Source organism: Pinus tabuliformis, chromosome 1_2 (genome assembly GCF_031772625.1).
Source record: "Pinus tabuliformis cultivar Carrire ecotype Pingquan chromosome 1_2, CPIR1, whole genome shotgun sequence".
NCBI lineage: Eukaryota > Viridiplantae > Streptophyta > Pinopsida > Pinales > Pinaceae > Pinus > Pinus tabuliformis.
In genome coordinates, this window is record NC_142298.1 from 1,189,684,434 (window position 1) to 1,189,756,522 (window position 72,089).

Genomic DNA, 72,089 nt, shown 5'->3' on the forward strand with positions numbered 1-72,089 from the left:
ACTGAGCACCACATTTGGCTCTTTCCACTGTAGACCAAAAGGTCACAGAGTTGGTAGGAAGAAGAAGAGTCTATGTATTGTAGTGGCTTGGAGAATCCAAGAACCACCCTGTCAAGCAAACGTGCTTTAGGAGAACTCACATTAAGTCCCTACATTTCATTTTCTCTATAATAATTATAATTATTTTATTATTTTATTAAAAAATTCAATATTGTTAATTATTATATTATTTTTAGATATTTTATTTAAAAAAAATAATAATAATTATAATACTTTATTATTTAAAAAACCACCCTATTTTATCAAAAATTAAAAAAAAATATTGCTTCTAAACATCAATAACTAACTCTTATAAACTCTGAATAAACTTTATTATTAAGTCATTTTTCATATTCCACTTAGTATTAAACAAATTCCTATGGGTTAACTTACAACCATTGGTAGCACAACCATCTACCAGGTTTCCTCGAAAACAGTCATGGTAAACAAAGGTGTTAATCATTGTCATTAAAAACTATAACTAGTGTCATTAAAAACTATAACTAGAACTATTATTTGTATGTCAAAAGGGTTAAGATAAAATAGAAATGAGAAATGTAATATATATTTTTAAATTTTAGTACTTTATTTTTATATAGTATAATATAATATATAATTTTAAATTAAATATTGGGGTTTTGGAGTAGATATTATTTTAAGATTCAATTATATTAAATAAATCATTTAATAATAACTATAATATAGATGAATTCTAAAATAATATCCAATATAGTTTGAAAATTAAAAAATAAATTTTATATTTAAAAATAAAAATTAATAAAAATATCTCAATGTAATAAAAGTAGTTTATTGATTTTATTTTCTTTTGACAAACCACAATCACCACAATTTTACCAGAAACAAAAACCAATAAAGAAAAATTAAGATATTGGGACTGTAAATAGGAAAAAAGAAAGATCTAAAGGTCAAAAAGAAGAGAAAAGATCTCTGAGTTGAGCGTTGTACAGATATTACGACGTGACTACCATTGTGGCGAAAATGGAGTGGTAGGCTTTGGCGTATGGAAAAGATCTCTGAGTAGAGCGTTGTACAGATATTACGACGTGACTACTCATTGTGGCGAAAATGTTGTGGTAGGCGAAAAGATCTCTGAGTAGAGCGTTGTACAGATATTAAAGTGATTTCAGTACCACTTTCAAACCGATCAGCGTAATTTACAGTCCGACAAAAAAGGTTTGAAAGGCCTGTAAGGTAACATGCACCACGTGAACGATGGAATGAGTTAATAGTGGTACACTGCATTATTTCATTTTGAAAATTGCTCAGAGTTTTGATGACTTTCCAGCTTCCTAAATAAAAGTAAGGCGGTACGAAAATAATTCTGAGAAAGCAGCCCACCAGAAGATTTATTTCATTTTGAAATTTGCTCAGAGTTTTGATGACTTTCCAACTTTCTAAATAAAAGTAAGGCGGTACGAAAATAATTCCGACCACAAGATTTTCACAAGATTATAGATCATAGGCACGAATCTAAGATTGTTATTTTGAGATTTGTAGCGTTTGAGCGGGGCACTTAGACCACCTTTATTTTTGCATAGTTTTCAAATTCAAGTTGCTCATCACATCCTTCCGAAGGTGCATGAATTATTCCATATGGGAATTTTCTCTGCATTTTCCCACAACTAAATGACTTTCCAATATTTTAAATTGAAAGTAAAGCGGTATGAAAAGAACTCTGGAAGATTTTTATGAGTGTCTTTCCATGTGTCAAGCTTGAATTTCTCCCCATCACTTTCGATGTCGAGATAACTAGAAATCTACATCTATAATATTTTTCACTCATGGTCGTAATGGTTGAGCTTTAAGAAATTGTTGTCTTTAGTAAACTACTCATTTAGCGGAGGAGAAGATGGAGTTCTCTTCCGCACTTCTTATTATTATGGGTTACCTGAGTTTTTTTTTTTGTTTTTTAATTTATATTATAAAAGGTTTATAACAATTATTTAGTGGTTAAATTCCATTGATTATATAATTAGTGGTTGTTTTTGAAAGTGCAAAGATATATAAGAATAGTAGATTTTCCAAGAGCATTTTAAAAATTTAAATATAGAAATTGTTATTTTTAATAGAATAAATATTATATAAAGATTAATTGAAAAAAAATTGAGATAAATAAAATTTATGACTACACGTACATCTAAGTGTTCAATTTGGTGTAGCTACGAGTGTATTGTATTGAGATAAGGTGGATTTAATGAATTACATATATCTCTAGCAGATAACTCCTATTTTTAATAGAATAAATATTATATAAAGATTATTTGAAAAAAATTGAGATAAATAAAATGTATGACTACATGCACATTTAAGTGCTCAACATGGTGCATGTATTGTATTGAGATAAAGTGGATTTAATGAATTACATATATCTCTAGCAAATAATGCTAACCTTATTGCAAAGTAGAAATTAAAGAATCATTCAAGTTTCATAGATGTGTAGAGACAACAGATTTAGTGAGGATGACTATTTTTGGTTTTCACCCATACCAAGGATTTTCTTCAGGTACCTGGATTTATTGTGCTCCACTACTCCTACAGGCCACTTGATTTTGGCAAAGCTAGATGTATCGAGCCTCTCCAAAAACATTAGATGTTCCACACATAGCAACTCCAGTATTTGATTGCATTTTCAAATACATAGTCTTGGAAGATGGCATTGATTCATAGCTTCTCTATTTCTTTACACCAGCGGACATCTAGTTGTTCCAAAACTCAAGTAACAGAGCAAAATGGCGGCATGTTCGACAAAGGGCATCAAATTCAGATGATTTCCAAATTTCCAAAAGCATCACTGACACATCTTTTAAATTTGTAGAGAAATCATTTTTGTATTTAATAAAACTATTTTATAATTTATTAATTTATACAAAACTCTCCAGCCCAAGTGCCACAAACAAAACCCACTACAGAATACATGCCATAAGTTTTGTCAAACTCTCCAATGCAAGCGCCACGAGGCTAGCCCACTGCTCACAACCTATGCATGAGCACAAAGTGTTGAAAGACCTTGCCCCAGGTGTGTCACGCTTGCCTAGTTATATTTTCTCCGCCCAACGGTGCCGCTAGTCTCGAATTTCTGCCAGGGCATGAGTTTAACCTTCTTCGATGTCCTACAACCTAGTGACTTGTTCCCTAGTCCGCACAATGAGTCATCCTGTGAGATTCCACTAGTATAGTCAACACTACTTCAGGGATGAGGCTAATGTTCTTATTACAAGAAAAAGACAAAAATTGTTGGATTACAAAGAGCAAGCTTCTACTTTAGTGGTTGCTTACTTACCGATGGAAATTTTCGGTTGCAACATTTGGTTATGCTAGGATGACTGATGGAAAATTACACAGGTAAATAGCTAAATGACCACATCTTTATATAATGTCTTATTTAATTCTTTCAACATTGATGAAATTGTTAGTTTATATGTTGTTATGCTAGGCAGGGTAATCTGTGAAGACAAAATGTATCAATTTTCACATTTTTGCTTTTACCAGTTGGGTCAATACAACTCAGAGGACAACTTTAAAGAGATAGGAAAAAAATTGACTAGGAAGAGATTGCCTAGGGGAGGTTGGAGCCACTCTTGAATTTCTTAATGATGATTACATATATCATTGACTTGCTCATGTCAAAGGCTTCTCTTCTTCACGAAAAGATTGATGCAACAGAAGCCAGGTCGATTTGGGTAAGCACCCTTGATATGAAGGTCTTAAAGGTTGTTTTGAAGGATTTTGATTATAGTAATTCCAAGGATGTATGCGAGGTTATGATCCAGTGTCGTGAAACTAAGGGGGGGTCTCATATTACTTTGATTTCGTTAGGAATGCACATGCCAATGATGTTAAAGTTTTCATGGCCACATCTATTGATTTTGATGTTATAAAAGTCTTTAGGGGATTTTAGACCATATATGGCTATTGGATCTGCTCAGAGGTTGGGGTTTCAATGGCATTTGGAGGGCCTCATGTCTCTTTTTTGGATACTTCACAAATCATGCCCATGAGGATTTTAGGAGTGAGTGTGGATTCAAATGATAAACCAACTCTTCAGGTATGTTGTGTGAGACTGCTTCCTGACTGCCTCCTTCGAATGTTCTTGGAAAGATTTATGTTGACTTGGTCAGAGTTATTAGTGGTGAGGTTGACGAATTGCATTGTTCAGAGTGCTGAGAGTTGTTGGCGATGAGGTTGACGCACTACACTATTTAGAGTGCCACATAGTACAAAATGGTTCTATGGAGGGAGATGCAAATGGATGGATCCTATTTGTAAGGCCTTCGAGTTGTGCAATGATCGAACGCTAGGCGAACGGGTGCACGCGCACGACGGGCGCATGTTGGAGGTGCGACAGACAAGGCGTGCACGACCGAACGGAGGAGCGACTGACCGATGTGCGACGGTCATGCGACTACGGTTAAACGCTATGCGAGTTCTTTGATTGTGCGAAGGAGTAATGCGCATAAGAGAAAGGAGTTGGGCATGTTTATATGCGTGTTGGCATGGGCGATATGTTATGGAGGCCGACCTACGATCGAAGGCAAAGCTGACGGTGTATAGTGGAGCATTTGCAATGGAGAGAGGGGCGTTGGGCGAGTCAGCTGGGTAGTTGACTACGCCTTGCACTTGATATAAGTTGCAAATGCGTGGAGCTCATTTGAGCATCATTCGATCAATGTACATCTTCGCACAAGGGAGTGGAAGCGCAGTCTGGTGCGCAAATACAAGGAGAAGGCGCAGTTTTACACATGCGCCCATTCTTGGGCGAGTCGCACAAGGGGAATGCATTGATCTTGGTGTTGGGCGAAGGTGCGGGTGAAGCTACGCCCGGAGATTGGGTGAGGGTGTGCACGGGTGTGTAGCGCCCGCATTGTGCGACGACTTGGCGTGGGTGTCTTGGTGACTCGGGTGAGCGCCCGCCCATCGTGCAAGTGTGCACGAAGGTGAACAGAGGTTGGAACTGGAGGTCGTGGAGTTGGGCAGGCGGTACTACGTGCTAATCATACGATTTGGGTGTTTGTCAAGAGTTGGCAAGCGGGACTGCGTGTGGGCAGAGATACATGGTTTGGGTGTTTGCAACCAAACGAAGAGCGAACCGGCGAAGACGTGCGACGAGGTGAACGACGGGTTGGAGAGTCGTGCGGCGACTGTGCGGAGGTGCCGACGAGCTGGGAAACCGAGTTTGCCAAAGTTGTGAAAATTGACTAAGTGTAAATTTGGGGTTTCCCAAGATTTAGCTTAGGCATTGTAAAAGTGATGTTTATGTAATATATTGATTCGGGCAGACTCATATTGCAGGGAGTTGCCCCTCTCCTTTATACTGTGGAATTGTCTTCTTGTTTATAATTGCTGTTGATAATGAATGAGTATGGGTGTTCATTGGTATAAAGGATAAACATAATAATACTTGGTTGTGAAACACAAACTAAGTAGGAAAAGTTGAATGTAGGCGTAGTCCACGAACATAAGTATTGGTGAAAAGAAAGTGTTCGGTGGTGCCGCACCTCGCTATAAGCGATTGGAAGACTACCGCAGGTGTAGGGGCGTGACAGTTGGTATCAGAGCTCGGTTGGAGCTGGTGAGCAGGGTTGCTCGTGACAAAGTGACAGTGGAGCAGATTTAGCAGAGGTGGAGCTTAGTGCTTGGACCAAGCTGAACGACAAGGCATGGAAAGTTTGGGAGAATGCGAAGGGAAGCTCTTGCTTACCTTATACAGGTTGAAGAGGTTGAAAGAAGAGAATCCCCGAATTCGAGATAAGCTTGAAGTCTTGGAGAAGAATGTTGAAGATGAACTTCTCAACTTGGTTGGACAATGGAGCAAGGTGAAGTTGCATATTGTGTTATCAAGGAAGAGGAAGTGATGATGATTGAAGATGTTGCAGATGTGACAACGATGGGGCATGAACTTGAGATTGATCAAGTTGGACCAGGATCGTGTAGTTTGCAGACATGGATGGGTGAGGATACTCATTTGGAGGAGCCTCATGATGTTGATGAAGAGCAAGGATTGTCGATTGTTGCAGGACTTGTTGGGGTTGTTTGTGACCTTATGGTAGAAGGTACAAAGGCCCGTGACAAGGGAGGAACATGATGATAGTTGTGGAGGATTGGGTCATGCTTTAGCCACTTTGGCTAAGTGCCCGACATGACTCATGGACAGATTAAAGGGCACACACTTGAGGTATGATGATTCTTGAGTGGACTTCTCATGGCCGAGACCAAGAGATAGTCTTGGTGGAACCTTCGGTGGAGGAGCTATGATGGAAGGGACTCATGATGTTGATATGGTTGGGTGACCGAGTTCACTAAACTGAAGATTGAAGACTTGGATGAGGATGACCGATTGTTGTGATGGGTCTACTTGGTTGGGCTACATGGGCAACTTAGTCATGGACATCAAGTTGGAGACATGGAGCATGGCAGTCTTATGCAGGAACATTTTGTGGGAGCACTTGTAGAGGTGTCACTTATGGGCATCCAATGAGGAGTGCCAAGGCAGGGATGTTGTGTAGATGGATTTGCTAGTGTGACATGGGGACTTATTACTTATGAGCCGATGGAGAGGTTGTGCAATCTTGTACAACAAGGCCATGGACTTGGATGGATTTGTGAGTAGACTATAGAGAATTCCTACTACATGGAGAGCTGAGGCATCTTGCAGAGACCTTTGGGCCAAGACTTGTATGCTTGTTGAGGTGTTGGTTGGGGATGGTTATGGAGCTCATGATGACATGAGATTGTTGTGACTTTTGGGAACTTCATATATGGTGGACTTAGAGGATCTGACGCATTGAGGAGCTGAGGTCAGAGACTTTGATGCAGTATGGGATGCATACTTTCAAAGTACATGTATGGGCATGACTTGGAAGAGTGACTTGATGTGGAGAACTGATTTGGGACACTTTGGAGTGATGGAGTTACAACGATGATGATGCCTTGACTTGGACATGGGTTGAGCCGAGACTCAACTACTTTTTACACATGGGAGCTGATTGATCTATGATCATGGGTAGCACATGGATAGATGAGACAGGTGTATACTTGTTTCTATGGCAGACTTGAGGATGGCACATTGTAGATATGATGGAGGTTGCTTCATGGGCTTAGATGTGGCACACCGAGAGTCGGAGGTTGATGAGATGATCTCTTCACCTTGAGGAGGTACACATATGGATGATGATGTTGGGATAGATGTGGCTGATTTCATGTAGCACATTGACACCAAACATCATGAACATCATGTTGCAAATGAGATGAATACTTCATGGACCTGAGCATGGCTTACACTTGTATGGAGATGGATTCTTGATCGAGTTGAGGATGTGACAGGATGTACTGAGAAACGACTGATGGTGGCATGAGGATGTTCACTCTCATGGTTTGAGCGTGATGGTTGGACTGATCACCCGACTAGTTCAAACATGGGGACACTTAGTGTACAGAAATGTGTTGGCATTATGTTGGAGTATGATGGCAACAGCTCACATGATGACACATGATGAGGTCGACACGAGATGTTGCAGTGGGCATGTAGCTTGAAATGGAAGGATCAGCCTTCCATGATGGAGAGCAGCATGTGGAGATTGTGACAGGGTGATCGATGGTCATGGATTGAGATGATCTCTAATGTGTGACATACCGACGAGGTGTATACCTTGGTATGGTGATCTTGGTGACAGATGATTGCCAAGGCGAGACATGGTGGAGACAGTGGTTCTACATATGTTGCGATGATAGTTGCAGTATGTGGAGGAGTTGGCATCATGGATATTGATGATCTTGGTGGATGGCTACCAGGATGGTATGTTGCGAGGACGACAACGATTTTAGGTGGAGGAGGATGTAAGGCCTTCGAGTTGTGCAATGATCGAACGCTGGGCGAACGGGCGCGCGCGCACGACGGGCGCATGTTGGAGGTGCGACGGACAAGGCGCGCACGACCAAATGGAGGAGCGACCGACCGATGTGCAACAGTCATGCGACTACGGTTAAACGTTATGTGAGTTCCTTGATTGTGCGAAGGAGTAATGCGCATAAGAGAAAGGAGCTGGGCATGTTTATATGCGTGTTGGCATGGGCAATATGTTATGGAGGCCGACCTACGATGGAAGGCAAAGCCAACGGTGTATAGTGGAGCGTTTGCAATGGAGAGAGGGGCGTTGGGCGAGTCGGCTGGGCTGTTGACTACGCCTTGCACTTGATATAAGTTGCAAATGCGTGGAGCTCATTTGAGCATCATTCGATCAACGTACATCTTCGCACAAGGGAGTGGAAGCGCAATCTTGAGCGCAAATACAAGGAGAAGGCGCAGTTTTACACATGCGCCCATTCTTGGGCGAGTCGCACAAGGGGAATGCGTTGAGCTTAGTGTTGGGCGAAGGTGCGGGCGAAGGTGCGCCCGGAGATCGGGTGAGGGTGTGCACGGGTGTGTAGCGCCCGCTTTGTGCGATGACTTGGCGTGGGTGTCTTGGTGACTCGGGTGAGCGCCCGCCCATCATGCAAGTGTGCACGAAGGTGAACGGAGGTTGGAACCGGAGGTCGTGGAGTTGGGCAGGCGGTACTATGTGCTGATCATACCATTTGGGTGTTTGTCAAGAGTTGGCAAGCGGGACTGCATGTGGGCAGAGATACACGGTTTGGGCGTTTGCGACCAAACGAAGAGAGAACTGGCCAAGACATGCGATGAGGTGAACGACGGGTTGGAGAGTCGTGCGGCGACCGTGCGGAGGTGCCGACGAGCTGGGCAATCGAGTTTGTCGAAGTTGTGAAAATTGACTAAGTGTAAATTTGGGGTTTCCCAAGATTTAGCTTGGGCATTGTAAAAGTGATGTTTATGTAATATATTGATTTGGGCAGACTCATATTGTAGGGAGTTGCCCCTCCCCTTTATACTGTGCAATTGTCTTTTTGTTTATAATTGCTGTTGATAATGAATGAGTATGGGTGTTCATCGGTATAAAGGATAAACATAATAATACTTGGTTGCGAAACACAAACTAAGTAGGAAAAGTTGAATGTAGGCATAGTCCACGAACATAAGTATTGGTGAAAAGAAAGTGTTCGGTGGTGCCGCACCTCGCTATAAGCGGTTGGAAGACTACCGCAGGTGTAGGGGCGTAACACTATTGGTTGGGATGAACCCCATAGAAAGACCCTCTGTGTAAAAATAGTACATGCTCTATGCTAAAAAAACATGTGGGAACAAAACCATTATAACTATGTTAAAGTGTTGGAAAATTCAAGGCTATTATTTTAAGGAGTGTTGAGACAACATTGAAGTAAATTATCATCAATACATTAAAAGAGGTTGAAACATTTAATAAAAATATAATATTTTTTTAAATTATTTTTAACCCAATTTTATTTTTTAAATCATTCTTTAAGGAAAGTGAAAACATTTTACAATTTGAATGGAAAAGATATGTCAAGTCATATATATATATATATATATATATATATATTTCAATGGCATGGAAAGTGAAAAACATGTTACAATTTTAATAGAAAAGATACATCCGTCATTCATATATATAAAAGAAATCAACTGGACATATTGTGATAGTTAAGAAGTATATAATCCATCTCACTAATATTTAATTATTACAAAATAACATGATAAACATTACATATAATCATTTAATTATATATATATATATATATATATATATATATATATATATAATCATTTAATTTTATAAAAATATATAGTTAATTAAAAATATAAATTAACATAAATATATTTTTAAGTTTTTGTTTTTGTTTTGTTTTTTTTAAATAAAATTAAATATATTTTTTTGAAAATATATTGATAAATTTAATAACTTAATTATTAATATATTAATAACATAATTTTATTTTTATACCAATATACAAATATATTAATAAAAATATTGTTTAGTCATACATGTAATATTTAAGTAGGCAAACAACATTGAACACAACACACGCAAGAGAAATCACATGGAGGCACATGCGATGGCGGCGATTCTAGGGTTTTGGTTGTCTGCAGAATGCGTAGCCGCAGGTCCCATGAACTTGCTCGACCGTGGATCGAACACTCCCCCCTGGCACAGGACGGGGTCCGTTGTAGGCAAGATCTCCCATGAATCGATCCACCGAAAACTGGAGCGTTTTTTCGATTACTGGTCGCAGGTCTGTCTTGGTGCGCCCTCCTTTACAAACGCGCTGCTCAAGAACGGCAGATCTGCCTTCGATCTTCGACAACTGAGGTGTATGACGAACCCCAGACCCGTTTTTGATCTGCCGTGGATCCAATCCGCTGGACTAGGGTTGTTTCTTCAAAGCATGGTCGAAGTGCTTTCTCTGTTTTCTTCAATACAGATCGGGGTTGTTACCATATCGAAGCAGCGCTACAACGGAGGGTTTGAAGGCTATGACCGGGAAACGGGAAATAGCCTCATCAGGAACCTTGATCGGAGTTACGATCAAGTATGGATAGGGAATATGGACTTGGCCCCCCAGGGTTTTGGTTCTCATTCGTTTTCTGCAGAGCAGATCAGGGCTCCACATGGTAGGTCGGGGATGGATCTTCCAGATCTGGACAGAGATAGGCAGAAACGAAATGATATCTCGTCAGATCCAGTTTACAAATCTGAAAAACGGGATTTGAGAAAGGCAGATACAGCAGATCTGAAACAAATCTTCATCAAAACTACAGAAGGCAGACATATTTGCGTGCAGATCTGGGAATGGATGAGCATTTAGGAGCTAAAAAACGAGATCCAGGACAGATTGGGAATTCTAGTGGCACTCCAAATCCTAATACTTTCTGGGGTTTGCTTGCAGGAACAATACACACTCCAGCATTACAAGGTAGCAAAGGACTCAACAATTATCCTCACTCATCGATTGCGAGGTGGATCTAAGGGATCTACATCAAAACCTACAGGATCCTACCGCGACGCAGCAAAAGGGAAAGAACCTACAAAGGGGAAAGAATATGCAGCTGTTAATATACCTCCAGGGCAGTATATCGTGGATGAAGTACCAGAGAGCCCCTCCATTCCGCTGGATATCCCAGAGGTAAAGTGCATATTCTCAGATCTACAAAAAAAAGCCGTTATTTGTAGATTTAACGGCTTCTGGCCTAGAACAGATACTTTGTATCAATGGATCCATACGGCCTAGACAACAAACTGCCAGATCCACCTATGCTCGAAGGGTTTCTTCATAGTAATTTTTCGCGCTGAAGAAGAAAGGGAAAAAGTACTCACTGAAGGACCATGGTTCTAGGGCAGTGCGGGATTATTTGTTACCCCTTGGTTCCCAGAATTTGATCCAAATACCATGGTGGTATTAAGGATGCCGGTATGGGTAAGGTTACATAACCTTCCGATACATTTCTGGCACTTCAAGACCTTATCAGCTATAGGGAATACTCTTGGAAAAATGATAAAGATCGATACAGATAGACACTTAAAAGGAATTTTTACCTTTGCTAGAATATGTGTCGAGGTAGATCTCAGCCAAGGGTTACCGGAAAGCATCATCCTAAATTTCAACAATACACAGTGGAAACAACCTCTGGACTATGAGAATACAACATTCAGATGCAGGGGATGTCAACAAACAGGTCATCTGTTCAATGCATGCAAAAGTCTAAACAAGAACAAGCCACAACAAAGGAAGCACAAAGGATGGCAGAACATAGATTCTGTCATGAAGAAGAGAACTGCGAGAAAGAAATCCCACCTAGTATCAGAAGACGAAGAAACAGAAGCAGAGGAGGATGATACCACCATTGAGGAGGCTGAAATAGAGAACCAGAAGGAAAATATAGCAGTCAACAAGGATTCACAGTCACACTCAAATCAGGCAGAGACGCAGCAAAATCAGGCAGAGATGACAAGTGTGGATCAAGGCATGGGAGGCATCAAACGGCATCATCACTCAGATACTTCAGATTCAGACAAAGAAACAGGGCATCCGAATGTAACATCACAGTTAGTCATTGCTTCGACCGAGCCCACTGTGGGAGAGTGGCGCAAGGTTGAAAAGAAAAAGGGGAGGAAAACCTGAAGCGTGAGTTTTTTTTACTCACTGCCGGAAATGCCCTCCCCCCTCCCTGCTCTCTTTCTATTTTTCTTATTCTTTTTGCACGTTAGTCCCCTAACGATGCGTGGGGTGCGAAAGCACTCGAGCCCTTGTGGCAGCTTACGGAACGCTTTTATGCTTCTGGAAATGCTCAGCATATGCAATGTAACTTTTTATTTTTCTTAATAAAAAGTTCGCTTTTTCTTCGGAAAAAAAAATAAAATATTTAAGTATTACTATTTTCATTTCTTTTTTTCTCATTTTAAACATTTTCGCACTTAACAATATTTAAATAAAATTACACAAGCCATGTTTCTTTAATAAAATAAAATGCATTTAAAATTGTTATTTGTTTTTTATCTTTTTATATAATTTGAGTTTTTTTATCCCTTTTGTAGTGAAATTATCTATATAATTTATTTATAATAAAACAATGTGTATAATTTTATGTTTACTATTAATAAAAAATATTTATATACTTTTTTCTTAATAAAATTATCTTCACTATCTATATAACTTTGTATTGATTACATTAATTAGCATTCCCTATCTATATGTCTTTGTGTTGAATATATTATTAATGGCTATGGTATATAACTGTTTTTCATTCTCATTTATTCATTTAATAATAATGTAAAGATATTTATAATATTTTTTAAAATATATATTATATTATTCTCATTTATTCATTTAATTATTATCTATATAATAATGTCAAAATATTTATAGTATTATTTAAAACATATATTATTTTATTTTAACTTTTTAATAGGTAGAAGAATAAAATTATATTATTAAATTATTTAAATATTAAAATTAAGAAAGGTTTTTAGATTTTTTTTGTATTTCTATTAAATTTTTTAGAAAAATATATTATAAGATTTTTAAATTTTTTTTCAACTTAAAAATGATAACAATTTTTAAATCACACAAAATTTTCCTTTTACTTAAATATAAGAACATAGGATTTTTTCAATTCCCTTTCAATACTAAAAATAATAACAACAATTTCCAAATAACTAGGACTTTACATTATAAGTCCATATCCATAATATCGAATTATAAAAATATATGTGCAATTTCATGAAGGAAAGACAAATTTTTTTAATTAAATTTCTTAAAAACGCCAATTTAGTCTCCCTTATTGTTGCCAAAAATGTCAACCCATTATCTTGCTCTAAATTAAAATGCAACTGTGACTTATTAGAGGTGAAGTAGTTGTCACCATCAATATGTTCATGACCTTTGTGCAGTCAAGAGATTGGGAGGAGAGAGGGTAGTAAGGTTAAAGGCAACCGTACATATTTTTGAGGAGTGAAGGCGGTAAGGTTAAAGGCAACCCCATTATGCGAACACATGAGATATAAGATGCCCTCAATTACAGGGTTTACAGTGAATATGGCTCAGAAACATATATGTGTGTATGTGTGGGAATAAGTTTTTGATGATAATATGTTGGAGCCATAAAGTAGGTATGAGCCAAAAATCTTGATACATAAATCCTTTAATGGAAAGAGAGGAGGAGTAAGGACGAGGATCCCCAAGGTCCATTCCTTTATAGCCTAGACGATTTAAAGCTTATATATATTATAATTCTTCCACCTGGGCAACCAATCATGGTTGGAAACATGGCTGGATCGCTTACTCGGTATCTAATGTTTTCAAGGAAAGGTGGTGAAGATATTGAACAACATTGGTATTTGTGTGAAGTTGTATAGGGGGCTCGTTAGACTCTTGACACAACCAAACCTATTGAGTTCCAAACTACTTTAAGAGATCGAGCACTTTGATGGCTTATCAAGTGGATTGATGTAAATCCTAATGTTACCATGGATGTAGTCAAACGAGAATTTCTTCAAGAGTTTAAGTTACCCCGATCTAATCAACAAGGCTTGGCAGAATTGTTGGATATTCGCCACAAGGAGGGTTAATCTGGTTGATAGTGCATGCATAGATTTAAGGATGCCATTAGTAAATTATCCTATTTGATTGATCCTCATCATCAAAGAGATTTCTTTATTAAGGTCTGGTTGTCTATGACTAGGTTTCCCCTATCACAATCGAAGTTTGATACATTACAAGACGCTTTGGAGTAGGAGATGAAGATAGAAGCCATGGTGGGATACCCACAAGATTATAAAGTAGGTACTTCCTCTACTAATCTTGTTATTATGGGTCTCCAAAACCAGATTTCCAATCTGATTGAAAAATTCAAGGATCTTGCTTTGATGAGACTAATAAGATGTCATGTTTGGTGTATGCATTGTCAAATTGAAGGACGTCATATTGTAGAATGACTGCGACTAAGGGGGACTGGACCATTTCGTGCACCAATGGGACCTTCTTTGCCATCACCACATACTGTTGGAATAATTTCCTTTGCAATTCCTTTCTAAGGGAATATACAGTATCATGCCTTGCCAAATCATCAAGGTATGTATATGAACGAATTCTTTGAAATTTGCCAAAATTTTGGCCACTCGCCTCATTTATGTTCCATTGTACAAAATTATTCCAATATGACAAACAATATGTTTTCTAAATTTTGTGGGTCACCTACACATCATACCCATTAATGTCACTCTCTAAACGCGTTGGTTGATTGTCTGGATTGCTCAACCTTTCGAATTAGTTAGACTCCTTGAGGGTGAGGAGGAGGGGCTCCAAGGGGAGGAAGGATAGGAGGAAGAGGCTTGATCTAATGTTACAATTATGATCAAGAAGGCCTTGGTGTTCACATTGTCAAATTAATATGCATGCTGCAGAGGATTTTCTAGGACCTATTGCTTGGTGAGAGGATGGTAATCAAGCTAAAGGAGATAATTTAATTAATGTTGAGCCCCGAGACCCAAATTCAATTGTGCAACCAAATATCAATATTGTGACCAGAGGAGGGAAAATAAGAAAGGTTGATATAGGAACTTTAGAGCAACCATCATAAGGTTGGTTTCCCCCAAGAAGTCCTATGATCCTAATCAGCAGAAAGAATATTACCAAGATGCAGCGTAACTATTCAGGCATTTGGTTTTTTTCATAAACCTCACACAGAACCACAAGATCAAGTGAAGCCTCAAAGTCCTCAACTACTACAAGGTACATCTCAAACAATTTTGGAATGGCTTAAGTTGTCCTTACATATTGTGAATGATGAGCAATTAACTGGACATATGTGTAAGAAATTAAAAGAAATCCTGAAAGATGATCCATTCTCAGAAGAAACTATCTCTGCCAATTTTCCAGAGAGACATTCTAAAGGGTTTGTAGAAATAAGAAGAGGATATTAAGAGAGTTCAGGGTGGATGCACAGATTGTGGGATATCAAATCAAGGACTCTATGTTATATCTGGGCTTAGATGTGAATATTTTGCCAAGGAAAACTTGAGAAATCTTAGGGAAACCCAAGTTAGTTTTTCCCCAATCCAATTGTGAAGGGCGAACCAATACTGCATCCTACCTATTAGAATATTGGAAGATGTTGAGGTTGACATTGTAGGAGTTAATACTTATTCATATTTTGGAGCAATAGATATCATGGGCAATAAATATTCGTATCCAGTTGTATTAGGTATGGAATGGGCATTTGAAAACTATGCTATCATTGACTTGAAAAGAGAAATAATAACCTTTGAATTTGATGGTGTTCTAGTTATACAACCATTGGATCCATACGAGGGCCTGAGGTTTACTAAACCTATGGATGATATTAAAGAGTCTAACCTATTAGATCACTTATATCAACTTACTGCTGGAAGAATGGAAGACTATATTAATCCAAAAATAACTGGCTCTATTAGCATATTAAGTATTCAGAGCACTAAAGTAGGTTTAAAGGTTACATTGGATGAGTGGTAGTAAGGAGATCATGAACTACACTCGAGGCACTGTGCAACTGCTTGATGTGTTCGCTATACTAGCACCAAATTGAGAGACTATCCTGCTTATTATGGTATTGGGTCAATTGTCAATTTTAATAAGGATGTTGATTCCAAGATTGTACTAGACCAAAAACATCCATTGCTTGATGTTGTGCTATAAGCGACCCCTACGAGATGGTGGGGAGCCCATTGTAATCATTTATCAGATTCAAAGACTGTTAAGTCTTCCATGGTATGTATGTTCTCTATTCCAGACCATGCTTTCAGTAATATTCCGACTTATGATGGTTGTACTAGCCCACAAAAGCATGTACAAAATTGTTGGTTCTAAGAAGGCTAATTGGAACTGTCACTTCTCTGTGTCAAGTGAAGACATAAATCGATGTTGAGTAGTAGTAGTAGTCTTCCAAAATTATGAGTATGTTATAGCCTTCAATTCTTCATTCTTCTTCTTAATCCCTCTATATCTCGTTAAAATGTTTTGTTGTGTTACAATCTGGGATGTAGAAGACACGTGACTCTGTTGTCTCTTCAATGTATGGGACTAAAGTGGTGGGAAGACCTATTAAAAAAACTGTAGCTTGCTCATGTGATCCATTTTCTTCTAATGATTCCTCTTGAGTATTTATTTGAGTATCATTTTTAGTATCAGTCTTAGTATTTGCCTTAGGATTTGTCTTCTTTCTTCTCTTGAAAACACGAAAGTCTACAGCTTGAGACCTTGAATTTGTAGGAGACATATTTCCCTTGATCTCTTAATTTCTTTTTCCATTGAAATAGGAGTTTGTAGAGATGTTTGACTGAAAATATGATATTCATCCTCTTGTAGCATGTTTTCCATCCACTCCTCTTGATTGGCATAATGCTCTATTTCTGGTCTAGGTGTATGTGAATAAGGCGTGGTCTTTTTCTCAACTCTTAATTTTGAAATTATCCCTAATGGATCATAAGAACATGTGAAACTCAACTTGAATTTCATCTGCTTTAATAGCTGATCTGCTTCTTATGCCTTCTGCTTTCTTGACACAAAATGTAGGTCATCCATATTCAACATTTGCCTGATATATTCCAAGGCAAAAATTCTCAATGGTACAAAAATTGGCAAACCTTTAGGGAGGGAGTTCACATCTATAAATTCAAATTTATTTATAATTATGTTAAAGATACCAGTATCCAACCTTGGATTGTTCTGTAAGATGTAAAACTCTTTTGATTTCTGGTGAAATCCTTGGTATAACATTGTTGCTAAGAAGACATAAGGATACATGCAAAAACCGATCTACAAAATTACTAAATGAATATTCCTCTAAATTATTTCTCACCAAGGAGGTCTAGTGAATGAATGATAGTTGTCTTCCTTGTACAAACAACTTCCACAATTGAAATTTTAACATGTCTGCTTGATAGAACAACATCAAATATACAAGGACTGACTGGTGTTTGAATGCACCTTCAGAAGTAAACTTCATAAACTGATCATGAATAGCATTTAATAGATATTGACTATAGTTGAAAATGATTGATGCCTTCTGACCAATTGAGAACGCTAAAAAAAAATTCTAACACTACTTCATATACCCATTGATATGTGGGATAACCTAATAGGCAAGTAACCAGAGGAATCACTTGCCTTGACATTTCAGGTAAAATAGAAGCAAAATATGAGGGATTATTTATGGGTAACTCATAATGTTCAAGTAGAAAAGACTAAAAAATATGGGCTCATTGAGAGAAAGTAAGCTTCTGGTATATTTCCATGAGTGAATCAGTGGAAAATGGATGTAAGGGAGTTTGAGGATTAATCTAAAGAGCTTGAATGATAACTTCTGGTGTAATTGTGAATAAGGTTTCATTATTTTGGGCAATTACAACATTCTGACTAGGGAGATACCTGAAATGAAACCATGTAACAAGTCCTTGGAAGACATGATTTTTGGGGAAAATGAATTGAGGTACGAATGACTCCTACATACTCAACTCATCACTGTTATCTAAGAATTTTTTATTTGACCGGTTATGAAGTTTATACAAGTTGAATTCACACTGGGTTTTTGCTATTTTTTACTATTTGTTGACCAAGGGAAATTCATCTAAGTTATAAAAAGAAGGTAATAGAAGACTTTCAACAACAATTTTCACTTTTCATTTAGGAGATGACTTCTTTGACTGTAATGGAGGCTATGGAAATGGTGTTACCAGACTATTTGATTGATGACATAAGGAAAATGCTACTGTAGAGGGTGTTGGTGCACTTGAAAATCTTCAGGTCAAACCTGCACAGATAAAATGAAATGGAAAAAGGGACTAATGCAGGGTGATGCGAGGTTTTTTAAGCAAGAGGGAGGGTGAATAATGAGAAGGGTCTCGAAGTTTTCATAGAGCTGCCACGTGGGTTTAAACAGTTTCCACAAAACCATATTTCGAACACACCACCCCCACCCCCACACCACCGCCCGCCCCCCACCCCCCCCACCCCCACCCCCTATCTTGTTAAGTTCTGAATTCTCGGGGGGGAGGGGGGGGGGGGACATCGTCCTCCACCATTGATCCGATTGGGGAAAATCACGTCCGTTCAATTACATCATCATTTTATCAAAAGGTGAAAAAACATCACATCTCCCTTTATTTGCAACCTTAATCGAATCTTTTGATAATTAATCAAAATTAAGCATAATAAAAAACTAAAGAGGAATTTTAACTAGCTCACCCTTTTGGGGATTTATTTTTTTATTTTATTTATCCATTTTATTCATTCTTTTTCATTCTTTTATGTTTTTATGATTTTTCCATTTTTCTTTTTCTTTTATTTTCTTTTTCTATTTTTTCTTTTTCATAAGGATAAAAAACAACTAAAGTAAAAAGAAGTTACAACATTCCTGAGGATAAATAGCTAGATAATCATACCTTGATCACTATATTTATAAGACCCTAACAATGGCTCCAATGGAGATGGCATCCTCCTTGTGAGGTGCCAAGAAGATTGTAGACTAGTTGCCTTATCATTTGGGTGCTTATTTGACCCTCAATCAACTGAAACTGACCTGACTGACTAAAATTCCATTACATATGATAACAACTCATTAGAAACTTAGGGCCTTCACTTTTGGCTTCAAATTTTTATGACAACCATCCACACCAATAGTACTTGAAAAGATAAAATTATATATACAGTGTTATGTTTGAAACCAACTGAACTTAGGTGAAGTAATGTTTGAGTAACCCGCCATTAACAGACCCTCCTGCAAGTAGTTATCCTATTAGATCCTTCAACATAAATGCATTGGTCCCGCGGAAAGATTCAATATTGTAAGCCCCCTACCACAAATATCAAATTTTCCATGTTTTCCCTTCTCCTCATTTATGTCGTCCCATTTTAACACAAGGTCACCAAGCTAAAAATTATTAGCTTTCACCCTCTTATCATGAATCCTTTTGATCTTATCTTGGATTAGCTAACTGTTGTTATAGAGTTATTCTTTGGTCTTATGCAATTGCACCATTTGATTTATCCTTCTTTGCACATCATTTGTTTCTACTTCTAATTTTTGCAATAATATTAACACTAAAATCCCAAGGGAAGTAGGAAAACAAATCCACTTCATAAAACAATTGGAAAGGTGACATTCCAATAGATTTTTCAATACTTACCCTATCTGCCCATAGATAATTTATCAACTTTTTGTGTCATGACTTTTTGTTCTCCTATAACAACTTTTTAATGATATTGACTAAACTCTTGTTAGAAGACTCCACTAAGCCATTGCCTTGTGGATAATAGGCAGTATAATGTCCAAGCACTACATGATACTTATTGCAAAAATCAATCATCTTTTTAGATTTAAATGTAGCAACATTACTAGTGCTGATATGATGAGAATGACCAAACCTAGAAAGAATATTACCTTCCATGAATTGGATAATTATTGAGTCTGTGGCCTGCCTAGTTGGAACTCCTTCTATCCATTTGGTGAAGTGATCTGTAGCCGTTAAAATCCACTTATGTTGAGCTGAATAACTTGGATGAATCTCCCTGATGAAGTCCAAACCCCATTGTTGAAAAGGTACTTCTACTGAAATAGGCTTTAGAGGAAAAGGTAAAAGCTTCTTTTTCCCTTCAAATACTTGACATTAATGACAATTAGAGACCCTTTTGTGCACATCAACAAACAACGTGGGCCAGTAAAAAACAACTTTTAAGATTTTGTTTGTTGTGATATTCTAGAAAAGATGGCCTCCACAGTCACCTTTATGAAACTCTTACATTTTATTATCTGCCTCATCCTCTAATAAACAATTTAGAAATATTCCTCCTTAATCTTTGTAATACAAAGACTGATTTAGAATACAAAATTTAGCAACCTTTAATTTAAGAAACCTCTCATTTGTTTTAGTCAAAATAGGTGGAGCTTGTAAATGTTGCAGAACATAGATGATATATGTATACCAAGGGGAAGAAATAAACCTTTATGATACATGTTGGACTTCTTCTTCTTTACTGTCTTGAGAAACAATGAAATTTATATCTAATGCATGTAAATTTGATTCAACCATCAATTTGGCTAATCCCTGACATTTAATAAGTTTTGTGGGCCTAATCTCAACATCATACTCCAAAATAAAAACTACTCACTTACCTCTCTTTCCTTATGGGTCAGTCTGAGTGAGTATATCCTTAACCACATCACTAGGAACAAAAGCAATGATGTGAGAACATTAAATGTACACTCTGAAAATTTTTAAAGTTTTCACCAAGGAAAAGGACTTCCTTTCCATAGTATTATATTTCAAAGAAGAATCTCAACCCCATATTGAAAAAATATATGGGTTGCTCATGACTCTCTTGGTTTTTCTACATTAGTGTTATTGCAATAGTGTGCTTCGAGGCAAAAGAGAAAATAATGAAATCTTTGGTGTAGTAAGGACTAGCCAAAACAAGAGCATGGGTTAAAGGTGATTTCACTTCATTGAAAGATATTTTTGCTTTAGCAGTCCACTTGATCTCACTGTCTTTCCTCAACATATTGGTAAAAACTCTTAAAATTTCAGCCAAATTCAGAATAAACCTCCTCAGAAAATTAATCTTGCCAAAGAAAGACTTTACATATTTTTTGTTTGTTGGGATATGAACCTTTTGGATAGCTTCAATTATACTTGGTCCAATTATAATACCATATTTGGAAATTATATGTCCAACTAGCTTACCTTCTTCCATACCAAATAGAGACTTCTTTGGGTTCAACGAGATACCAAATTTTCTGCATTTTTCGAAGACAATTTTCAAGTGTTGCAAATGATATTCAATAAACTTAGAAAACATAATGATGCCATCGAGATATATCACAATGAATATATCCTTCTCATCTGCAAAAGAAATGTCCATAGCCCTCTAAAATGTTGCCCCTGCATTCATAAGCCCAAAAGGCATCTTCACATACATAAATGTCCCCCACAGTGTTGTGAAGGTTGTTTTTTCCTGATCATCTAGATGCACTAAAATATGGTTGTACCCTAAGAATCCATCAAGCAATGAAATTATGCTAGACCCAACTACCCACTGCAATATATGATCCATCTTCAAAAAATGGTAATTGTCTTTGAGAGAAACCTTATTGAGGTTCTGAAAGTCCACACATAACCTTATCTCTCCAGTCTTCTTTCTCACTAGTACTGATTTGATAGCCATTTAGAAAATATCAAAGGTACTATAGTCTTGGCATCAAAAATCTTCCTTACCTATTTATCAATTAAGGAAAACAAAACAAGGTTCTCTCTCCTTAGAATTTGCTTGAAATGCTTTTTACCTTCTTTAATAGGAATAATATGTTGAATGATACTCTTGTCATAGGCCTTCAAATCCTTGTATCCCCATGCAAAAAAATCAAAGTATTCTCTCATCAAATCCATGTACTTCTGCTTCTCTTTCGGAGGTAATGACTTAGAAAGCTTCACAATCTTTATTTTGTCTTTAGTCCCTATGTTAAAATCTTCCACTTCAATTCTAGTAGGTTGCATTTTGGGATTTTGAGCCACATCATCAAAATCAAATAATTCTTCAAGTGGCACCAAACCTCTTGGTATCACATTATCCTTTAACTGCAGGATTTCAAGTCATTTTTCATGTTCATCAGAGTTTTCACTGATCTGATTCAAAATAGATGACAATTACCTAGAGTGAAAGAGAGCACAGTGCCATTGATAACCAAGTGAAGGAGGATCAAAATGCATTAGATGCCTTGAGAGGATGTGGTTTGTTAAAATTCTTCAAAATGCCAAACATGGAGGAGAATACTCAATTGGTTGAGTTGCTAATTCATTACTGGAGTGCAGAAGAAGATGCATTCGTGATTGATTAGATGCCCCTAAGGATCGAGATAGAAGACATTTATTTCATTACAGGTCTTTCCCAAAGGGGAGAGAGAGTGCACTCAACTAGAAGGACAAGAGGTAGTCTCAATGTAGAAGACTACGCCCGTATATACTGTCATGACAACCCCAAAAAGGTTGGAAGTTAGATTCCAATCAATTATGTAGAGAGTTTATCATTGAGAATCCTACAATTTACCATAGCCAGGGTAAACGATCCTGCTGCTCTACATCAGGCTTCATGTGTTTCAATGAGCCTTGCAGTGGATTGTCTCACTACAGTCTTCGATTGGTGTACATCTCTGCTAACCAACATGAAGAAACAACGCACTTCCGTCCAGAAGGGTCAGGCAAAGAATTTTGGATAAGGAACTATCTTATGTTCTTTCTTTTTTGAGAGGGTACCTGGGCTTCGTCCCAAGGTACTATCCACCATCAGTAGCTCGAGAGATCCACGGATGGGTAGGTGGGCTGACTTGATGAAATTCCTAGGGGGAGGTGAGGTCCCTAGGACGACTTTTGATGATGAGTTTTTCCTTCGGTGGGAACAACAGGTCATTGCAGTCAAAGACTACCCTTATGCCAGAATGGATTTCTGAGGAGACCTGAATCTAGTATTTCCACCAGACGCAACATGGGGGGCCATAGGTACAAATGATTTTTAAAATTTTGAATTTTAAGATTTTTTGGATTTTCAATATAAATTTAAATATATTTGTGATGAGACAAGAAACTTACAAAATTATTGATCATGTTCAGATGTGGGACCAGTGAGACCTGATGGACTTCCTCGACATAGGCGTTGTGGAAGGGATGTTGAACGGGCTGCAACTGAGACTGAGAGAGTCCTCCATACAGTCCAAAGAAAATTGGTGAGATTGACTCACCAAGTATCCATGGTGGCCATAGAGGACTAACCAGAGGAGATGCAACGGAGTGTTGTGGGAGTACCACGGGACTGGGTGCGACTATTTCGGTGGGTGGCTAATGCCGTCATTTTCTTTCTAGCTGCTCATCCTAAGTAGGATCATTATATAGATGATCAAATCTTTTTGTGATTAGACGTGATGATGGGCATAAGCCCAGATTTTGTAGGGAATTTTGTCCCGATTTTGTATATTATTTTGGACACAAAAACTCTATTTATATACACATGGTTTTATGATGATCATATATACATATGATACTTCAATTATTTTTGATGTTTTAATGTGATGAATGATTTATATGCCAATCCAATGCTTGATTAGCAATAGAATATGCTAAGGAATTTTATGATTGTGGAATGTGAACAAATGTGATGTAAACAAATGATCTTTGCAATAAACACACTCTCATAAATTGGCGATACAAATAAGGATCTCGTATCTGATAGATGTTATTCAGTTGAGATGCCACTAGTGGTGAATCCAAATAAACTACTAATGAATCAATATCAAGAGATATCACCTTAGATAGTAAATTAATAAAAACAGTATATTAGATAATATTATTTGAAGCGGGACTGATACATACTCCTCTCGAAACCATCAATTGGGCAGATGGATAATAAATCACCCAAGCCATGGAAGCAAGGTTCCGGGTGTGTCTACTGCCACCGTCGATGAACCCTAGATATATCAAATCATCCATCAATACCTGCTAAAGCAGATAAAAAAATATCGACATCACTAAAACCAATAGATAGATCTGTACAATCATACAATATATACAAACAAGTAAATGCTCGACCGAAGCCTAAGCAAAGTACTTCTTAAGGTAGAGCCCATTTCTGGGCTCTGCCAACTTGTTTCCTTCAAAATCAATCAATTCATAAGCTCCCTTTTTCAAAACTCGCTTGATAATGAAGGGACCGTACCACATATATTTAAACTTTCCTGCCCCCAAGGCATATTTGTCTTGATCGTAGACCAAGACAAGGTCGCATTCAGAAAAATTTCTAGGATAGACATCTTTATCGTATTGAGTTTTTACCCCCTTTTTATGATCTTCATTTATTGTGGCAGCATCTCGATGCTACTCATCAAGATGTTCTTCAAGACTAGAAGTCTCAGGAAGAAGTTCGACATCCAGTTTAGGGGAAGGAATTTCACATTCTACAGGAAAAATAGATTCCAACTTGTAAACTAGTTGAAAGGGAGTAAAACCAGTGGCAGCCTTAACTGAAATTCGGTATGCCCAAAGTGTCAGATATAACATGATGTTCCAATTGGATATAGCTTTGTTAATTATCATTTGCAGGATGTTTTTAAGGGATTTTTTCACGGCTTCGACCTACCCATTGGCTTGAGGATAGTACGGAGACGAATTATCCTGATGGAAACCAAACTTGAGAGCCAATTCAGATATCAGTTGATTTTGGAAATGATTGTGATGGTCAGTGACAATCTCTTGAGGAATTCTAAACCGGGAAATAAATTGATTGAAGAGAAAAAAGGTCGGTGTTTCACTATCATTCTTGAAAGTAGGCATAGCCTCAGCCCACTTAGTAAATTAGTCTACGACCACGATGACATACTTGTGATTTCCTACCGAAGGCAGATTACAAGTAGTAAAATAAATGCCCCACTTTGTGAAAGGACCGATGGTGATCACAGGGAAAAGCGGAGTTGGATGCGCATGCATTTTCCGAGTATAAACCTGACAAGGATGGCATCTCTTGACTGCTTCAATACAATCTTTGAAGATCGAAGGCCAAAAGTAGCATTCTTGCAATTTTTTTTGGGCTATAACAAGCCCAGATAGATGACCACCACAAGCTCCACTGTGGCAATCATTAAGCATTGACTCAGCTTCTTCCAAGGTTAAACAACGTCTAAGGATTGAATCAATCTTGCGACGGTATAAAGTGTCACCTATAATAATATAATTTTTAGCGAGGTGATGCACTTTTCAATGAGCATCCTTGGAAAAAGCAGGTGGAAACTTCGGAGTCTGGAGATATATAATGATATCTCCATACCGAGGATCTTGTGAGGAAATAAGAAATAGATGTTCATCAGGAAAAGTTTCCTTGTGAACGATTTCTTCCTCACAAGGTAGCTCTGAGATCAAATTTGCAAATACTAAAGATTTGTTATATTTAACTGACACGAATTTGAGGTCAATTTCTAGTAAAATGAAAATCCATCTATTATAATTTCCCCCAATCACTCACCTACTGAAAACAAACTAAAATAGATTGATGACTACTAAGACGAAAGTTTTTTTGAAGCATAATATAATGTCTAAGCTGCTGGAGAGCATGAACAACTGCCAAAGCTAATTTCTCAATGGGATAATAGCATGTTTTAGGACCAACCAAGCCTTGACTTAGATAATAGATTACACACTCACACAAGGCATCATCTTCTGGAACCAGAACCATACCAATAGTTTATTCTATTGCAGCGAGATACAAGAGGAAATCTCTGCTATAATCACGTGGAATAAACAAAGGAGAAGATCTTAATGATTTTTTCAAAGAATCAAAAGGTCGTTGTGCAAAATCATCCCATAAAAATGGGACCCCTTTTTTAAGCAATCACATAAATCCTTTTGTGATCTCAGCATAATTAGCTATAAATCTCCTAATTTTTTTTCCTTTCCTTGGAGACTCTGAAGTTGGCATATAGAAGACAGAGGGAGGAAACTGAAGTATTGCCTCAACCTTGAAGGGTTCTACATGAATCCCCTCTATTGACACGATGAATCCCAACAACTGATCGGATGTGACGGTGAAAACACACTTATTTGGATTCAACCAGATTTTATAAAAAAGACATCGTTCAAAAATCAATCAAAGATGTTTAAGATGATCAATTCTCTTTCAATAACGAGCAATTAAATAATCCAAATATGCTTCGATAATGTGCTTGATGTCATGAAAAGCATATGACATGGCCCACTGAAAAGTAGCTCTAGCATTTTTTAGGCCAAAAGGCATATTTTTGTACGCAAATGTACCCCCAGGAGAAACAAAAGATGTCTTGTGCTGATATTCTGAACAGATAGTAATTTGATTATAACCAGAGAATCCGTCCATAAACAAAAAAATCTCATTACCCGCACATTCATCAATAATATGATCAATAAAGGGCGTGGGGTAATTATCCTTAGGAAAAGCCTTATTTAGGTCCCTAAAGTCAATGCACATGCAAATCATTCCTTACTTTTTGTCTACAGGTACTGGATTAGAGATCCACTTAGTTAAAGGAACAAGGTATATGAAACCTGCCTTAAGCAGCTTCTCGACTTCAGCTTTGATAGCTGCTGCTTTTCCAAGGTTTACTGGTCAAATATTTTGATGAATAGGTTTGGCATTTTTGTACATCTTGATCTCACGCTGGACTATACATGGATCTATGCCAAGAATTTCCTCATAAGACCAAGTGAACACATCATGAAACTCTTTAAAGAGATTAGCATATGTTTGAATTTCTTCAGGGGAATAGTCGACTCCAATGAAGACATTTTCAATAATGTTGAGATTCCTAGAGATGTTCACCAAAACAATTTGTGAGATAACAAACATGTTACCTTCGACAGAAACCTGTGCTAGGGCCAAAGGGTTTAAAACTGAATGAACATCACTAGTAGAAGGATTGGATAAACTTGATTCTACTTCCCGTAAATGAGGGAGGAGATATGAATGATGATGAAAATAATTCCATGGTATTTTAATAACTGTCATTGCTTTAATGATTTCTTCTTCAGATGGCAAGACAATATCTAATTAGTGAGCAGAAGTCGAATCTAGAGTCCAGGTTGGAGCCACATCCCCATCCATCTCCTCTGGTGAAAAAGGAGTAGGATTAGAGTGTGTAGAGTTAACAATAGACTAATAAGCAATTTTTGCTGCAGACATAATACATGCCATTCCACCTACCTTCCCCTCATCTAATGTGGTGGTAGATTAGGGTAAGGGCCAAGGATCCAAAAAACAATGAGTTCTAAAGAACTCTCTTCGAGAAGGTTCCTTGGAGGATGAAATAACATTAATTCTAGCTAAAGGAGCAAGAAATCAAAGGTACCCATTAAGGAAGAGTGCATTCCAACTCCTAAATTCTCTATAGGCTGCTTGGGATTATCCACTAATGGAACAGTAGACTTAGAAGATGTGTGGGAGTCACCCGAAGAATAATCCATCTAATTAACCTTTACAATTCTCCCTTCATGAGGAAAACAAAATATGCGAAATAAAGATGATACAATAGCATCCATCTCATAAATCCAATTCCTGCCTAAAAGGAGGTTGTAATCCAGATTCACATCGACTATTTCTACTTCAATATTCACCACCTTTCCCCCAACATAGATGGGAAACGCTGGAATAATCCTGTGCAGCCTATGAGAATGACCATCAAATGCTATCAATAGAGTAGGTGAAGGAACAACTTGAGGTGTGATGAGCCCCAGAAATCGGTAATTATATGGGCTCATTTTGCCTCTTAATTCAAATTAATCCACCATTCTCATTAGTTTATTGCATGTTTTTGAATATATTTATGCTAATAGAGTGAATTGGGTTAGTCATTTTGCCATATAGTCTAATGCGTGCTTTATGTTGATTTTTTGGTCAATTTTGGACAAAGTCAAGGGATTTATGAGCAAATGGAAGAAAATACTCAAGGAAAATAGGGAAGAGGATTTGTAGGGGGGTGTCTCCTTCATTTATGACCCCTTTCATTGAATCCTCCATCAGCAACTCGGAGCACAAAGGTCCACATTGATGCATCCAAGGGGCAGCCGAGCAAGTAAAGAAGGACTGTTGTTTATCTCCAGTTCTAGGAAGCCGAGCTCCTTGATTTTAGGAGGACTGTTGGAGGAATCCATTTGTATAAATAAGGGGGCTTAGGGCCTCAGTAGGTTAGCTAGTCATTAGTAGAATTTTTTCACTTTTGTGCAGCACTTGTTCAACTCATTTTCGAGTTTCTTTTTGTGGACAGTTCATGTAATGTGACTATTATTTTTGATAATGAAGATGAAATATTTCCTGAGCTAGTACTGATCTCTTTTAGAGGGCTGAAGCTCTTGGGTTAGGGCCCAACCCAAGCTGCCCAGCACCTCTTGCTTTGTACTTATATGTTTTTTCTTCAGTTCATGAGTTAATTTCTATTACATAGATTCATTTTACTTTGTTTAGATTAGGTTGCTTTTGATGGTTTGCATAGCTGTTTTTGTTTCAGTTGCTCAAGTAGGTTAATGCAGTGATAGACTAAGATTCAAAAAGGCCAACAACAAGCCCTGATCTCCTTTCTCCCTTTTTGGGACTATGATTTGAGGTCAAGGCACTACTGCTACCACCAAAAACACAGTTTTGCTCTCCCATGCAATTTCTAGTGTGATGACTTGATTTGGAAAGATTAATGTATTGCTTCAAATTCAGTTGCCTAGATCATTTCCTGTTCTTTTACAATAGATCTCTCTGCATGCTTTTCTGTTCAAAGGTTACTGTTCAACATTTTCTGTTTGTAGGTCAGAAATTAGGTAAAGCTAGAAAAAGTTATGTTTTCATGGTATAGTTAGTCCTTTCTTTGATCAGTTTTTGTAAGTAGACGTGCAAATCTCTTGCAGGATGTTGTGGGGACAAATGCCTATGCAGGACGATCCTATCCACCTAAGGTGTGACAGTGCCTTAGCAACAAACAAAGACAGCTATTCTAGTATTCTTCCTTTATGAATTAAGAATGAAGAGAGATGGATGGACTAACCGGTGTCTTCTGTTTGTCCCTCGATCCGGTTTCTCTTCTCTTTGGGAGTTCACAGCTACTTGTCTTCTCGCTCGCCCAGCTTCAACAGGTCTCTGCAAGATTACAAGAGAAGAACACTACACAAAGACATAGATTCATAAACATAACTAGTTCAGGATTAGAAGTAAACTAAACATACTAATGCAATCATACATCAAAGATACATCAGTATAGAGGAGAAACCAAGATAGCTTTATTGATGAATAACAAGGTTCAGGAAGAGATACAACCCAGAGGGCTCCAATCCAGCATCTCCTTCCCAGCAAAATGGAATTCCTATCTTCACCTCCCTTCAAAGCATTAAGCACCCAATGATTCCAATCTCAAACCAACAACAATTTTTTGCAATAACAAAATTCCAGCCTCTAGATCTCATGGAGGAGAGATCCATATATAGATGTTTGGAGAGAGGATGAGTCAGCTTGAGATCTAACTAGTGTCCTCTCCCTCTGTCAGTTCTTGATTCCACTTGGAGGTTCTTGCTTCCACTTGGAGATTTGGAACCTCTTACTCATCACCAGTCGAATTCCCTGAGACAAGTGTCATTTTGGAAGCTTCCTGGGTTTTGACACCTTGAGAAATGAGCTTGCCACATGTCCACTATCGCTCAGCGCAGGTAGCCAGTGTTGGCTTTGACATTCAGCGCAGGTAGCCAGTGTTGCCATTGACATTCAGCGCAGACAGCCAGTGGAGCCATTGACATGATCCTGCATTGACTTGTTTTTGAGCAGTTTCTGGTGGAGAACTTCTGTGAATTGCTGTGGTTTGTTAGCCTTGTTCCTCTAGGGGTAGGAACAACATGTTTAGGGACTTTGGATCCCTTAGATTATGGACATTTCATGCTCAATGCTGTAAGGCACAAAAATGTCTATAACAGTTGCCCCCTAAAGTATGAGGCCGTTTATCGGGTGAAATGCTTTATCCAGGAGGGTCCGAAGTTCATCCAATGCTGGGAGGAGACCTGTAATAAGATACAATACAATACATTATTTTTCATACTGCTTTCATGATCTAGCTGAGGCAGGCATTCCCATGCTCAGCTTTATAAATTCATTTTTCTGTACATAGAACAGACAATCATCTGATGGTAGACTGATAATTTTGATGAAATTATCATCCTTTGAGTAGGATGATTATCTGCTGCAATGATGTACATGTCAATGTCTTTATTTTTCCTGAATATATATCGCAGCCCAGATGGATGAAACTAGATCCGGGATCTTCAAACTCGTTTGATCTTCACTCTAAGTACAAGTCGATCCATGTGAGAAATGTTCTGAAGTCGAACATGGAAAGACATCGCTTGATTACCGGTCAATGAGGTAAATCGTTAACAAGCGCGAGAGGAATCACCGATAATGATAATGACCCTCAAGGTACTGCAGTACAATTCACGTGGTGTGAATAAAGGACTTGGCGTCGAACACCACGCAAAATCTTCTGGTCGAAGGTCATTGATGTATACCTGTCGCCGGAAGTGAGAAACTTGCCATTGAGGCATGCAAGCTTCAAAGTACTGAAGGGGTTGTTCCTAGATCAACTTCTTGGATAATGAGCTGATGTCGACAAGAAGCGATCCGTCAAAGGAGGGCCTTAATGAATCCCACATCAGTGACACAGAATGGAGCTAATGATTTTGATGGAGGTGAAAATGATCTATGACATATGATTCAGGGTGGCGGTCATGAAAGGATGAAGGATAATGTATGGCAGTGGATGGGACACGGTTGACTCTTTCTGAACGACTTCTCTTGAACATATGGCGACATTGATGCGATGGATCGGTAGCATTACCCCAATTATGGATGGTATGGCGAGACCATGGTGATGTGACCGGTGAATGAAACAACCCAACCTGATTGTGGTACGGAGGAAAAGTGTCATGTTCAAGAGCGACTTGCTACCATCAAAGTTTTCTTTAGTTTCTCCCAATTTTTCCCCAGTCATTGCTGACCAGTACCTCTTTATTTTGTCAAGCTTGAGGAGGATAACATATGCTTGTTCTATAACCTGCCCTTCGGGCAAGCCCATCGCTATGTTTTAACGAGCCTAGCGATAGTGAAACTCGTTCTCGTCTAAAGACAAGTTTGTCACTATTTAGTGATTTTAACGAGTCTAACGACAAGGATAACTCTGTCCTTTTCATTTTTAGAGAGTCTAAAAAGGTACATAAAGTTAACTCCAAAATTCCTTTTTCGTCATCTAATCCCTTTAGTCCGAAAAAGTATAAAACAATACAGAAGGGATGAGTTTTCGATAGTTTTAACGAGCCGAACAAAACAAGCGCTCGATCTTTTTGTGCAATAATCCCTCAGGTCCAAAAAGATTAAAATCTAGAGGAGGGATAGCACTTCCGGTCACTTTAACGAGCTGGAAGGCCAAAACTCGGCAATCTTTTCATATTTTACGAGTCAGTTGAAAAGAGCTTAAAGAAGACTCTTCTTTTGAGGAATGAGTGATAAACAGGGTTAGCAGTTGATTCCAGGTACAGGTTGGAATTTTCCAATCACGGCAGTGTCACAAGGATGGCTAGGTGAAATCACTCTTCGCAGTTGTTCCTCAAAATGGGTAAACAATCATATGGAGGTGAACGATCGGCCAAATGAAAAGTGGAGGTGACGGTGCAAACACGACCAAGGCTTTAATGGCTGATAAGGTTACATTCACAGTGGTTATTTACCGGGTGGTTCATTTTTTATTTTAAAATGAGCTTAAACGCTGGTGGAAACACTTGCTCATTGCTTATGTTTATTTTTTAACGAGCATGAAGTCCGCGTTAAAATTGCTCGGATCTTGCGTTTATTTTTTAACGAGCATGAACTTTGTGCTAAAACTGCTCGATTATATGGTCAAATTTTGATTTTTTACCATAACTAGCTTTGCCCTTTTCAAAGATAGTACTGCATTCTCAATTGCTGCATCAAACTTAGTTAGAAATGAATAACATTTGCTTGAAAATGAGATTAAAACCCTAATATTTCGCTTTGAACTACGTAAAAAGCAATTAAAAATTGTTTTTACCTCTCATTTTACCATTTCTTTTGAACTTGGCTTGTTGGAGCTTTGGAGGTGCCTCTTCCCCCTTGATTTTCACCAGCTGATTTCGGGAGATTCTGTGGACGATTCGCGGCGCCGTCTGGACTAGGTAGGAGCTAAACCCTAGCTCTTTCTTTTCATGGTTTTATTTTTCCATTCTGTGTCTGTTTTCCTGTCTCCCTGAGCACCTGGGGTTTTGTTAGGGCGCTCTGCCATCAGCGCAGGTGGTTCACTCGAAACCTGCGCTGAATGTCAAGCTGCCTTAAGGCAGTTTGACCTTCAACGCAGGTGGAACACTGGCTATCTGCGTTGGGCACAGAAAACTGGTTTTGTTGCACAGTTTTTGATGAAATTTTGCCAGTTTCTCATCAAATCCAGGATCTTACTCTTTCTCTTGTTTGTTTTGCAGGGACCTTTGAGAAAAATGGCCCTTACATGGCGAGAACAAGAACATGAAGAAGAGGACATGATTGCCCTCCATGATCCTGTCACGGTGAACGCGCTGTGGAACTGTGGCCTGCTGAAATTCTTCTGTATCGCTAGTATGAGAGCACAGATCTCCTTACTGCAGTATATGCTTGATGCTTGGGATCCTATCAACCAAGTATTCCAGATTAGGGGCAAATCCATCCCCTTGACCATAGTAGACATTTACTTCTTGGCTGGGTTGTCAAGGTGGGGTGCCCCCATTTCTTTGTCAGGTTCGGCCCGGGGGAATGACTCCGTGAGAGATTATGTCCGCCAGTATTGTAGGGAAGGATCTCAGCCGAGCAGAGACGGCAAGGTCGTTATCCGTGAGATTACTGACAAGTCTCCTAGGTCCATTCTGTATACTATTGGTAGGATGGCCGGTAGTGCATCTCTTCATGTTGCCAACAGATCTTATGTGCAGCACGCCTTGGAGTGTCTCCAACCGAAAGTATTCAACTGGTGTGATGCAGTACTTCTTCAGATGAAAAGCCAGTTGACCAAGGTAAAGGACGGGAAGCTAAAGAACTTTGGATTTGGTTCTATTTTGACTGCCTTTGCCTTGGAAAAGATACCACTGATGCAACCTCAGTATATTGCACTCGACTTGCCTTCTCCTACCGAGCCACGCATGCAGAGATGGGTTGATCACATGTCTAGGCATGCTGGTCAATCTCAGATTACTTTCACTGATATCTTCTTCAGGTGGTTCGAGCGTCAGGAGATGGTCTATTCCGAGTATCCATATGTTGGCATGGATTTCCGAGGTGATCCGGATTTGGTATTACCGGATGGCGAACAGTGGGGCGCTATTGGTAAAATCTTCGACCATATCACTGTTTACTGTTTTTATTCATAATGTCTCTGTGCTTTACTCTGTCAAGACTTTTAATCAAACTCTTGTGTGCATGCAGATGTTGGTCCTGTTCGTCCAGCAGTTCGCCCGAGAGCGCCAGTCGCTGCCCCAGCAGGGGAGCCTGCTGGGAGGGTTATTCTGCGCGACCTTGACGTGGCCGAGACCCTTACAGCTGTGCAGGAGCAGGTTGAGAGCCTTACTCTTGGCATTCCAGATGTGCGGATCGACGAGTTACCTTTACAGTTGCAGCGACATACTACTGGTGTGCCTAGACGATGGACTCATCTCTTGCGCATGATTGCACAGGTCGTGACGTGCTGTCATGAGCATCACTAGGCTAGGGTGCCCCCTAGCATTTTTGAGTTTTTGGGTCATGCAACCAATTTTTGTCTTGGTTACAGAACATTATGTGTAAACGATAAACAGCTTATATATATATATTTTGATTTTCGGGGTTTATTCTTGTTGAGTTATATGATCCACTTGTACAACAATAATGATGTATTTCTTTTTATAAATGTCGCAAATGTCTATCTAACACATAATTTGCTAATGAGTCGGTTAATGTGTTTAAGTTCTTGGAAATATGTTGGTATTGAATTAAATCAAACTGTCTTTCCAAAATCTTAACCCTTAGAAACATACGATAAATAGCTGGATTGCGGACGGAATATATACCATTGAGTTGTAGTATCACGAGTTGTGAGTCTAGCCTGACGATCAGTCGGCGTATACCATGGGTGATGGCATCAGAGAGTAGTTCTATCAACGCGCTATACTCAGCGATATTATTCGTTGATTGCCCAATACACACACCTCTGAAACTTACTAACTCGCCGCTTGGATCAAAAATGGCCCAGGCTGCGGAGGACAGGTTCCGCGAACTACGACTCGCTCCGTCAGCATATCCCACACATGTCTCAGAAAGGTTAGACATCTGCAATAAATTTAAAAAGGTGGATTACTCGACCAAAACAAACACTGTAGCGAAAACAAAATACAACAAAAGCACACAGGTTACTATTTAAGCATAGTAATGCTTGAGGTACAACCCATTACGGGGCTGCGCCAGTGGAATTCCGTCATAATCCATTAACTCGTAGGCTCCTTTCGCTAACACTCGTTTAACAATATAGGGGCCCATCCATAAAGAATTAAATTTACCTGCTCCCAATTTGTCGGATTCTTGGTCGTAAAGCAAGACCAAGTCACCTTCTGAGAAGACACGGGGTTTGACATTCTTGTCGAACTGCGCCTTGACTCGTTTCTTATGGGCTTCGTTAGCCAAAGCGGCGTCACGACGGGTTTCGTCCAATTGGATTAATTCCAAGAAACGAGCCTCTTCTTCTGAAGTTCCGGGGAGGAGGTCGATTGCGAGTTTAAGAGACGAAATTTCGCACTGGACTGGTAAGACTGCCTCCAGGCCATACACCAGTTGGAAAGGTGTGAACCTAGTCGCATTCTTTACCGATGTTCGGTAGGCCCACAAGGCTGAGTACAGGATTAGGTGCCACCTTCTTTTGTGAACTCCGATCATCCTTTGCAACATACGCTTCAGGACCTTGTTGATCGCTTCAACTTGTCCATTGGCTTGCGGATAATACAGGGTAGAGCTGTCGTGGGATAGCCCTAGCTTGGCAGCTAATTCAACCATCATGTGATTGCGAAAATGCGATCCATGATCTGTAACTATAGCCTGTGGTACGCCGAACCTGGCGACTACATGATTGAAAAAGAAAAGGGCAGCTGTTTCACCAGTGTTATCTAATGTAGGCATCGCCTCGGCCCATTTGGTAAAATAGTCAACGGCGACTATAATATACCCATGCCCCCCGGTCGAGGTGGGGTTACATTGCATGAAATCGATGCCCCATTTGGCGAAAGGCCCAACAGCAACTATTGGCTGCAAAGGTGCGGGTGGTCTTTTGGTTTTGCTATCAAAAATTTGACAAGCATGGCAGCTTCTGACTGCGGTTATGCAATCTTTGAACATGGTTGGCCAGAAGTATCCTGCTCGTAAGATTTTTTGTGCTGTTGCATATCCAGATTGATGCCCCCCACACGCGCCTGAATGACACTCATTCAGGGCTTTTTCAGCCTCCTCATGGGTGAGGCACCTCCTCAGAACTATATCGACGCCACAACGGTAAAGTGTATCACCGACGATCATGTAGTCTTTTGCTTGGTATCGTATACGTTTCTGTTCAGAGTGAGAGGTGTTAGGCCTGAACTTTTGGGTTTGGAGATAAATTATGATATCTCCATACCACTCATTGCTTGTAGATATCAGAAACAAATTTTCGTCCACGATTGATTCTTCGGATGTTTCATCGTTGGACGACGATGGGAGATCGCACAATAATTCTGCGAAAACTAGAGCTTTCTTTGATTTGGATTTTACAAATTCCAGATCAAATTCTTGAAGGATCGCTATCCATTTTGAATATTTGCCCCCCAGCAACTGTCGCGACAGTATATAAGTCATGGGGGTTGCAATCTGATAAAATGGTAGTTTTCCGAAAGAGGACATAATGTCGAAATCTTTGAATCGTTTGAACAGCTGCAAGCGCTAGTTTTTCAACATAAGAATATTTTCTTTCTGTGTCATTCAAGTTTTTACTTAAATAATATATAGTATGTTCAACTCCATCGACTTCTTGAACTAAAACCATCGCAATGGTCGTATCCGCTGCAGCCAGATACAGGTTAAAATCTCTTTGATAGTCTGGGGCATACATTAATGATGCTTTTACTAGAGAATCTTTCAGAGCATCAAAGGAAGCTTGCGCCACCTGATCCCAGACAAAAGGTACATCCTTTTTCAAAAGACGAGTATAACCTTTAGCAAGTTTTGCGTAATTTGGAATGAACCTCCTCAGAAAGTTTGCTTTCCCTTGGAGTTTCTGAATCTGAAGCAAATTTGAAGGTGGAGGCAAATTAATGATTGCATGAACCTTGCAAGGGTCGAGACGAATCCCATCCTTAGAGACTACAAAGCCAAGTAAACGACCAGAACCGACGCAAAACACACATTTGTGAGGATTGAGTCTTATCTTGTAGTGTCGGCAACGTAGAAATATCGCTCTTAAATGCTGCGAATGATCAGTCCGCTTTCGCGAATGAGCCGGAAGGTCATCGAGATATGGTTGAACGATGTTCTTGATGTCATGGAAGGCATAATTCATTTCCCTCTGAAACGTCGCCCCTGTGTTCTTTAAACCAAAGGGTAATTTTCGATAAGCGAATGGGCCCCACGGACAAATAAATGCAGTCTTTGACTGGTCCTGTGGGCGGATATTTATTTGATTATACCCGGAAAATCCATCCATAAATGAAAAGATTTCACATCCGGCGCATTCATCAATTATCTGGTCGATGAAGGGTGTAGGGTAGTTGTCTTTCGGACAAGCTTGGTTTACATCCCTATAGTCGACACACACTCTTATTGTCCCTTGTTTCTTCATAACAGGGAAAATATTCGATACCCAATCGGTTAGAGGAATCGGGTAGATGAAACCAGCATGGAGAAGCTTTTCAACTTTGCTATAATGGCAGCGGCTTTCTTGGGGTGCACCTGCCAAAGCCGTTGTCTTACTAGTTTGACATCAGGATACATCTTAATTTCATGTTCAATGATACTCGAGTCAATGCCTGGCATTTCATCATATGACCAAGCAAAGACATCTCTGAACTCGCGAAAAAGAGCGTTATATATCTCCAGTTCTGAAGGAGAACAACCTTTGCCGACATAAATATTCTCTACAACATTTGTTTTAGTCGAGATATTTATGGCTATAGTCTCTTCAATATTGGATAAGTTTCGCTCGGAATCCACCGTATTTACAGTATTTGATAGGAATTCAAAAATTGAAGGGTGATAAAGGTCATGTTGAGTATCTTCTTCATAATCTGGAAGAAGGGAACGATGGTGGCAATCATTCCATGGTGCCCCCTCAATCAACATTGATTGTAGGATTCCTTCGTCAGTCCCATGCACTTTCGACCAAGGATCTAATGGGGTACCATATTCTCTAGACCTATCTACCCAAACGCTTGACGAGCATTGATTTGGGTTCGCCTCCCATGCCCGAAACATTGATTGCTACAATATTTCTATTGGGCTTGGGGGAAAAACCATTGCATGATCCATGTCGATATCGTCTTCTGCGACCTTCGTGGAAGATATCATGTTGCAGGCTGCTACCAATGCTATTTCTCCTATATAGATGGGAGGTGGAAGCGCAAAAGTTCCCATTAATGTGGGGTCTTTCAGTAGGCCTACTCCGATATCTTGAAGCGAATGGTTGCTTCCATGGATCATGGGAATGCTTCCCGTAACTTGTGAACCATTAGGGAGGAAGTTTTGTTGGTCGACGACCGTAATCCCTCCTTGAAAAGGGAATGTGATCTTCCTAAAGTAAGTCGACACTACAGCTGCCATGGCATATATCCATGGTCTTCCCAGTAGGATGTTATAGTCAAGATTCCCATCGACGACTTCAACATCTATTTCTACTGTTTTTCCCCCTAGTTCAACCTTCAAGTTATTTAGGATACCGTACGGGGTGTACGTCCTTCAGTCGAATGCTTTTAATGTCATCGAAGATCGCGACAAGGTTGGAGATCCTAGAGTTTTCCAGCAACTCATCGACATGATACATGTAGATGCCCCCTCATCAATAATTGTTCGGTGAACAGTTTTGTTGAGGGCTTTCACTTGAATAAGGAAAGCTAGTTGAGCTGGTAACTGAGGATCGTATCCTTTGTGGTCGAAGGATACAAGATTGGAATCCTTAGGATCAACCCCACCAATAGCCGATAACAAAGCCTGCCTTTGGGATGGGCAATTTTGTAGTACTTCAAGAGTCGACATAGCGGATGGCGATTGGGCCAAATCTTCCACTATGTTATAATGTTGCGCCGCTCTGGCGCGAGGATTAAATGTCGACTTGTGTACTACTCCCTTCGGCGGTTTTATTGTTAACTCAGGAATGATGGGCGGTACAACTTCTGTCGAAGTTGTTGTCGAACTACTTGGTTGATCTTTACCTTTGTCGTTCGACAGCTGCAGATTCCCGTAATCTTTGTTCCTTGTCGAAATCAAAGCATCATTTTGTTGCTTGGAGATCGACAACATTAGCACTTGCGATGGGGAAGCATTTCCACTATCAACCAGATTTTGACCTGGATTGGGAAACGGATTAGTTAACACTGCTGAGGTTTGCGAACTTTTGAAGAACCTTTTAAGCTCAGCTTTGTATGGACAATCGTCTGTCCAATGATCCTCGTCACATATCATGCATGGACTTTTTGGTTTCCCTTTCCTAGGAGGGTTTGAAGAAGTTTTTTCAGGGGATGACTCACCTTGTTTCTTCTTCTTCCCTTTGTTTTGCTTCTTATTGCTTCCTGGTTGATTGGTTTCTTTGCCTTTATCTGCTGATACGGCATTTACTTCCGAAGCAAGAATTTCTTCTTTTGCATTTTGATCTGAAGTCTTACGGGCTTTCTTAGACGAAGCCTTTGTCGATTTCACGTTTGCCGTGCCAATCACACCATCACCGGCATGAGAGTCACTATTTGATTTAGGAGGAGGAGGAATTGAGAATTCCGGTCTAGGGGCGTCAGGTATTTTGTCGTAGAGCGTGCCAGACTGAGTGTATACTAAGTCTAGATACTGTGCACGAGCAATAACTTGCTCTTCCGTTACGACTCCCCCCTTGGCCACATCTTCCGTTATGGCAGGAAGTAACGACTTTATAAACCATTCAGCTAATAGCTGATCGGGAACGTATGTTTTTACCATCCTACGACGACGACGCCACTCATGTATATGATCGGATATATGGGTGGCCGTCGTCTGCTTGAAGTTGGTTAAGATTTCTATTCCAGTTTCATACCTTATCGGTAATTGAAAATGGGTTAAGAAAGTCATGGCTAGGGAGCTGAAATTGTCGAAAGAGGCTCTAGGTAATTCAATATACCATTTAGCCGCTGGACCCGTTAATGTCCTCTGAAAAAGGCGAAGCCTTATCGAATCATCGTTCAGGGTGTTTGATGAACACCACAGATGAAAAGTCATCATGTGATTCGATGGGTCTTCACCTGGATTTCCGTTAAATTTAGGAATGTCCGAGGGAAGTTTGTGAGGAATCGCTGGCCACCAAGGGGCGTAAGCAATTGGATCGTTTGTTAACCGGTGTAAATCGGGTAACTCTAAAGTTGCCACGAATGGTAACTGTTGATTCAGGTTAGGTGAAGCGTACCCAAGGTATGATGGAATTGCCTGAGCAGTGGGCCTTTGCATACCAGCATAATGTAATTGATGTTGGTATGACTGATACGGTTGGTGGACTTGACCACTGTAAAGTGGTTGGTTTTGACCGTTTTGAATATACGGTTGTCCACTGTTCACAAAGATCTGCTGCTCAGAACCTTGGTACACTTGCTGGAATTGTGGTTGTTGGTATTGCACCAGCCATGGTTGTGAAGCCATGTTCTGCTGTGCTATACTAACCGTCAGACCAAGATGTGGGGTAATTGTACCTGTTTGGACCTGCGTCGCCCCACCAGTTGGCGATTGTGGTTGTGTCATAGGGTCAAGGGGCTGTTGCATTACAACCTGAGAAATCTGAGGTTGACATACAACAGGCATCGTTTGAACTTGCGACACTGTTACAATAGCTGGTGTTGTCGGGATGTTCGACATAGGTACACATTGTTGCATAGAATACACAACTCTTGGCTGTTGGGGTAGCATAGGTACCCAACCACTTGTCGTAACTCCAGTATAACCAGAATACTGTTGATAACTCCCGTACGGTTATCCTCCCGGAGGGGGTAATGAAAGGGCATACTGCCCCCCATACGGTAGCGATCCGGAACTCAAGGGAATTGGTTGCCCTTGGGGACTGGATGGCCCAAATTGACCTCCATAGGGATCAATTTGTCGAGTCTCAACATAAGCGTTGCCGGATATTACTCCGGAGGAAAAAACTGGAACGGACTACATTGTCGAAATAGTCCCTGGGTGGACTCCTTCTAGCGGTTGCGAGCTAGTTGGGACAGATGGTACTCCGGAAAACATTGTCGGAGTGACGACATGGAGTTCTGCTGTCGCTGTGTCATTCGACACAGTCCTCGATGTTGACGGTTGTTCAGACATTTTGAGTCTATCCAATAGATTGCCTAGCGATTCTACAGGAACTTCCACTGGTGATAGACTAACTTCTGATGTAGCAGGAAATAGAGTGACCCCTACTCCAAAATGGGTTGGAGTACTTGCTTGCGGATCTTCTACAATTTCCTCTATCGCAATCAAACCAGGTGGAAGAGGAAGACCGTCAGGTCCGTAAAATATTTCTGGTGCCGAAGAAGGGGTTGATTCGACAGCGACAGTTGTTTGAGGAGCAAGACCCTCTGAATCGGTCACAGATGGAACTGGTTCAGTAATGCAAGTATTTGCTCTCAGACTAGGATCAGTGTCACTGTCCCTCTGTAGCTGTTGAACTTCTTCAATAGAGGCAGGGGTTCCAGAAATGTTTGGAGTAACCGAAATCTCAGATGTTGTTGGAACACTTGTTCTAACTTTGATAGGAGATTTTGAACCGGTTAAACGAGTTCGCTTTGTCCGTACTGTTTTCGATTCCTGAGACAAAGACGGTTGACTCGTAAGCCTCCGCGAACGACGGGGTTTCAATTGACTTTCTTCCACGATTGCGGATTACTCGATCAACTAAAATACAAAAGGGGAAAGTGTGTTTCTGAATTGAATGAATTTTTTAGACACTTTAGACACAACTTGCTTTTTCACTTTTAAAGAGTCGAGAAAAAGCTAAAGATGACTCTAGTCTCCTTCCATGTTTTAACGAGCCCGAAGTGACAAATGCTCGGATGGAATTTTTCCGTTATAGAGTCTGAAAAAGGCCAAAAGGAACTGCTCTGGAGTTCTAGGTAGAGGGTGTGCCAAACTTTTCGCAAAACCGCAGAATACTTTTTAAGGTACGGGCGGTCGATCTTCTTGAATGCTGTGTTCAGTGCATTGCGATCAGTAGGGCGGCCGACACGGCTTCCTAAGGATAAAGGTTAAATTCCTATAGGGGTCTCCCAATATATACGCGACGGTACATGGGAGCACAATCCGTACTGGCGCTATCGTCCCTCAGGAGGAATCACCCACCTTCCACAAGATCGACAGTCACCAGGCTTAACGACGCCGGAACACGTCTCTAGCCTAGACCTCTATGTTGTGCGTTATGTTGCAAAGCGTTGTTAAGTTCATTCAGTTTATTTTAAGTTAATCTTTTTAGAAGTTTGCCTTTCTGGATCACCACGAGATGTATGGTACAATTCCTAAATGCAGTCTAAGATGATAAGCAAGCTTTATATCTTTTCAACTTTGAAAATCCTAGCTACTAAGGGAAAAGAAAGACACCATCTTTTCTCAAAGAGCAATCAGCACACTCTAATGCACTTTTCCTAAATCAAGCATGCAAACTTATCAAAATGAAAATGCACAATGCAGGTGTTTGTTTTCCGCTTTCTTAGTATTGATGCCTACAAAGAAATATTTTTGTACAACTTTGAATTTGCTTTTAAATGACAAGTACAAACAAGTTTACTTTTTCGAAATCAGAAAGGGTAGAAGAGATTACAACACTTTGCGACTTTCGAAATGAATACTTGTTTCGACACTTAAAAGAGACAAACTCAAACCAATAAGCAAAAGAAAATGTATAATCAACTGTAAACAGCCAATGAACTCTCTCCTAAGATCACAATCAACAGATCTGAATCAAGGGCTACAGGATGATTATTTCACTCATGCAAAGGAAAACTGTAAATGACGCCACAAACACATAAAAACACTCACAGTCTTTTTGTACAAAAGGAGGCGGAATTTAAGCAGAGAAAAGGAGTTATCAGACTGGTACCTATGCTGGTTATAGGCTGCAAAAAACAGAGATCAAAACAGGGCAACAGAGCAGAGAACCCCAGCTGCACAAGGCCAAACTGGTTCAGCGCAACCTCAACACTGTGGTTTTGACATTCAGTGTAGGTAGCCTTCACGGGACCTACGTTGAAATGCAGAATGCCTTCACAGTGGTTGCGCTGAAGGAGAAACTCTCGTTTCTCACTGGGTTCTGGGTCACAGATTGCTAATTAATCAACGGTTTCAGGCCAAATCAAAACCACAAGCAAGGTACAATCAAAGGGATGCTTTGAGGGGGTACTAAGATCTATCACAAAGGATCATCAAATCATTTGTGAGTCCATTGTTTAAATCATAGACAAATCCAGTGATTGGATCAAGGCAACAACTGTCTACTTTGCATCTGAGAAGAGCAGAAGCAGTTCGATTGTTGCTGTTGAGTCTATGAAGCAAACAATGATAGAGACACAAATAAAATGACTAAAACAATTTTCCCCAGTGGAGTCGCCAATTTGTTGTGGGGAAAATGCCTATGCAGGACGATCCTATCCACCTAAGGTGTGACAGTGCCTTAGCAACAAACAGAGACAGCTATTCTAGTATTCTTCCTTTATGAATTAAGAATGAAGAGAGATGGATGGACTAACCGGTGTCTTCCGTTTGTCCCTCGATCCGGTTTCTCTTCTCTTTGGGAGTTCACAGCTACTTGTCTTCTCGCTCGCCCAGCTTCAACATGTCTCTGCAAGATTACAAGAGAAGAACACTACACAAAGACATAGATTCATAAACATAACTAGTTCAGGATTAGAAGTAAACTAAACATACTAATGCAATCATACATCAAAGATACATCAGTATATAGGAGAAACCAAGATAGCTTTATTGATGAATAACAAGGTTCAGGAAGAGATACAACCCAGAGGGCTCCAATCCAGCATCTCCTTCCCAGCAAAATGGAATTCCTATCTTCACCTCCCTTCAAAGCATTAAGCACCCAATGATTCCAATCTCAAACCAACAGCAATTCTTTGCAATAACAAAATTCCAGCCTCTAGGTCTCATGGAGGAGAGATCCATATATAGATTTTTGGAGAGAGGATGAGTCAGCTTGAGATCTGACTAGTTTCCTCTCCCTTTGTCAGTTCTTGATTCCACTTGGAGGTTCTTGCTTCCACTTGGAGACTTGGAACCTCTTACTCATCACCAGTCGAATTCCCTGAGGCAAGTGTCATTTTGGAAGCTTCCTGGGTTTTGACACCTTGAGAAATGAGCTTGCCACATGTCCACTCTCGCTCACCGCAGGTAGCCAGTGTTGGCTTTGACATTCAGCACAGGTAGCCAGTGTTGCCATTGACATTCAGCGCAGACAGCCAGTGGAGCCATTGACATGATCCTGAATTGACTTGTTTTTGAGCAGTTTTTGGTGGAGAACTTCTGTGAATTGTTGTGGTTTGTTAGCCTTGTTCCTCTAGGGGTAGGAACAACATGTTTAGGGACTTTGGATCCCTTAGATTATGGGCATTTCATGCTCAATGCTGTAAGGCACAAAAATGCCTATAACACAGGACACCTTAGCTCACCATACATCCATAAAGCAGCCAACACCAACTCACTTCTCACAGATTTCCCAAGTCATTCACAACATTTCACCAATCTGCCCTAATTTCTGCATTTTTCTCCATAAGCTTCCCTCTTGCCATTCGAACAAATCCAACCGTTATGTTCCCTCTTGATCTTACTTGAAAGGCTCCAGACATCTCAACACCTTCATCTAGCCTTTAGTTACCCTTTTACATCATTTTTCCACCTTCAAAACTTCCAAAAATAGCTCTCGACCTCCTCCTGTAGATCCCCTGCAGCCTCCTATAGAATTCCCTGTAAGTGGTTTTTTGAAATCCGATTGCAATGGAAGTCTTCAGAAGGGTACTAGAGGCTTCTTAGGACCTCTCCACACCTTCCTCCACCTCTGCAAAAACCAAGTCCATCTTCCTTCACCACCAAACCTCTTCACAATCACAACCAGATAAATTACAAGCATAATAATTTCACATAAAAACACTCAAAAGAAGAAAAATATGTTTTATTCTCATTTATTTTTAGAAGTAGCTTGAAGAAATGTAATTTACCTTTTTCAATAGTCAATGGCACTCATCACATCAGTTTCTATCTCTTTTTATGCAAAAGTAGGGTTAGTTGGATAAATTAGGGTTTGCCTTACATTCCAATCTTCTTTATATTTCTGCAAGTAGAATAGTCCTCATAGAGTTAGCTTTCTTTCATCATAGTTAAAAGCTTCTTCTGGAAATTCATAGAAGCTGGCTTGAGCTCCTAGTGATCTTGCGCCAGTTGACCAAGTGACAACCTGCAGTAAGAGCTAGTACTTGTGCATACAGCATCGTCGCTTCCAATTTTGTTACGAACTACCGGGTTGATAAAAGTAAAGTATGAAACCATATGAATTGTAGCATTATTTCTACAATACTGGTGCTCACCACTTTTCGGCGTCGTTGTCGGGGAAGCTTCAGAGTATTTTGTGATTACTGCTTTTCTGCTATTTTCTACTGCAACATTTTGCTAAGTAGTTTATTTCAACAAAAGTAGAGTAGTTGTTCTTTCGATTTCTGCATTTCCTTGCTTTCATTTCAATTCTGCAATTTCCATTTTAGCAAAAGTAGATTAGTTCTTTCAATTCTGCAATTTCCATTTCAGCAAAAGTAGATTAGCCCTTTCAATTCTGCAATTTCCATTTCAGCAAAAGTAGATTAGTCATTTCCTTGCTTTCATTTCAATTTTGCAATTTCCATTCCAACAAAAGTAGATTAGTCATTTCCTTGCTTTCATTTCAATTCTGCAATTTCATTTCAGCAAGTTCATTTTAGTTAGTTGCAATTTGTTTGTTCAATCAATTTCAGTTTTTCAGGTACAAGCAAAAAAAAAAAAAAAAATCACCCAAAAAGAGATTTCCTTTCATGCCTTGTAGGAACAGAGATAATTCAGGGAAATTCCTACCCAACACCCCCACCACATCACAAAGTCACCCTTCTCTCTTCTTCGGTGGCAGTGATCCAGAAGAACCTATAGGTGAACAACCAAAGATATACGAAGATCCTATAGCAGAAGAAGAGGAAGAAACCATCCCTCCTGAGACCATGGCTAAAAACAGAAATGTTAGAGGGAATGGGGAAAGAGTAGAGGGTACCTTTCCCATCTGAGAGACCAATGGGGACACTAAAATGAAGAACATAAGTCCTTCAGCCTTACCTCACTTCCATGGATTGATTACCAAAGATCCTAATACCTTTTTTTTTAATTTGTTGTTATCTATCGAACTTATTACTATGCAGAAGATGAAACTGTTTCCTTCTACCCTCAAAGATGCAGCATTGCATTGCTTCATGGGATTACCTGGAAACAACATCACAACTTGGGCTCAGATGCAGCAAGCCTTTAATAACAAATATCAGGACTACTGTAGGTCAAAGGATACTAAGGAAGAAATCTTCCGAATGACCATGGGAAGCGATGAATCCTTGGAAGATTATGAAGAGAGGTTTCAGCTCAGTTATAAAAGGGCCAGGTGCACACTTGACCCCGAATCTCTAAAGTTGGTCCTGCTCAGAGGAGTCTCGGAAGACCTTCTAGATACCCTCCATTTGCTGGCTGGGGGGGACATCTACCAACTACCTTATGAAGACATAAAGACTGTGTTTAGAAACCATTCTAGGGCAGCTAGAAAGAGAGGTAGGGGAAGTCAACCTCTAGCTAGTACATCCTCATCCAGTTCATCCCTTAGAGGTGAATTTGGAAATCTGCTGGAAGATTTCAAGAGCGAGATGATGCAGACTCTTGCTATGCAAATGGATACCTTGCAAATCAAAAGGAAAGAAGAAGAAGCAAAAATGGCCTTGGCCCATTTTTGTCGTAGGTGCACCAGAAGGCATCCTAGGAATGAATGTCCATTGGACTCTATAGAAGTGTGTTCAGTCTGTGAAGAAGACCATTCTACAAATCAGTGCCCTTCCTTGCCCAGACTTAAAGCTGCATACCATGGGGCCGAAGGGGCCACTGAACCACTCTATTTCATGAACTAGAGGAGGCCACATGGGCCCAGACCTTACCAGCAGGGAATGCAAGGGACATCCTAGACATATTACAACTCCAATCAAGCCACTTCCATGCCTTCTTAGGGTCCCCCTGCTCATCCTTCCTGGTCCACACCATCTCCTTGGTCATATCCATCTCAATACCATGCTCAACTAGCTGCTCATTCATTTGACTCTTATGCTTAGCCACAACCTCAGTGGAATGCACCTCATCAGGGGTGGAGGCCCCAATACAACTCTCCTCCCACTCTTTTGCCTCCACCTTCTGCTCAACCACAACCATTGCCTCCTGCACCGCCAAGGAAACCCCAAATACCTGCTTAATCAAACCCGAACCTGAATAACAGACAGGCCCAACAGGTATATAGTGGGGAACCATCATGCCCGACCTATGCTGTGGAGATTCAAGATATTAACCTATGATCTGGGAAGGTTCTCCCAAATAACCAGTCTCCCCCTAAGGAGGATGAGGAAGAAAAAGAGGAAAGTGAACCAAAATCCATTCCACCCTTTCCTGAGAGGTTATCTGGAATAACACAACCTACCCCAGAAGAAACTGAACTTCTGGGAGAATTGAAACAATTATGTGTAAAGATACCATTGCTCCAAGCCATAAAGGATGTTCCTATATACAACAAGATGATCAAGGAGAAGTGCTTCAGGCACCCAGGTAGACACAGAAGAGATGCTCCAACTATCAATGTCATAGGACAACTATTCGACCTAATGTTGGGGCAGGTAATCTGTCCGAAATATCTAGACCTTGGAAGCCCTGTAGTCGATGTCCACATCAATGGCACCATAATCCCCCATACCTTTATTTATCTAGGGGTTGCCATTAATGTGATGACCAAGGACACTATGCTCAATCTCAACCTTTAGGGCTCCTTGAGAAAGACCACAATAGTACTATAGTTAGCAGACCACTCCACCGTGACCCCTGAAGGGATTGTGGAAGATGTAATGGTCTCCATCGATTCTTGGGAGTACCTTGTTGATTTCCTAGTTCTCCAACCAAAGTCAAAACTCACTGGGTATCCTCTCATCCTTGGAAGACCCTGGTTGGCTACTGCAGATGCCTACATCAGTTGTCGAGCTGGGAACATGACAATCAAGAATGGGCATATGTCGAAGTAGCTAGTCCTATATCCTCCTACCCAACCTTTGTTAGAACATGATTTACCTCTCTGGTTAGAGGAGGAAGATGAGCATGAAGTCTATTCTGCACCACTGTGTGCAGTGGAAGCTACCATGGGGGGGTACCCACAAACCGCGGATGATCTTATTGAAAACTTGATTCCGAATCCACCCCCCAGTGTGTTGCCATTAGAAGAGCTGGGGGAAGAAACCAAAGCCAATCCTTTAGTTGATCTTTGTGTGGTTGACCCGACCTCCCTCCAAGTTAAGAATATGGAATTTAGCCCAGAAAGAACCTTGAAAATCAACTTATCCCTATCCACCTCTCAGGAGAAAGAATTGTAGCTTATTAAGAAACCACTTGGATGCTTTTGCTTTGAGCTATAAGGAGATGAAGGAAGTGCACCCTTCAGTCTGTACTCATCACATCTACATTAAAGAAGATTTCAAACTAGTCAGGCAACCTCAAAGGGGGATTAATCTAGCCCTTAAGGACATTGTCAAAGAACAACTGCAAAAGTTACTGGATGCAGGATTCATCTACCCTATCTTTGATAGCGAATGGGTCTCTCCTTTGGTGTTACTGCCAAAGAAAAAAGGGAAGTGGCGAATCTGTGTCGATTATCGGGAGCTAAACAAGGCCACCAAGAAGAACCATTTTCCTCTGCCTTTCATAGATCAAGTGTTAGATGGCCTAGCAGGGAAGAAGTTTTTCTCCTTCCTAGATGGGTTTAGCGGGTACAACTAGATCCAAATCAGCCCGGAAGACCAAGATAAGACCACTTTCACTTGTCCTTGGGGTACCTTTGCATATTGGGTCCTTCCTTTTGGATTGTACAATGCTCCTGCCACTTTCCAGAGAGTAGTATTGAGTATATTTGTTGAGCTAGTTCATGATGCAGTGGGAATCTATATGGATGACTTTACCCCTTATGGTTCTAACTTCCAGGAAGCTTTGTCTAACCTGGGAAAGTTTTTGAACAAGTGTATTGAAATGAACTTGTCCCTCAATCCTAAAAAATGTGAATTCTTGATGACTGAATGGACCGTGCTAGGTCATGCAATCTCTCAGCAAGGATTACAGGTGGACCCCAACAAAATTGCCATCATCTAAAGGGTCCCACCTCCTCAAAAGGTAAGAGATGTTCGAAGTTTCCTAGGGTTAGTAGGGTATTATAGAAAATTCATTAAGGATTTCAGTAAGCTAGCCTCCCCATTGTTTGGTCTTTTGGGAAAAGTTGCTGAGTTCATATGGACTGACAACTATCAAGAAGCTCTGGATACCTTGAAAAGTAAACTGGTGACTGCCCCAGTTTTGAGAGGTCCAAACTGGGCCCTACCGTTCCACATTCATATAGATGCCTCGAACAAAGTGATAGGAGCAAGTTGATGAGAAGCTGCCTTATGCCATATACTTCGTAAGCAAAAACTTGTCGAAGGCAGAATTAAACTACACTATAACCGAAAAGGAGCTCCTAGCTGTAGTCCATTCCCTAAATAAATTCAGACACTACATCACCAGCTATCAAACATTTGTACACACTGATCATGTTGCAAATAGGTATTTAAAGAACAAACCAGATGTAAATGCTCGCATTATTAGATGGTTGCTTTTATTGCAACAATTTGATTTAACCATTGTTGATAAGTCAGGTAAGGAAAATGTTGTTGCTGAATTTTTGTTTAGAATAGATCTGCCTACAGGTGAATAAGGAATGGTAGATGATCAAATACCAGATGAACACCTATTTTCTATCTCAGTACTCTCTCCATGTTTTGCTGATATAGCAAATTACTTGGTTTCCGCACAGTTCTCGCCACACTTGTTCTCAAAAGAGAAGAGCAAGATCGTGAGGAAAAGTGCCCCTTTCACCTGGATTGGGGGTAATCTCTTCAAACTTGGACGAGATCAGGTTTTGAGGAGATGTGGCAGGGAGGAGGAGGTTTTTTACATTCTTCTAACCTGTCATAATGGGCCCTGTGGGGGCCATTTTGCAGCAAAGAGGACTGCCTTCAAAATTCTGCAAGCGGGTTACTATTGGCCCACTCTTCATCAAGATGTAAGGTGATATATCAGCCAATGTGACCGGTGTTAAAGGATGGGGAAACCTACTCCAAGGGATGAGATTCCCTTGCAGCCTCAAGTGACTTTCGAGCCATTTGAGAAGTGGGGCATGGACTTTGTGGGTCCCGTCAACCCTGCTTCAAAGCAAAAATCTCACATCATCGTGTGCACTGATTATCTGACAAAATGGGCAGAAACAAAGGTGATCAAGGTAGCAACAGAAGAAAAAGTAGCTGAGTTTTTAAGAGAGAATATATTCTATAAGTTTGGATATCCAAGAGAATTAGTGTTTCAGGGAAAACTAGTGTCGATTCGAATTGCTAGTCCCATTAAGATGGGTAGCTACCTTAGAAAAAAACAATCATAGCAATTCGAGATTTCCTTTAAGTGTAATAGATAAGAGGGAAGAAAAGTGGACCAACCTGGATCTTCCACTTGGATCCTTGCTTGATTTCTCTTTCCCTTGATAGAATTTTCAACTTCTCTCCTACTTGTCCCACTTTAAAGAGTACCTATAGAGTCAAAGTAACAGAAAACCATCAAAGCATCTCTATCTAAAACATCATAAACAATGCAGAATCAAAAACACATTGACCATACAATTGCATTCATAAACAATAATATTCACAAATACACGATTATATGGAGGAAAACTCAAAGAATTTATTAATAGTAGAAGAGAGGATTACAACCCATCTGTCTGATCCAGCGTCATCCTCCTAGCATAGAAGCCCTCTTCACCTCATGAAAATAAAGATCACCCAACAATACAATGTCTTTTCTCACAGATAAATCAACAACACTTCCTTACAAATTACAAAATTCCAGCCTCTAGATCTCTCAGATGAGGGATCCATTTATAGATGTCTTGCAAGGGTGTGAGTTAGCTCTGGGTTTTTGATTAGTGTCATTCCACTGATAGTTCTTAGTTCCACTTGGAGATTTCATTGATCTCTTACTCATCCCTGGGCGAATTCAGAGAGGCAAGTGTCCTGGGAGAAGTTTTTGGAAGATTCCATGAGCTTCCACTTAGAAAATTGTCTCTGCCATTTGTCTATTCTCACTCATCGCACCCTACAAAAGGCCATTTCAGTATGCATTGCACCTGGCTAGTGTGGCAGCCAGTATGCATCGCACCTTGACCATGGAGCAGTCAGTATGGTCCAGTTTTGGCCAGTTCTGAGTGGTTTTTCAGGTGGAACTTCTGGGAAATGATGTAATCAGTTGACCATGATCCTTTAGGGTATGAAACAACACTTTTAGGGACTAAAGAGCCCTTGGTTTATGGACATATGATTTTGGGGTTGCAGTGCCCAAATATGTCTATAATAATTAGTCACAGATCAAGGTGTTAGGCTCCTATTGCAATAGGTTTTCATATTTCATGATTGACAGTTGAAACTGCCAAATATGTCATCTTTTTCATGCTGCAAAGGTTCCGTATTTCCAAATAAATTCCGTTTTTGAAGAATCATACCATTTTTGAAGGATTTTAAATTTAAGGGAAGGCCAAACAGCTTAATCTTGGCTTCCCTAGGTTTAAATTGCTTGTTTTAGAAAATAGAGAATGAATATCTCTCCAAACTGTTTAATCTTGGAAGATTTGTAGATAGGTAGAGAAGCAAGGGTGCTCAACAGCTTGATCTGAGCCCCGGAAGAAATAAGGATCGATTTAGATAGGAGGAAAACAAAAAATAAAAAAGGAAAGCCGGGTTTGTTAGTTCAAGTGCACCCGAACCAAAAAGAAGACAAAATGCTAGGTAAGTAAGCTGGGTAGGTAGTTTTGAGGTGGTTGAATGAGGATTGGTGATCCATTTTAGGTTTTCAAGTGTTATATCTGTTCAGATCACAATTTCAAGGCAAAAATCCCTTGCAGCAGCTCAAGCGAGGTGTTATCACCTTAAAATCTTTGTCTCTAAGCTTTGGTAAGTTGCCTTGTTTCTAATCATAGTCTTATAAGTTTTGAGTCATCTCATCACAATTAGTGTCATTATCATTTACAAACCCTTCTTTTAGTCATGGTGTTAAAGGGTCTCTAAGTCATTTCACACTTTAAGAGTTAGGTCATAAGGTTAGAAGTCTTTCAAGGTCATATCTCTTTTCCATCAAAGTTTGACAGCCTCATTCCATGTCCGAGAAGCCTCACCATGAGTTTGGAAGTCATATCTCACATCATTTTGGAGAAATTTTCAAACTAGCTACGAATCCACGTTTTTGTAGCACAGACAGTGTAAAAATCATGTTTTGCGCTACGAAATCAGTGTTTTCGTAGCGCGCTACGAAATCCCTGAAAAAGCCTGTTTCAACATAAAAAACTCTGCTTTCTGCATTTACTAGTCAACTTCCAGAAGGGGTTCTGAGCAGCTGAGAACTCAATTTTGAAAACTGAAAGAGGCTTTTCTTCCTAACATACCAAACTACAAAAACCTCTTTCATTTTCTTCAAATCCATTCTGAGGTGGGAGGAATTTATGGTTAAACTTGCGCTACGAAACTGCTGAAAGTCAAGCTTGGTCTTCTGGTTTTAGCAGTCTTTTTCAAGATCAGTTCTTGGTCACATGCAAAGGTATTTTGGAATTATGAAAGAGGTTTATCTTCATCCACTCTCCAGCTACAATAACCTATCTCACTTTCTCCATAAGTGTTTTCAGTTGGGAGATACTAAGCCTTCATTGAGACCCTAATTTCAGAAAATGGATTTTTCCTGTTTGACACGTGTTTTTCAAGGACAGATTCTGGACAACTGGAGGAATGTTTTAAAAAACCATGAGACATTTTTGTTCCAGACAACATGGGCTACAAAAACCTCCTTCAGTTTCATAAAATGTGTCATGGATGAGGAGATAAAGGCTCTGTCCCACGTGCCAATTTTCAAGGATCTAAACCTAAAAACAGGGAAACATGTTCCCTAATTTCTAGGGTTTCTCATCAGCAGTTGGGTGACTACGTGGGAGGCTTCATAAAATTCGACCTCATGGAGTTTTAGGTGTCAAATAATGTTTTAAATTCTTAGATAAGGTTGTTGTAATCATAATAAGGAGTTACACTCCTAGTTGTATTAGGTCATTAGCACTCCTAGTTAACGGCTAGTTCTAATTAATGGTTTGGTTTATGGTTAGAATAGGTGTCACTGATGGAAAATTCGAATTCTCTTGATGAGGGATGATGGAATCCTAATTGTAAATGCTTTATATAGAGCAAGAGGTCGAATTAGCAAGGGGTTGGAGACTTTTTGGCTCAGCTGCTGCTCTATGTGCAGACTGTGTATATTTTTAACCTAATGCAGATTTCTACTTGGACAACTCAAGATTCATGAAGAGTTCTTGTATGTTCTTGTTATGATGGAATCTTCCAATACTTACATTGCAATGGTGTTTAGTTATGATACTCAGAACTCATCAATGATGCTCTGACTTCCTTCATAGATAAACTAACTATGTTTCACTGTTTTGTATTTTCATTTCTGCACTTGAACTCTATAATGCCTTGACTTCCATGCTACGTAGAATGATTTGGCTTCACTATTCAGGATTCAAAGAGAGTTTTTAATGTCATATTGTCTCATGGCTTTCCTCTTTCACTTACTTGCAGTGGTATGAATACATGTTACTTAGAACTCATCAATCATGCTCTAACTTCCTTTATGTATTTATAAACTGTGTTTCCTTGCATTGTATCTTTGTTTTGTTGATGCATAAAAACTCTCTATGCCCTGACTTCATGTTAAGCTGATCTTGATGTGGTACCAAAACATACTTTCTCCATAGCCCAATGGTAGCCAGCCTTCATCTTTCAACCTATAAACATATCCAATTACAAACCATAGAGTTAGCCATCTATTCATATCTTTAATATAAATAATTAACCATTTGAGAGAGCCCTCTCAAGCTGAGGAGGCTAAGCTTTAACCAAAAGTAGGTTTGAAACAGTTACTCAAAGTCTTCCTGATCAGCAGCCTTATCAGGGGTTGGATTTTGAGATAACACGAGGCATGTTTAACTTCCCCTTCTTCCTTCTCCCCAAATCATTCACTAATCTCCCCTAGGGATTTTAAGATCTACTTGACATCACTAAAGTTCATCATACTTCATAAACATTTGCCTAAGTAAAGATCTGCTTTGCTTAGGAGTGCTCATATTTCTTCTACAAGTCCTATTTCCCCTGTATAGCCTAAGATTTCTATACTTAGCACTTTCTTTATATTTTCATATTAACCTCTAACTTATTTTATAAACTCCCATGATTATTTCCCCTCCCCTTACTAGAAATATGTATAAAATCCCCATTATTTATATATCCCTCCCTTTGGGTGAACAAGAACCATAATTATGCTTGGGAATTACTAAGTTTACTTGAAACTTAGTAAGAACTCTTAGTTTCCCTCTCTAAACCATCTCCTAATGCATTGGACTCCTTCCTATGCATAAAATCCCTTCTCCCATATATAAAATTCCTCTTTCAACCTTGATTTTACTCTTCCAAGGCATAAAACCCTCTTTTCATGCTATTGGACCCCTTCCGATGCATTAAAAACATTCAAATTCCATAAAAATTTACCTCCCATCCCATGTATTCCTTCTCCGATCATCGAAAATCCTTCAAAGGCCTTAGAAACCATTCCAAAGCTTTAAAAAGGCCTTCTCCGATTATTAAAATCATTCCCCCATCTCATAAAGAACCATGTCCGACTACATAAACCCTCTTCCGATCGGAGAAATCCATTTCCGATCCATTAAGCCTTCCCCCGATCGCTTAAAACCCTTCTCCGATTGCAAAGAAGCCCTTCCGAAGCTTCAAAAAGCCTCCTCCGATTATTAAAATCTCTCCCCCACCTCATAAATCCACCTTTGATTTCATAAAACCTTCATTTAATCCAAAAAACCCTTCCTCTGATGCTAAAAGGGTCCCTTTTGATCCCCTCCGACGCGATATCGCGGTCTGGGGAAGCAGTCATATATTTTGCCCCATTTGATTGAGCCCTGATATCATTTCGTCGATTGCGATATCGCAAGTCAGCAGTCGGCATATCGCAAGGTTATGTCCTTGAATACATGCCTCCCTCCTTTTGCTCTGATGCGATATCGCTATCGCATCCGAAGCGATATCGCATCACAATCATTATTTATGGCATCCTCCACTTTTATCATAATGCTCCACTTCTATCGTTGTATGCCGTTCATCGCATAATCCATGTTTTATGGTTAAAGCCCCACTTTACCGCAAAAGTATGCATTACCAAAGTTTTCCGCTTTATCGCAAGCCTTATCGCTATCGCTATCGCGACTATATAAAGGCCCGCATCCATTGATCCTCGCCGACGCGATCTTGCGATTGCTCGGCATCCGTCAGATCAAGCCCCCAGATCTAACTGTCCATATTGAGTCGCAGCCCCCATATCACATATCGCATATAACAAAGGCGTATACCCATGGACCTCCGCCGACGCGATATTGCGATCGCATGGCAGCCGTCCGATCCTCTCCCCTCATCAACGGTCCACATTACGTCACGGCCTCCATTTATCGCCCATCGCATATATAAGTCTTCCCCAATAGCCGATCGCCAATAGCAATATCGGCGATCGCTCCATCGCAATCCACATACATATAAAATACTCCACCCCGCCGATAGCGATATTGCGAAATTCATCGCAGCTATTGGATCCGCCTTCGCGCGATCCAACGACCAACATCTATTTTGAAGCTACAGTGTCGCTCCCGCCTCTGTTTTCATTGAATTTTCTTTTGTAAAGTGTTTTTTCACTTTATAAGGGGAAAAAGGGCTTTTTATGTATTTTTCAGATTGCGCCCGCGCGCCCTTTCAGCAAGGGAAACATAGGCATTCTTCAATCATTTTTGATTGCTCCAGCCCGGATTGGCTCTAAACAACAGGGGTTTTGCCTCAGCAAGCTATCAGCGTCCATTCCTCCTCTTTTTTGCAGCTTTTCTTCAGATTTAACATTGTTTTGATAGTCCAGGTGCCGAAACTCCTCCAAAGCCCGCAGAAGGTCACAAACAGCGCAACAACAGTCAAATCTTGCCATAAAGTGGCCATAAAGGGGTGATTTTGCAGCGAAAGGTGTATCAGTGGAAAGAAAAAGTCCCCATTCAGCAGTAAAGTGCATCGGATCAGCCGAAAGAATATCAGTTGATGTATATTAGTGGAACAGTTAAAGCAGAAAGCAGATGGCATTAAAGAGGATCGCACAAAGTCAAAGAGTATCAGCGATGGGGAAAAAGCCCATTTGAGGCTCACTAAATCAGAATTTATAAACATTAAAGCCATGTGAAGGCAGCGCTTCAGTATTCAAAGCACAATTATGATAAATTGGCTAGTGCAGAGCTCAAAAGACACCTCGAAGCCTCATTTTTATTGCTGTTGCCTCCAGCGCAGCCCAGATAAATATTTTTGCATTTATTTCAAGCAGATGTTAGGTTAAACACAATTATTTCCCCAGATCTACTATTAGGTCTGTTGTTTTTAGATATTTTTCCTATTTAAACAACTCTGAGCATTGTTAAAAGGGTTGGTTGGTTGATATCTCTTTTCGAGACTTGCGCTGTATACTTTGAGAGCCTTTTTAATCAAAGATTGCTGGAATGCTTGGATTGTGAACTATTTGGTGTGTTTTTAATGGCTGAAGAGTGAACTATGGAATTATCGTGCTTCTACATGGCCCGATAAGTGTTTCTTACCTCTGTTTACAGTTTTTTATGTGTTTATATCACTCTTGTGTCATGATCTAAATGACAGAAAAGAATACTAGCCCAAAATTTGCTTAGCAGCACTCTGTGCTCAATTTCTGTTGTTTCTCCATGTTTTCCTCAGAAATAGCTATGAATATGCATACTTCAATGATAATGTTTACGTTGTTTCTCTCATTTATGAATGTTATTTAAGAATTCTTGATTCCTCTTATATGCTGTTCACTCACCTTCCCTCTGTTAGCTGAATGAAAGAATCTTAGCTGCCTTTCATCCCTGACATCCATTTCATCCTTATTCCAGCTTGAATATTGTTCTATGTGTAGCTATCCTACTCTGTATTCCTCTTGTGACCAAGAAAACGCATCAGCAACCCTTATCCTTGACTCCATGCCCAATGGTTTGAACTTCTCACACTATGCATGCCAACTCTGCTTGAATACATCATCCTTCCCACCAAAACTTAAACAAAACCCATGTGCACCATATCTAGCCTAAAATCTCATTAAACAAAGATAAATCCTAAAGAGAGAGACCTCTCTGATTGGAGGTAGGCTAGGACCTGCAATCTAAAGATTGGTTTGTGGTTACCTCGACCGTATCCCCAAGGAGCCAGGGGGACAACGTGAGTGATAACATCATTGGCGACTCCACTGGGGACATAACGTATTTATCCAATCGCTGTCTTAGACGCTGGCTCCAAAGAAGAAATCCCGCCATACCAGGTCTAATCCAGACCCAGATCCCCCAGCTGTTTTTGAAAATCCAAATTTAATCCCAAGAAACCTCAGGAAAAAAGAGAGAAACGAGGATTTTGCTGTTTCAAGTCCTGAAACAGTCCCGCATATATATATTCCAACCCCTGTTAAAGCTTCATTTCATCCTCATACCAATTTTTCTCCTAGTTCCTCGTCCACCTCTCAAAGTGCTTCTTCCACTCCTCCATTCACTGCACACACTCCTTCTGTTACCACTATTGTTACTACTGTTCCAGTTGTTCCATTTCTTCTCGATGTTCCACTTATACCCGTAAATATGGCTAATAGATATGCACCTTTACAGTTGCCTGCTAATCCAGGGGCTATGCCTCAGGATTATCAGACTAAAATCACTTATTTTGACGGTACAGGTTCTTGCACAGCCCTGCAGCATACTAAGAAAATGCAAGACTATTTTGAAAACTATGAGATAGACGACGATAGTGTGAGAATGAAGATTTTTGTTCAAAGCCTCACAGGAGACGTAAGGCCCTGGTTTAGAGCTTTTCCCGCAAACTCTATAGCTGACCTAGAGGCCCTTTATCAAACATTTCTCAACAGATGGGAGAAAAAGAAAGACCCACTTCACATTCTATCTGAATACGACACAATTAAAAGAGGCCCTCAAGAGATTGTTTTAGACTATTGTGCAATATTTAATAACGTTTACAATGCGATACCACAGAACCTCAGCCCTCCACCTGATCTAGCTTTGTATAAATTCCCTGATGGATTCGATTCAGACATGGCATATCAACTGAGGGAAAGAGCCCGTCAAAGCTTAACAGAGATGCAGAATGTGGCTGTTAGTGTGGAGGCAAATCTAATTTCCAAGCAAAATAGAGAAAGAGCCAAGAGAAGAACCACCTTTAAACAGGAACCTTCATCCTTAGATCAAAAACTAGACGCAATTATCAATAACATGCACAGACTTGGAGATAGAGTAGAAAGTGTTGAAAGAAAATCATCATGGGATGGACAACAAGCTAATACTATCAGAAACCCAAATTTTAGGAAAAATCAAAACCCAAATGCTGGAAGGGCTAGCCCTGACAATGATATAAGACCTCCTTTCCAAGAAAACTACACCGAGGCATCCACATCTAGCCAACCAACATAGGACACTCATATAAACTTGATGGGTCTAAAATGTGAACAACAAGTTTATCTAACCCAAGAAGACCAAGATGATCATGAATTCAATCAATTCCAAACCAAGTCCAAAGAGTCATTTGACTTCAAACAAGGCTATGATTCAGCAGTATACGAAGTCCATAAACAATACAAGTTGAGGACCAAAACTATAGATGTGCCCGAGCCCATCAAGCCTAAGGATGCCAAACAGCCCAAGAAAACAAAAGACAAGGCTGTCATTTCAGAACCGGCTAAACAAACAGTCCCAAATCCAAAATAAGTGACTGTGGAGGATATAACAGATGTGCAGACCTTTAATAACCAGCCAATCATATTCTCTTCCTCAAAAGAGAATGTAAACAACATTCTTGAAAGCCTTATCAAAATAGAAAAAGTTCAAGAAATCACTGAAGATCAAGAGAAAACTGCTGGTAATCCAATTAAAAAAGGAAAAACTGCCATTCACAATACTAAGATTCAATCAGAGAAAACATTTGATTTAGAGGAAAAAATTGCCAAGTTAAAGATATCTATCCCTTTATCTGAACTTGCTAAACATGATATATATACAGACAGCAAATCAAAAGATCACCGCAAATGCCAGAGAACAAGGATGAGGTTAATCTCCTAGATGATCAGCCTGAGCTCCTTTTCGGTCTTGAAGTCAATGGCAAATCAGCATATGGAGCTGTTCTACCCTTTTATGTCAGTTTACACATCCATGACAAAGTCCTGCACAATGCTATGTTTGATTCAGGTGCCTCACACAACCTAATGCCCAAAGTTGTAATGGAGAAGCTAAACCTTGATGTAACTAGACCATACAAAGACTTGTTTTCATTTGATTCTAGTCAAGTCAAGTGTTTAGGCTTAATCAAAGACTTATGTGTGTCTTTAGTCCAATACCCCAACAAAACAATCTTAATGGACGTGGTGGTAGCTGACATTCCACCAAAGTATGGTATGCTCTTATCAAGATCTTGGGGAGCCAAACTCCAAGGATCTCTGCAATTAGACCTCTCTTATGCCACTATTTCAGTCTTTGGGCAACCAAAGAGACTGTATAGGGAAACACTAATGAAGTATGTGGTAAGTAGTGAGGAAAAGCCCCATAACTTTCCCATCTATTCAATCCACTCTGATATGGATTCTTTCATCTTGTTTAATGATAATATGTCTCCTCTGACTGATGATAAGCCTTTGGCTTTAGAATAAGAAACACGCATAAATGAGGAATCGGTTACCCATAACCTTGAAACTGTTAAAACAATTAATGCAACCAGCATACAAGAAGAACCTCCCAACACACAAGACTTAGGTCCGCCCAATCCTAAAATGATTGAAACTCTTAATACTAACCACAAGCAAGAAATCACATGGTATTTAGAGTTTGATGGCTCTATAAATAAGCTAGGAGCAGGGCCAGGAGTATGGATTCACAACACACAAACCAACCATGCAGAGGGTCATGCCTATAGATTAAACTTCAGATGTACTAACAACATGGCAGAATATGAGGCCCTCCTTTTAGGTCTTAAGCTAATCAAATCTCTAGGAGCTGCAAAAGTTTCTATTCTGGGAGATTCTGACCTGATCATACAACAAATGAAAGGCAATTTTGTCACTAATAACAATAGGCTAAGAGCTTATAGGACTGCTACCACAGAAATACTTAATACCTTCACTGAATCCCAACTTACCAAGAACACAAGAAGCCATAACTTACATGCGCACAACCTAGCAACCTTTGCTAGCACTTGCAAGCTGCCCTTTGAGCCCAATCATCACTTTACTGCTGAAAAAAAGCACAGACCTGCAGTCCCAAACAATGTCAAAGACTGGCAAGTCTTTGAAAACGATGCACAGATTAACAATTTCCTCACTTTACAACAAGAATTTTCAGGCCTAAACATAGATGATAATGCCATTGATGAACCAAAACAAGCAGTAAACGTAAATCAGCAGACTATAACAACCGAAACAACAAAACAGATGCTGCACCCAACCATTTTTGATAGCAAAAACATACAAGAGTTGAAACAAATGCATTTGGAGGAAATAGTTGAACCAGAGGTTGAAGTGATTGAACTGAAAGACAACTTTCTGCCCACAGGCCTAACTCCATTAGAAGACATGTTTGATGCAAATGATGTCCCAAAAAAGCCAAAGATGCAACCCTTAAATGTTTCTATTGAAGATTACAATATTGGGACAACAGAGAAGCCCAAAATGATTAAACTATCCAAGTATTTTCCACCTGATCAAAAGCCAAAGTATGTGGATTTGTTTAAAGAGCTCCAAGATGTATTCGCCTGGAGTTATGAGGACCTCAAGTCCTATGACACTTCAGTGATTCAACATACCATTCCCTTAAAACCAAATCAAAAGCCTTTCAAACAAAAACTAAGGAGAATCAATCCTGTACTTCTCCCCTTGATTGAGAAAGAAGTAAAGAGAATGTTTGAGGCTGGTATCATAGAACCCATTAGATTTTCAAAATGGGTGTCCAACTTAGTTCCCACAAGGAAGAAAACAGGTGAGATTAGACTTTGTGTTGACTTAAGAAATCTGAACCAAGTCTCCCTTAAAGACCACTACCCATTGCCAAAGATGGACCATATTCTACAAAGAGTAGTGGGGTCTTCTAGGATCTCTCTGCTTGATGGCTTCTTAGGTTTCAATCAGATATTAGTTCACCCGGATGATCAAGACAAGACAACCTTTACAACACCGTGGGGAGCCTTTAAATATCTGAAAATGCCTTTCGGACTTAAAAACGCAGGTGCAACCTTTCAAAGGGCAATGGACATTGCCTTTGCCAAAGAAATCCATGATTTCTTAGTGGTCTACCTTGATGACCTTACCCCATTCTCAAAATCTGATCAAGAGCATCTAAAACATTTGAGACAAGTGTTCCTAACTTGTAGGAAGTATGGCATATCCTTAAATCCTAAGAAGTCCCTGTTTGGACTTGAGGAAGGCAAATTGCTCGGCCATATCATTTCAAAAGATGGGATTAGAATTGACCCTGAAAGGATCCAAGCCATTCTTCAAATCCCCTATCTAAGAAACATCAAAGAGTTGCAAGCATTCCTAGGAAAGATCAATTTCCTAAGGAGATTCATCCCAAACTTGGCCGAGATGATAAGACTATTAAACAACATGTTAAAGAAGGATTCCAAAGTAAAATGGACTTTAGAAGCCAAGAAAGCCTTTAAGAGCATAAAAACTGCCTTAACCCAAGCACCAATCCTCACAAGTCCACAATTTGATAGAGATTTCATCATTTTTTTCTTTTGCTTCAGACCATACCATAGTTGCTTTCCTTTTGCAAAAAGATGACCAGGGAAATGAAAATCCCATTCCTTTCTTTAGCCGAGCCCTTAGAGATGCGCCCTTAAAATACCAAATCATGGAAAAGCAGGCCTATGCCCTTGTTAAAGCAATCAAAGATTTCCGAATTTATATTTTATATTCACATGTGATTGCATATGTGCCAAACTTTGTTGTAAAAGATATATTAACACAAGAGGGAATAGAGGGCAAAAGAGGTAAATGGATTGCCAATATCCTTGAGTATGACATTGAGATAAAGCCCACTAAACTGATAAAAGGAAAAGGTTTGGCCAAAGTGATGGCTGAAACCAATTTTGAAGCCCTAGACATTAATCAACTGGACAATGAACAGGAGCTGGCGACTCCACAGATCAGTGAAACCTTTTTGCAATCCCCTTGGTATGCTAATATTTGTTTTATATTGTTAAACCTGTGTGCTCCTCCAGGGTTGTCCAGAAGCAAAAAGAGATTTTTAAAGATGAAAGCTTCAAAGTTTTGTGTCTTAGATGGTTCCTGTTTTGGAAAAATCATGAAGGAATATTGCTGAATTGTCTAACTATGAATGAAACTGATAGTGTTATGAAGGAGTTTCATGCAGGGGACTGTGGAGGACATTTATATTGGAAGTCCACTGCTGATAAGATATTAAGGGCTGGTTTCTATTGGCCCTCTTTGTTTGTAGATGTCAAGAAGTTTGCTGTTTCATGCCATAAGTGCTAAATCTTTGAAGGAAAAAGAAAGCTGTTGCCCTTACCCCTTAAGCCCATTTCAACTGAGAAGCCTTTTCAACAATGGGGTCTAGACTTGATTGGAGAAATCCAACCATCATCTTCAGGCCAACACAAGTGGATTCTAACAGCCACATACTATTTCACCAAGTGGATTGAGGCCATCCCATATAGGCAAGCCAATGACTCCACCATTATCCAATTTCTTGAAGCCAATATCCTTTCCAGATTTGGCTGCCCTGAAAAGATCATTACAGACAATGCTGCTGCCTTCAAATCCAAGAAAATGATTAGTTTTTGCCATAAATTCCACATCACCTTGGGCCATTCCACAGCCTATTACCCTCAAGGTAATGGCTTGGCCGAATCATCCAATAAAAGCCTCATTAACATCATCAAGAAAGTGATGGAAGAAAACAAGAAGAACTGGCACAAAACGCTGGTAAATGCCTTATGGGCAAACAAATTGTCAACCAAGAGATCCATTGGAATGAGCCCTTATGAGCTGGTCTATGGTATGGAAGCTAAGTTCCCTCCTTCTTTGGGAATCCCTGTTATCAAGCTGCTGCAAGAGATTCAGGCCGAGCCAAATGATATCCAAAGAAGAATCAATCAGACCATTCACCTACAGAAGACAAGAGAGCATGTATATCACAGAAATAAGATTTTGCAAGAGAAACTGAAGAAAATGTTTGACAAGAGAACCAAGGCCGAGGATTTCTGCGTTGGCAACAAAGTTTTATGATGGGACTCATGAAGAGAGGACAAAGGAAAACATGCCAAGTTCGATTTCCTTTGGAGAGGCCCCTTTGTTATCTCAGCTGTGCAGGGCAACAATACATATTTCCTGAAGATTGTAGATGGTAGTGCAGCTGAAGAAGGCCCTGTTAATGTCCGAATGTGAAAGCACTATCATGATCCCTTTTAATGAGAGACAACGTAGCTGTATATATATCTTTGTACATTAATATTTGTATATTATCAGCGCTTTGTTTTTATTCTACAACAGTCCAATTAATGGGACAAGTGCAGCAGTTTTGAAGAAAAGAAACAAAAGAATGCTCCATTTTTGATCTTTGTTTTAAATTTATTTGCAAAAGAAGTGCTCAGGCATAAGTGAAGACAATGATAAACATGCAGAAGTCAACAAAAGGCAGTGCTGTTATATTACAACAGTTCAGTTAAAAAGTGCTGCGCGCAGGATTCGAAAGCTTCAGTCAATAGTATCAAGAAACAAAGGAGAGTTTCAGTTTACAGCAACAAGTGAAGATCAAGGCAATCTGACCTGCTGTTCTTGGCTTTTCACATGGAAAAGCCATCCCCAAGTGGAGCCACTGTTAGCCTCCTATTGCAACAGGTTTTCATATTTCATGATTAACAGTTGAAAATGCCAAATATGTCATCTTTTTCATGCTGCAAAGGTTCCATATTTCCAAAGAAATTCCGTTTTTGAAGAATCATACCATTTTTGAAGGATTTTACAGTTAAGGGAAGGCCAAACAACTTAATCTTGGCTTCCCTAGGTTTAAATTTCTTGTTTTAGAAAATAGAGAATAAATATCTGTCCAAACTGTTTAATCTTGGTAGATTTGTAGATAGGTAGAGAAGAAAGGGTGCTCAATAGCTTAATCTGAGCCCCGAAAGAAATAAGGATCGATTTAGATAGGAGGACAACAAAAAAGAAAAAAGGAAAGCTGGGTTTGCTAGTTCAAGTGCACCCAAATCAAAAAGAAGACAAAATGCTAGGTAAGTAAGCTGGGTAGGTAGTTTTGAGGTGGCAGAATGAGGATTGGTGATCCATTTTATGTTTTCAAGTGTTATATCTATTCAGATCACAATTGCAAGGAAAAAATCCCTTGCAGCAGCTCAAGCGAGGCATGTCTAACTTCCCCTTCTTCCTTCTCCCCAAATCATTCACTAATCTCCCCTAGGGATGTTAAGATCTACTTGACATCACTAAAGTTCATCATACTTCATAAACATTTTCCTAAGTAAAGATCTGCTTTGCTTAGGAGTGCTCACATTTCTTCTACAAGTCCTATTTCCCCTGTATAGCCTAAGATTTCTATACTTAGTGCTTTCTTTAGATTTTCATATTAACCTCTAACTTATTTTATAAACTCCCATAATTATTTCCACTCCCCTTACTAGAAATATGTATAAAAGCCCCATTATTTATATATCCCTCCCTTTGGTTGAAAAATAACCATAATTATGCTTGGGAATTACTAAGTTGACTTGAAACTTAGTAAGAAATCTTAGTTTCCCTCTCTAAACCATCTCCCAAAGCATTGGACTCCTTCCTATGCATAAAATCCCTTCTCCCATATTAAAATTCCTCTTTTAACCTTGATTTACTCTTCCAAGGCATAAAACCCTCTTTTCATGCTATCGGACCCCTTTCGATGCATTAAAAACCATTCAAATTCCATAAAAATCTACCTCCGATCCCATGTATTCCTTCTCCGATCATTGAAAATCCTTTAAAGGCCTTAGAAACCCTTCCAAAGCTTTAAAAAGGCCTTCTCCGATTATTAAAATCATTCCCCCATCTCATAAAGAATCATGTCCGACTACATAAACGCTCTTCCAATCGGAGAAATCCATCTCTGATCCATTAAGCCTTCCCCCGATCGCTTAAAACCCTTCTCCAGTTGCAAAGAAGCCCTTCCAAAGCTTTAAAAAGCCTCCTCCGATTATTAAAATCTCTCCCCCACCTCATAAATCTACCTCTGATTTCATAAAACCTTCATTTAATCCAAAAAACCCTTCCTTTGATGCTAAAAGGGTCCCTTTTGATCCCCTCCAACGCGATATCGCGGTCTGGGGAAGCAGTCATATATTTTGCCCCATTTGATTGAGCCCCGATATCATTTCGTTGATTGCGATATTGCAAGTCGGCAGTCGGCATATTACAAGGTTATGTCCCCGAATACATGCCTCCCTCCTTTTGCTCCGATGCGATATCGCTATCGTACATGAAGCGATATCGCATCGCAATCATTATTTATCGCATCCTCTGCTTTTATCATAATGCTCCACTTCTATCGTTGTATGCCGTTCATCGCATAATCCATTTTTTATGGATAAAGCTCCACTTTACCTCAAAAGTATGCATTGCCAAAGTTTTCCGCTTTATCGCAAGCCTGATCGCTATCGCTATCGTGACTATACAAAGGCCTGCATCCATTGATCCTTGTCGACGCGATCTTGCGATTGCTCGGCAGCCGTCGGATCAAGCCCCCAGATCTAACGGTCCATATTGAGTCGCAGCCCCCATATCGCATATCGGATATAACAAAGGTGTATACCCATGGACCTCCGTCGACGCGATATTGCGATCGCGAGGCAGCCGTCCGATCCTCTCCCCTCATCAACGGTCCACATTACATCGCGGCCTCCGTTTATCACCCATCGCATATATAAGTCTTACCCGATAGTCTATCATCGATAGCGATATCGGCGATCGCTCCATCGCAATCCACATACATATAAAATACTCCGCCACGCCGATAGCGATATTGCGAAATTCATCGCAGCCATTGGATCTGCCTTCGCGCGATCCAACGGCCAGGATCTATTTTGAAGCTATAGTGTAGCTCCCGCCTCTGTTTTCATTGAATTTTCCTTTGTAAAGTGACTTTTCGCTTTATAAGGGGAAAAGGGATTTTTATGTATTTTTCAGATCGCGCCCGCGCGCGCTCCTTCAAAAAGGGAAACATAGGCATTCTTCAATCATTTTTGATCGCTCTGGCCCGGATTGGCTCTAAACAATAGGGTTTTGCCTCAGCAGGCTATCAGCGTCCATTCCTCCTCTTTTTTGTAGCTTTTCTTCAGAATTAGCATTGTTTTGATCGGCCAGGTGCCGAAACTCCTCCAAAGCCCGCAGAAGGTCACAAACAGCGCAACAACAGTCAAATCTTGGTATAAAGTGGCCATAAAGGGGTGATTTTGTAGCGAAAGGTGTATCAGTGGAAAGAATAAGTCCCCATTCAGCAGTAAAGTGCATCGGATCAGCCGAAAGAATATCAGTTGATGAATATCAGTGGAACAGTTAAAGCTGAAAGCAGATGGCATTAAAGAGGATCGCACAAAGTCAAAGAGTATCAGCGATGAGGCAAAAGCCTATTTAAGGCTCACCAAATCAGAATTTATGCACATTAAAGCCACCTAAAGGCAGCACTTCAGTATTCAAAGCACATTTATGATAAATTGGCCAGCACAGAGCTCAAAAGACACCTCGAAACCTCATTTTTATTGTTGCTGCCTCCAGCGCAACCCAGATAGATATTTTTGCATTTATTTCAAGCAGATGTTAGGTTAAACATAGTTATTTCCCTAGATCTGCTATCAGATCTGTTTTTTTTAGATATTTTGCCTATTTAAACAACCCTGAGCATTGTTAAAAGTGTCGGTGGGTTGATATTTCTTTTCGAGAATTGCGTTGTATACTTTGAGAGCCTCTTTAATCAAAGATTGTTGGAATGCTTGGATTGTGAACTGTTTGGTGTGTTTTTAATGGCTAAAGAGTGAACTATGGAATTCTCGTTCTTCTACATGGCTCAATAAGTGTTTCTTACCTCTGTTTACAGTTTTTTATGTGTTTATATCACTCTTGTGTCATGATCTAAATGACAGAAAAGAAGACTAGCCCATAATTTGCTTAGTAGCACTCTGTGCTCAATTTCTGTTGTTTCTCCATGTTTTCCTCAGAAATAGCTATGAATATTCATACTTGAATGATCATGTTTACGTTGTTTCTCTCATTTATGAATGTTATTTAAGAATTCTTGATTCCTCTTATATGACGTTCACTCACCTTCCCTCTGTTAGCTGAATGAAAGATTCTTAGCTGCCTTTCATCCTTGACATCCATTTCATCCTTATTCCAGCTTGAATATTGTTCTATGTGTAGCTATCCCGCTCTGTATTCCTCTTGTGACCAAGAAAACGCACCAACAGCCCTTATCCTTGACTCCATGCCCAATGGTTTGAACTTCTCACACTATGCATGCGAACTTTGCTTGAATACATCATCCTTCCCACCAAAACTTAAACAAAACCCATGTGCACCATATCTAGCCTAAAATCTCATTAAACAAAGCTAAATCCTGAAGAGAGAGCCCTCTCTGATTGTAGGTAGGCTAGGACCTGCAATCCAAAGATTGGTTTGTGGTTACCTCGGCTATATCCCCAAGGAACCAGGGGGACAACCTGAGTGATAACACAAGGGAGTTAGTTTACCCCCAATCTGATTGAAGAGCTGCTCACACATGACAAAATTAAGGACATAACTTCCACCCCTTACCATCCACAAGCAAATGGATAGGTGGAAGTCACTAACAGAGCTTTGGAAGGGATTTTGACCAAGGTAGTGAGCAGCAGTAGAAAAGATTGGGCAGATCGATTGGTTGAGGCCACCTAGGCCTATAACACCACCTGGAAGACCACCATAGGGTTCACACCCTATGAGCTGGTCTATGGGAAGAATGCTTTACAGTCAATAGAATTTGAATATAACACACTAAGGATGGCAGCTCAGCTAGACCTAGATCTCAGCCATGCACAAAAGGAAAGGTTACTCCAGCTAAATGGATTGGATGAAAAAATATTGTAGGCCCTTCTCCACTCAGAGGTAGTCCAGCTTCAAAGGAAAGTATGGCATGATAGACACCTCAAAGAGAAACAATTTCATAAAGGAGATTGGGCGTTGCTGTATGATTCAAGGTATAAAGATTTCAAGGGAAAACTGAGGACAAGATGGCTGGGATCGTACACAGTAGAAAGGTGCAATGACAATGGTTTAGTTCTGATCAGGACCATAAATGAAGAAGCCATCCCCATGCTTGCCAATGGGAATAGGTTGAAAATCTACAGGAAACCTCTCTCCAAGCAAGAATTCATTGAGAATCGTAGTAAAACAGTGTTGGTAGTGGAGCAAGTCTCTGCCTCCACTCCTCCCACACCCTAAAATAAAAATAAAAATGAGGAGAATAAAAGATCCCCGGGTGAAAAACTCCCCTTAGAGGTGCGCAGGGCAAGTAGTGAGGGTGAAAACCTCCTGGAGGCACCTTAACTGTCTCGTAAAAAAAAAAAGAGAAAAAAAAAGGAAAAAGAGAAAAAAAGAAAAAAACAGGAACAAAAAAATTAACTTCTTTTGAATGCATTGCAGATTGCAGGGGGGCCACAGAAGAAAAAGGGACATAGCTGAGCCGAATACACCTCTGATAAACCATTTCTTCATCACTATTGTCTTTTCCCAGTCCCTGGTCTCACTCATTATGGAAAACTATGCATCCTATAGGAGGCTCTGTGCATTATACAAGAGGCTCCTGTAGAGATGTCAGAGAGCTCGAAATCAAGTCAAGAAAAGGATCAAAGGGCTAGACACTTGTCCAGAAGATCTGTGGACCCCCCTACCACCATTCATCCTCCTAACTCTCCATTCCATACCTACACCACTGCATTTCCACTCGCTTCTTTCTTCCCTGCATAGAAAACACAGAAATCCTGTTTCTTTTGTTTAAAAAAAATAAAGAATAAACAAGCAGCATCCTTAACTTAACTCTTACCTAATGCATACCAACTGATTTTCCTTGACTGATAGAACCTTCCTCAACTACCTCTCCGGTCCCTACTCAAGCCTTAGCCAAACGTTTTAGAGGGAGAAGCAGCTACAGGAAATCCACAAGATTCCTGTAGTAGCTGATCTGTTTAAAAATCGAGCTTTAGAGGCAGGGTCAGTGCAGCCACAGATGTATAAAACATGCAAGGAGCCCAGTCTTGATTGAGGATCACCAGTACGAGGTAGCTAAGACACCAATTCAGAAGCCATGGGTGCCAGCAGTAGAAATCCATGGATAGAACGCCAAAGTCTAAGCATGAAACAACACGGTAGCACACAATTCTCGACTAACAGGTAAGTGACTAAACTCGTTCCTCTATTGCATGAGTATAATTTAAAAACTGCATGGACAAGTGAGATGGTTGTGATTAAACAAGATCAGTGGCCAGCTAACTGGCCACCCTCGTCCAGTTCAAACAACGCTTAGTGGGTGCAATCAGCACGTGTGTTCAGTCAACTTGAAAAAATCTCAAAATAGGTAGTGGCGGCATCTAACGGGAATGATTGAAATAATTGCAGTAGGTGGCATAAAATTTTCATCATGACACTGAAGTAGGGACCAATGGTCCGGATGAGGGTAACGTACCCTTCCTGCCACCTCACCTCGTCACCGTAGAACACTCCCGTAAGCTTAAGTATGCTGCAGTCGACCGCCTTCACCACCTTTGTTCTCATTTGTGTTGACGAGCTCTCGGCTGTAGCAACCTACCTACCACCTCCAGAGCCTCAAAACAGTCACTCTCTGTCAGTTTCAGAACCCCTCCGCTTATCGGGCTCTACAGGAGTGAAAACACAGTCCTACAGGAGCCTTTCTACAGGAAGGCCAGTGAGCAGCACCGCAGAGGAAAACTCAGGATTTCATGACAAATTCGGGCTGAAAAAGGTAGGCTCAGTAAAACCCACTCTGCATTTCCATATATATACAAAAGGTGGTGTGATTCCAAGCGAGGTATTGAGTTGAAAAGGGAAGGAAAGTGAGAACAGAGTCTGCCTGTGTTTTATATATATATATATATATATATATATATATATATATATATATATAGTTTCTCCATTTGCTCTTTGCACTAAAAGACTGTCTCCTTCTCCTCCGTGGTATTCTCCTATGTAAAGAAATGATGCAACTCTAGAAAATCAAGCCTGTAAAGAGTGAACTTGCATTGGGTATTTGCTTATTTTGAAAAAGAAAAAACACAGTTCGGTATGTTCTCTATTTTTTAAGATATTGTTTCCCTCAAATAGACAGAGAAGTAATGTGAATTTAGAGAACGGATTTTGGAAGGAAGGAAAGTTGAAATTTGTTTTTTAAAAATCTACAAAAACTCTCTCCCTGTTTCTTGAAAGAAAACCTCAGCTGTTCCACTGTTTTCAGGGTTGAAACTTGCTTCCTCCCTCTTCAACTGAGATATTCCAGCAAAATTTGAAACATCATGACAAGGGGTTTTATGAGCAAGGAGCCTCTGAATTGAACTAAGCTACATGAGCATCCAGAAGTGGTAGCCCTCTTCACTAGAGCAAATTGGATGCCTTTCTTTGAAAAGTTGCATGGGTATGATGATGAAGTCACAGAGGAATTTATATTGTCTTTAAAACCTCACTCAAAAGTCCATTCCACTGTCAGTTTTAGGGGTCTAACTATATAAATCACCCCAGAGTTCATCAGCAGGATTACAAGTCTCCCACTTGGACTACCCTGGAGCAAGGAAGAAAAACCACTGGGTCAAGTTGCCAAGAAGACCTTTTTCCAGCCAAATGAACATCTTGTGGAGGACAAGAATGGCTTCAGGAGAACAAGTATACCTTATCCATGGGACGAGGTCAGTTATTAGATTATGAAATACATATCCTGTGAAGGAATATACAACATAGTTTATAGGTACCATTTTAGACTATTACATGAACTCAGATATGGCATGGACCTTCTTGCATCCAGAAAAATTAGTATTCCATATTTTCTACCCCAATCCTTAATACAATCTAGCACAAACTTGAAGGCAGGGGTTCCAGACCAATTGTCTCATCATGGGCTAATTAAATTGCTGGCGGAGGATGCCCTCCACACTTTCACAATCCCCATAGCCTGGGAAATTTTTAGAAAGATGACTAAAGAGGATGATATAAAAACTCTCACCTATGACCTTAGTTTGTCTAACAGTGAAGAGGAAGAACAAAAGGGAGAAGCTAAGAAGGTAATCCATGAAGAAGAAAAGAACACTCAAATGGAAGAAGAGGAACCCCACACAGAAAAAGAAGGAAACCAGATAGAAAAAGGGAAACATGACACCACCAAGGATGAACCTAAAGCAGAGAAGAAGAAAGAATCAAAAGTAGAAAAGGGTATAACCACAACAGAGAAAAAGAAGAGGCCAAGAACTGAAAGGAAGAAGCCTAAGACAGTTCAGAAAAAGGTTGCCATAGGAAAAGTAGAAACTAAGCAAGTAGAGGAGCAAACAAAATTAGAGACAACATAAGCAAAACCAGTAGAAACCGGAAAAACAATAGATGAAGAAGAAGAAGCAAAGTAAGAAGAAGTGTCTCCTGAGACACTAGCAAGATAGGAAGTGGCTATTCTTGCTGCACTTAGTACTCCAGCCAAGCCTAAAGGGAAAAGGAAAAGACAACCATCCAAATACTTCAAGGCTCGGAAAAGCCCCAGAATAAAGATGGGGAAGCCTCAGCTACCTTCAAAGGAGCCCATCATCATTGAAGATGCCCCTACTAGAAAAAAGGAGGAACCTCCATACAAAACCCGCATTACCTATGAGAGGGGAAGCCCTAGAGCTTCTACTTGGAAAGAAAGGATCAAACTTATGGACTCTAAAACAGTCCTACAGGAGGCGCAGACCGCTCTACAGGGTACATTGACAAAGCTTCAAGAGACTGAAAATATTGAAAAGAAGGCAAAAGAACAGACCAAAAAGGAAGATAAGGAAAAAGAGATACCAGAGCCTGACCCTCAACCTAACTTAGGCTCTTACTACAACCTTCTGGAAGGGGGGGAAATCATCCCACAAAATTTTGCAGTCCCTCTTTTCTTTGAGTTGGAAAAGGAAAGAGAAAGGACCATACATGGATGCAGATTGCAAAATCAAGAGGGGCGGAAGACATTGGGCACATGGAAACGAAATTGAGGGAAA